This window comes from Eutrema salsugineum, unplaced genomic scaffold (assembly GCF_000478725.1).
Source record: "Eutrema salsugineum unplaced genomic scaffold, Eutsalg1_0 scaffold_18, whole genome shotgun sequence".
NCBI classification, from domain to species: domain Eukaryota; kingdom Viridiplantae; phylum Streptophyta; class Magnoliopsida; order Brassicales; family Brassicaceae; genus Eutrema; species Eutrema salsugineum.
The window spans coordinates 3,279,008-3,351,096 of record NW_006256846.1 but is presented as its reverse complement, the minus strand read 5'-3'; the positions used below and the strand labels follow the sequence as shown (position 1 = coordinate 3,351,096).

At 39.5% G+C, this 72,089-nt stretch overlaps 1 long non-coding RNA gene and 2 other non-coding genes across 5 annotated transcripts; 1 reads left to right on the top strand and 2 right to left on the bottom strand.

Moving 5' to 3' along the window:
* Window positions 1-26,760: 26,760 nt before the first annotated feature.
* On the bottom strand, window positions 26,761-26,867 carry LOC112087435. Its single transcript, XR_002900115.1, has one exon. It is a non-coding gene; the product is annotated as a small nucleolar RNA R71 (small nucleolar RNA).
* Window positions 26,868-49,198: 22,331 nt separating this feature from the next.
* On the bottom strand, window positions 49,199-50,823 carry LOC112087301. 3 transcript variants are annotated; one of them, XR_002900013.1, is made up of 2 exons: window positions 49,751-50,823; window positions 49,199-49,465 (listed from the first exon to the last, which is right to left on the bottom strand). It is a non-coding gene; the product is annotated as an uncharacterized LOC112087301 (long non-coding RNA). The 3 variants fall into 3 exon arrangements; XR_002900015.1 differs by having other exon boundaries at window positions 49,199-49,431; XR_002900014.1 differs by having other exon boundaries at window positions 49,199-49,385; window positions 49,751-50,822.
* A 16,402-nt stretch (window positions 50,824-67,225) lies between these two features.
* On the top strand, window positions 67,226-67,335 carry LOC112087389. The gene has a single exon (XR_002900071.1). It is a non-coding gene; the product is annotated as a small nucleolar RNA R71 (small nucleolar RNA).
* Window positions 67,336-72,089: the final 4,754 nt, after the last annotated feature.

Below are 72,089 nucleotides of genomic sequence, written 5' to 3'. Positions count from 1 at the left end.
TCATGTTTTAAATTTATAACCCTAGAAATCTGCAAGTGCACAGCAGTACGTTGTAGTACTTAGGGTGTCGATCCACAGAGAATCCACACTTTATCTGCAGAACCTTAGAACCAGAATTAGTAAATGAAGTCTCAGACGAAATACGTGTTTTGGATAGGTTATGCGATTTCTATATATGTATTTTAAAAAGGGATTTGAAAACTAGAAGTGAATAAATCGATAATAAATCTAAAGGATGAACAAAGCTCTTAATATTGATCCTAGTAAATTCTTTGAACTCGAGTCACGGACGTATGACTATGCCACTGTCGTGATCATAACCAACTATCTCCCGCAACCCTGACCAGTAGGTTTCCACTCTGGCCCTGGAAGGGAAAAGATGCATTATGTTTAAGACTCGTCAACATTCACAGCTCGCCCATAGGTAGGTTTTCACTCCTATGGTTGATCTGCTCTTCTCAAACTAGATCCAGCCCCGGATGAATACTTTCGCAACACCAAGGACCTAGATCAGTCTCTAGTTCGCGACGCTAGATTCATGCTTTAAGTATAAGTTTAGAAGAAAGATTTCTAGAATTTGGCTTTGGTTTATCTCGCAAAGATCCTTATCGAACATAGTCGATTCCCTTCGATCGAGCCTTTAAACTCATACCTCATCATTCCAAAACGTGCATAAAGTAAATAGAAAAGACGTGCATAGATTAATAAGAAGAAAGAAGTAGAGAAAAACAGACAAGGAGATGAAGAAGAAGCATCTCGATTTCGAGATCTAAGCTCGGAGAAAACTTCTCTTCAAATCCTTTAAACAACTAATCTAATATGAAGAAGATGAAAACGAAATTGAAAGATGCATATAAGTAAAAACCGAATTAAAATAAAGGTAGAACATAAAGAGGGCTCAAGAGAAATCTCTATCTGCCTAAACTAAAAACTAAGAACATAAGAACATAAAAACCCTAGAAAACTAAATTTGGTGGCTCCCAAAAGGGATTCTTCTGAGGCACACGAAAATAGGTCTCCTTAGACACATATTTATAGTTCTTGAACTCTCTCCAGTCGTCCTTAGGGTTTCCAATGAAAAAAAGACGAATTGGGCTTGAAACAGGGTCATGGGCCAGCCTTTTAGTGGGCACCGGTCGCGAGGCTTCTGACCGCGGTGAATTGGGGTTTGGCCGCGGCCAGAGACTCGTAACCGCGGTCGAGAGTGTGTTCTCCGCGGTCGTGGCTCCTGGACCCGCGGGGGTTGGTTTTTGAGGTTGAATCTTCATTCTGTGCTTGCTTCCTTCGCGAGACTGCAGAACATGTCTTCAGTGCATCAAGGATATCTGGAGATCTAACCATTGGATTGTCTTCAAACCAACTGTATTTGAAAGCTATTTGTCTCTTCTATATTATTTCCGATTTTGGGGATGATCTGACGGTGGGAAGGCTTTCATCGGATGTGAAACCTCTGAGGATCCGAATTTATCCAAAATGGTCTTTTGCTTCAAAATGCACACCTTTTGCCTTTATTACCTGAAAAGAATCTTGGAACTACAAATACTAGAAAATAATAGTAAAAACACTTAAAATAAATAAAAAATATTTGAAAAGCATTTAAAATCGATCCACAAAAGTGGTCAAAATACGGTGTTATCAGGATGCTCTGAGCATGTAAGAAGTAGGATCATGTTCAATGCAGAGGAGTCGAAGGCTATAAAGCCTTTTAAATTTGTAAATATGTGCTGACTTCTCTCTCAGGTTTATTACCAGTGGAGAAGGAGCATTGGAAAAAGAAAGATGAATTGTTTCACTCAACATCTGGCATGCATAGATTCTCTAAAAAGCTAAAGAGACTAAAGCCAAGCCTTCCCGTTCTTAGCCAAGAAAAGCTTGGTAATTTACCCCAGAAAGCGGAAGAGGCTTTTGAGATTCTTTTTGAGAAGCAAAAAGCTACTCTTAAAAACCCATCTGTTGAAAACGTGTTGGAGAAAGTAGACGCATATGACAAGTGGTCATATGTAGCTAGTTTGGATTAAGAATTTTATAAGAAAAAAGGTCAAAACTGCATTGGTTTCAGGTGGGAGATAGCAATAACAAGGTCTATTGATGTGTGGGTGTGAGGGAACAAGTTTTATCCTAATATAAGTCAATAAAGCCGCAAGTGCACATCTAATCGATTGTAGTACTTAAGGATTGAGTCCACGGGGAAGAAGGATCTTTTCCTGCAAAAGCCTTTGAAAGAAATATGAAGTAAGGAAGTCTAGAACTGGTCAAAATTTAAAGGGGTTTTTGGGTTGTCACTAAAACGTAAATCCCAAACTAAACGGGAAAAAGAAAGTACTTAAGAAAATTGGCAGGAAAAACATCAGAAAACCTAATCTAAAAACTTGATGAAAATTGGCTCGGAATGAAAAATAACGTAATGACTAAAACCTTGAATGAAAATCGGTGTAAGACAATAAAAATGAGATGCTGGGTTTTCAGGGAAATTATCTCCAGGGATGAACGATTCAAAACATTGCTAAAAACTAATTTGAAAGATCCTAGTTAAAACTTTTAGAACTCGAGTCACGAACGTATGACTACATCACTCTCGTGATCATAACCAACTATCTCTTGCAACCTTGACCAGTAGGTTTACACTCTGCCCAGAAGGGAAAAGATGCAAGCTTGCTTAAGACTCTTTGACATTCACAGCTTACACATAGGTAGGTTTCCACTCTTATGAGAGAATTGCTCTTCTCAAACTATATCTGGCTCCTAATGAAAACTTTCGCAAACCTACAAACCTATATCAGATTATAGTTCATGATGCTACTCCCATGAATTAAAAATAAGTTTAGAAGAAAAAGATCTAGGATTTGGCTTTAATAGCTAATGGAATCCTCATCGAAGATATATGGTCCCCATCAAAAATCCCTCAAACCAAACAATAGAAATACTCATACAAGATTAAAGAAAGCAAAAACATAGTAATGAAAAGCTGTATTGAAATCGATATGAAGAAGAAACAAAAGAGTTCAAGAGATAGATATTAATCTCCCTAAACCTAAAAAAACCCTAAAAACTTAAAAGGTATTCTTAAACATAAAAGGACATAAAAGAAGATATGACTTAGGGTTCCTAAAACATGTATTTATAGTGCTCAAGTTATTTCTGGATGTCATCTAGGGTTCATCCAAATGAAGGAATCGATTTGGGCTTTGAAATGGGCTTCTAGGCCAAACAGACCATTCTCCACGGTTAGAGGAGATGTGACCGTTGTAAAAAGGGTGCTGGCCGCGGTCAGGATTGTTTGCCGGCTGGTTGACAGGATATTTTTCTCTTCGCATAACTTTTGATTGAACCGTTAAATTGTCTTGGTGTCAAGTGTGCTGAAAAGCTGTTTGTTCCATCCTTAAGGTCTCCAAATTTGAGCTGGATCAGACGGTGAAAAGGTCTTCATTTGAGGGTGAACTTCTGATAGTTTGACTTTAAGCTAAAAATATGGTCACCTATCCGTTTTGCTAAGTTTTTTCCTAAGTTTCCTAAAAAAAGTCTTGAAACTACAAATACTAGAAAACCATAATAAAAACACTTAAAAGAAATGATAAGTATTGAAAAAGTATTTAAAAACGATCCATAAAAGTGGTCAAAATACGGTGTTATCAACACCTCCAGACTTAAACCTTTGTTTGTCCTCAAACAAAGCAAAAATCAAATCAGGTGAAGAGAAAACAAAAAATAGGGATTACACAAATCTCAGAGACATGAACCGCAAAACTATGACAATCGATCATACAACAATCGTAACTTAGTTTAGAAAATTCTCACCAAGACACAAAAGATACTAGTCTACTTTTTCTGTCATGCAAAAATTAAACAATCTAAATCTCGATTCGAGTCAACCAGCTCTCTACATTCATTAAGTGCAATAGTGAATTCTCATCAAAGAAATCATTCAGGGTAGACAACGTTTGGTATTAAAGACTGTTTAAGTGGTGGAGTTAAAGTGTTTTGGGTTACCGAAAGATATGGAGGATGCAAAATATTATGCAAAACAGCAAGAGAGAGTGGACCTGTTGATGTCCGCAATTTTCAGTCACTTCTTCTTGCCAAATGTTGTTGCATAATCCTTCCTCCTTTGTTGAAAACAGTTGTTCCCCCAGACTTAGATCTTTTCTGGGAATCAGAATGATTATCTCCAAAACTCCAAATAATTGAATCAAGGATAAAATTTGATCCTCTTAGACTCTATAATGTTTTTATTTCCTTTCCTTTCATATTTTTCTTTTATTTTCTTTTTTTCCGGATTTTTTTCGAAAGGGGAAACAACCTTTTATTAAGAGAGAGAGTCTAAGGGACCAATGTTTTGCAGTTATCTGAGACAAACCAAGTTTTGTCCTTGGTTGAATCATTCTAGTGAAATCACATGTCTCGTCTTCAGTGACTGAAAACTGCCATGATCCTCTTTCTCTCCGACGTTTTTGCACATATCTTCATATAGGACAATGGTACATTCAGGACTCCTTTACCCTTTTAACAATGGTAAAAGGGTAAAGGAGTCCTGAATGTATGATTCGTTTTCCTGATCTAATGCTTCAATGAGAAAATTAAGTCAATGTTAAGTCTAGATAAAACAGAGCTAGTGTATTCCTTCATCTAAATTGAAATCATTCAAATTCCTCTGGGGTATTTCGTTTCAGATGTGCTTAGCTACCTCTTAGTCTAGTCCTAAATCACGAATGAGCATGTCATGAGGGAATAGTCTAAAAGCACACAATCAACTATCATCGATTTATATTCGCCATTCCCTTTAGAACGTATTTTGATTTCAAAAACGGTTTTTGAAAAACTTAAAGGAAAATGCGGAAAATATAGATAATGCAAGACTCATGGAAGAAAAGTGGTTAGAAGGGAATGAAATCCTCGCTCAGACTTAAATCACACCGTCCTCAGTGTGAAATAAATCAAGCTTGGATGAGAAAAAAGTATGAGTAGATGGAAAAGATAAGTCAAAAGAGAACTTACCTGGATCCTGAATGCTGACGGGAATGAACCAGATTGATTCAGGAAGATGCAGAAATATGTTGAAAGATGCGGTAAAATGTTAAATGGTGATGGGAAGTGATGGGGTGTGGTGCAGGAGGTGGAAATAGTCATGGTGAGGTGGAATGTGTAGAATTGGGTTGGAGGTCGTTTGAACGACCAGTGGCACGGTCCGGGCTCACGCGACCGCGGGTGAGACATGTTTGGCTGCGGTTACGAGTACGGGATTGTGGTCGAAGTACGGTTTGCCGCAGTCCGGATTCATGTGACCGCGGGGGCTTAAATGCGACCTAATCATGTTTCTCCTTGGTTCCTGGTGGGCCGAGCGGTCGGGAACCAATCATTCTTTTTGGTTTTTTTTTGTTTTTTTATTTTATTATTTTATTTTATTTTTATGAAACACCTGAAACTAAGAAAAAGAAAAATATCATTAGAAAAAGAAAGAAAATCCTAAAGAAAACAATACATAAATAGGTTGCCTCCCATTAAGCGCTTCTGTTTTACGCCGTTTAGCTCGACTTGGTGTAGGAAGTGGCTCAGTACGATGAAGACTTTGTCCTAAGACAAGTCATTTTTGGAATTTCCTTGTTTTGCTTAGCAAGTTTTTCATCATTCCAAAGTTCTGCCTCAAAGCAGTTGCTTTGGACATCATGTTGAGACACGCTCCAGAATCACAAAGAACATGGTTAAATCTTTCACCTCTAATGGAACAAGAGATAAGAAATTGACCTTTGTTTTCTATTTTATGCAGTGTTCGAACAGGATTCAGTTGTTTGGCATGAATGAACAAGTCTTAAATCTCAGGAATAGATTCTTTGCTCTCACAGAAGTAGGAGCCAATCATGTAGTCTTTGCAGGCTCTGGCGACGATGATTCTTTCAGGTAGGCTTCGAACCACATCATTGAAATCATCTAGCTTCTCCTTGCTGATCTTTCTGGTATAGTAGTTGATTCAAGCACAGGACTGACACAAGGCTTATAAAATCTCGGAACAAAGCTTGGTTTAAGCGGCCAAGGGTTGATTCATCAGCTGAGATTCTCAAACCAAATGAATCGATGAAACAAGGGCTGTTAAGGGTGGAATGAATTTCACCACACAAGAGGTGAAAGTCTTGTGATACAACACGGGTTTCTTTGGACTAGGAGGTGCTGGTCTCGACTAGGACAAAGAGAATAAATAGGTTTCTTTGCTGAGAAAACTTGCTTAAGAAAATTTGATATTTAATTGATATGAAATGGTTGAAATGTTACATGGCCATAAAGGGACTTATATAATGTCCAAGCGGCTTAGACTCAAGAGAATATAAAAGACTCAATGCGACAGGACTGAAAATGTAAAGTGCAACATCAAAGGGAAAATGAAATAAGGAAACAACAAGAAAATTCAAACTAAATGAGCTAAAGTCTAGGATTACAATTGTCTCAGCTAAAACACATCAAAGACAAGAAATTGGTTAATCAAAGATAATGAAATTATTTGAAAAACTTACCTTTCTTGTTTAAGCGAGATTGGCGTGTGTCCTTAATGTTTTGACCGAGCTTGTATACTCCCTTTTAGGCGTCTTGGTTAATGATGGAGATGCTGAACACTTGAACTTGGGCTTGACTTGGAAAAAGAGACCAGAATTCTTGCTCTTGTTTCTTTGGGCCGTTTGCTGGTAATTCTCTAAGTGTCTCGGTCCAAGCTTCTAAGCAATGGGCTTTGGTTGTCACCGTCTCTTCTGGGTGTTCTTGGTCTTTCCCTTGATCTTCTCTTGGTCTCTCTAGCTCTACAGCTTGCATGATGCTTTGGTTATACTTTTGTTGGAGTATCCTTACCCTTGATCTTGTCATAGGTCCTTCACGCACTGCTGGAATCTCAATGTAAGGAGACAAATCTGATACATGAAAATAGAAGACACATTGAACTCACCTGGTAGCTCAAGCTTGTAGGCATTGTTGTTGATCTTTTCTAGGATCTTGAAGGGGCCATCTCCTCTTGGTGCAAGCTTAGAACTCCTTTGATTTGGAAATCTTTTATGCCGCATCTGTAGCCAAACCCATTCTTCAGGTTCAAATACCATCTCCTTGCGGCCTTCTGGGTCTTTTTGGTCTTGCCCTTGATCTTCTCTTGGTCTCTCTAGCTCTGCAGCTTGCATGATGATTTGGTTATACTTGTGTTGGAGTATCCTTGCCCTTGCTCTTGTCATGGGTCCTTCACGCACTGTTGGAATCTCAATGTCTTGCATTTGGGGCTCGGTTAAGTCGGGTTCTGCTTGAATGTCCTCATTAGTAGCTGCATTCTTCAGGTTCTTGGAGATGGATCGAATAGACAGCAGAATCAGGCGATGACAGGTGTCTGGCTCTGATGAAATAAGTGTGGATGTTTTCTTTAGATTCCTTGCTGTACTTAAAGAAAACTTGTAGACAACAGATCTTCCAGACATCATCGAAACTCAGGTGGGAAGGAATTGTCCTAAAAAATTGGTTGAATTCGATGAGCTTCTCTCGAGATATGCTGTTAGTTATCACTTCAAGGCCGGGTGAGTTGCTTCCTGATGAGTATCCTGCGTTTGCATCTTCTATAAACAGACCATATTCTTCATCTTTAGAGTATTTTTCTTCATACTCATCTTCACAAGATAAAGACATATTGCAAGGTACTGGCTTATCTTCATCTTGAGATTCCTGAGTGCTGATAGAATAGATCAGTTGCTGAAATTGGGGAGTCCTAGCTACTCCAGGACGTTTATCGGGCGAGCAATTGCTTGTATGAGCTGAACAAGGTTGGTTCGGGACGATCTGACGGTTGGCTATGACTGCAGGAGATGTGACCGTGGGGAAACGGCCGTGGCAATGGGTAGACCAAGCAAAACCGCGGTGGACCGCTTCATTTCCGCGGTCATGGGAGATGCGACCGCAGGGGAGCGTCTCCGAGGTGGGTTGCTTGATTTGCTTGTTCCTTTGTCTCTGAGTGGTCTCATGGGTCTTCTGGCTCATTTTACTCCTTTCCTGGATCAAGATCTTCAGTGTGAAGTGCTGAACCTTGTGTTCCATGTCCTTGCATAATCTCCTCAACTTTTTCTTCAACCTCATCAAGTGCATAAACAACTTTGTTTAGGGTTGAGTCAAACTCTTCGGTTTTGTCAATGACCTTGTATACCTTCTCAAAAACCTCAACTGTGAAGTCATAAGACTTGTTTTTGGTTTTGTTGAGGGCGTTTTCCACATTGTCGAGCTTGAAGTCAAGGTCTCTGATCTTGTTCTTAGTGTTGCAAAGCTCATGAGTTTGCTTGGCTTGCTCTTCCTCCATGGCGTCGAATCTCTCAGCAACGGTGGCTGCATCCTTGTTTGCTCGTTTCCCTATCTACTTGACTTGATCAGAGAGGTCTTTGAACTTTTTGTTGACGAGAGTTGATATACCATCGATTTTCTCATGAAGGGCTGCAGGGCAGTAGAGACGGCTTGAGCATTGATAGACTGCTTGATTGTGGCTTCAAGCTATTCCAAACGGTTACTTATCTGCACATTCTCATCCTGCTGAAGGATTCAGTGAGGTAGGCGATGACCATATGGTCTAAGGTTGACCATAGGAGGCGCATAGGGATCGTCTCCGTAGATAGTGGGCTCGCAGCGTCCGTACAACTGATGGTTTGGATTAGGTTTCCGAACAAAGTTGAGAAGATTGTGCATATACTGCTCTTCTCTGCGTCAAGTGGCTTGAGAAGTGTTGTAGAAACCTTCCTTGTAGTAGGGATTTTCGTTCATGGATTCCATTGCTTCAAAAACTGAAACAAAGAGAACCACAAACGAAAATAAGTAGAAAAAATGTTCTAAAGTCGATTTACTAACCTTTCTTAGGGTTTTGTGGAAAAAAAAAGTTTGCCTTCCACGGCAACGGCACAAATAACTTGGTGTATGGGTGCGGGGGAACAAGTTTTACCCTAATAGAAGTCAATAAAGCCGCAAGTGCACATTTAATCGATTGTAGTACTTAGGGATCGAATCCACAAGGAATGAGGATCTTTTCCTGCAAAATACTTTGAAAGAAATATCAAGTAAGGAAGAATATAACTGGTCAAAATTTAAACGGATTTTGGGTTGTCACTAAAACGTAATTCCTAAACTAAACGCGAAAAGAAAAAGTACTTAAGAAAATTGGCTGGAAAAACTAAAGAAAACCTAATCTAAAAACTCGAATGAAAATCGGCTGGGAATGAAAAATAACCTAATGACTAAAACCTTGAATGAAAATCGGTGTAAGACAATAAAAATGAGATGCTGAGTTTTCAGGGAAATTATCTCCGGGGATGAACGATTCAAAACATTGCTAAAAACTAATTTAAAAGATCATAGCTAAAACTTTTAGAACTCGAGTCACGTACGTATGACTACGTCACTCTCGTGATCATAACCAACTATCTCTCGCAACTTTGACATGTAGGTTTCAACTCTGGCCCCGGAAGGGAAAAGATGCATGCTTTCTTAAGACTCGTCAACATTCACAGCTCACCCATATGTAGGTTTCCACTCCTATGGCAGAATTGTTCTTCTCAAACTAGCTCTGGCTCCTAGCAGTAAAGTAACAAAGCCCAAAGTTGACTCTCTGTCTCCTGGGCTCCTGCCCCCCCCAAAAAAAACAAACTGTACGTGAGAGTTCAAGACGCTATGAACCTATATCAGATTATAGTTCAAGACGCTACTACCATGCATTAAAAATAAGTTTAGAAGAAAAAGTTCTAGGATTCGGCTTTAGTAACTAATGGAATCCTCATCGAACATATACGGTCCCCATCGAAAATCCCTTAAACCAAACAATATAACTACTCAAACATGATTAAAGAAAGCAAAAACATAGTAATGAAAAGCTGTATTGAAATTGATATGAAGAAGAAACAATAGGGTTCAAGTATGGAGAGATATGATGATACGAACGTGGTGAAAGACTATCGTCCCATTTCTTGTTGTAATATGATTTACAAAGTTATTTCCAAGATCCTAGCAAATCGTTTGAAAGGTATTCTACCAAAATTCATAGCTCAGAATCAGTCAGCTTTCATCAAAGACCGTTTGCTGATGGAAAACATTTTATTGGCTACTGAAGTAGTGAAACATTATCGCAAAGCTTCCATTTTTCCTCGCTGTGCTATGAAGATTGATATCTCCAAAGCGTTTGATTAAGTACAATGGAATTTCTTGTACAATGTTCTTACCGCTGTGGGGTTCCCTGATAAGTTTACTCATTGGTTATGCTCTATGTCACCACGACATCCTTCTCGGTTCAGATAAAAAAAGAATTGGCTGGTTTTTTCCAGAGTAAAAGAGGCCTTCATCAAGGTTGTTTTCTCTTGCCTTATCTGTTTGTGATCAGTATGAATATTTTGTCAAAGTTGTTGGACAAAGCGGGGGCAAAACGGAAGTTTGGACATCATCCCTAGTGTCAAAAACTTCAACTTACACATCTTTGTTTCATGAACGATCTAATGGTTTTCACTAATGGGAAACTGAGATCTGTTAAAGGAATCACGTCTGTGTTTGGTAACTTTGTTAAATTCTCCGGTCTTAAGATAAGCATTGAGAAATGTACAATTTTCTTTGGAGGTGTTTTACTGCAGATGCAAACTTAGATTGAAGAGTGTTTCTGATGGGCTTGCGGGCCTAGGGTTTGTTTTTAACAAGCCTGTTGGTCCTCAAAAAGTTTTAAATTTCTAAAACCCTAGTGTTTGCAAGTGCACGGATGTACGTTGTAGGACTTAGGGTGTCGATCCACAGGGAGGATGTCTAATCTGCGAGAAACAACAAACTAGGAAAGTAAGCAAAGTCATAAACTCATGGGATTTTTGGGTTTTTCGGTTAAGAATCCTAAACTAAACCTAATCTAATATTCACAAGAATTAAGATGCATATCGACTCAAACTATAGACTCTAAACTCATAGGTGGTGATTTAGACTTCTCTGGTTTACTATAATTAATGTTTGGTGGCATTTCCAATTAGCTTCCGGGCGATTTATCTTCATCTGTTTCTGGGATCTGCATGGAATTAGAATAGATATCTGTATGATTAACCAAGTCTCGCCATCTTAATCAACTAATCACTCAGATCTGACAATTAACTCTCGCTCTCATGCCAGAAATAAGATCATGCATTAGACATTGAATTCGTCTGCTCACATCTTCTTTATAGGTAGCTCTCAATTCCTATAGCGACTATGTTCTTCTAAAGCTAGGTATGGATGATCTGATACAGCACTCTCGTGGCTCTGATCGATCCTAGGCTCAGAGAATAGCTCATGAATCTACTCTTATGCAATATAAACAACTTAGAAGAGATGAGATCCAGAATATGGTCTAGAAACTTAGAAATCCTAATCGATATGTATGCGTATCGAAAACTTCTTCAAACAACTTGACTCTCTAGGACAAATCTACATGATGCAAGGAATGATAAAAGATATGAAAGAATGCAAAGGATGAAACAGAAAAGTTAATAATATAAAAAGGAGAAAGAACAATGGATCTGGGGAAGAATCCCCATCGCCATCGCCTAACCCTAGAAAAACAAAGTTTGGTGGCTCAAAATCTGATTACAGGAGCACATCATTTAGGGCTGCTAAGAAATGTATTTATAGGTCCTAAGGTCTTCCAGGTCTCATTTAGGGCTTCTCTGAAGAGTAATGGCGAAGTGGGCTTTGATGTTGGGCCTTGTGGCTCGTCCTTATGTCCACTGGGGGTGAAAGTTTTCCAGGGCAGGTAAACTGCTACTTTCCCGCGGGTGAGAGTCTTACAGGACCGGTGAATTGGGTCAACTTGTTCTCCATGTATCTTTGGCTTGCATCGTTCGATATTCTTGATGTAAAATGCTACGGAAAACTGGTTGTCTCCTCTTGATTGTCTCCAAATTTGAGCTGGATCAGACGGTGATAAAGTCTTCATTTGAGGCTGAACTTCAGACGGTCTGACTCTGAGCTGAAAAAGTGGATTTCTTCCATTTTGCCATCATTTTCCCTAAGTATCCTGAAAAGAACCTTGAAACTACAAATACATGGAAATCCTAATAAAAGTTCCTAAAACTGATTAAAAGCTTTGAAAAAGCATTTGAAATCAATGGTGAAAATGGGTACAAATACGGTGTTATCAGTTTCTCATTCTCTTCAGGTAGCCTGCCAGTCAGATATTTTAGTCTGCCCCTGCTCACGAAGGGTATGCCTAAAGCTGACTACGCTCCGTTGATTGAGAAGATCAGAGCTAAGATTGGTACTTCGATAGTTCGGTTTCTTTCGTATGCTAGAAGACTACAACTCATAAGCTCGGTTTTAGCTAGTATTTTCAATTTTTGGCTCTCTGATTTTCGGTGAGCTAATCAATCAATCTATACTGGGTCATAGATGTGACGTAAGTTGCTAAGATTACCGGATGTAGCCAAAATATTCTACAAAATGGAGGTTAAAATTGGGACAGAAACTCTACTTTTGGCATGATAATTGATCTCCATTAGGCCCGCTTATGGAATTAACGGATGCGAGAGGAATTATTGACTTAGGAATCTCAGTCAATGAGCTTGTTTCTTCGGTTCTGGATATTCACTGAGTTAGACGGTGTTGCAGTGAGGTTTTGAATCAAATTGAGGAGGGCATAAGGAAAATGAGGGAACAGAGGTCTAATGCTGAGGATAGATCGCTCTAAGGGCTGAATAATGGAAACTATAACTCTAAATTCTCCTTGAAAGAGACTTGCTTTCAGATCAGAACTGAGCAAACGAAGGTGAGTTGGCACAAGAGGCTGTGGTTCAGACATCATACTTTAAAGTTTGCTTTCATCGCATGGTTTGCAATACAAAACAGATTAATGACAGGAGATCGAATGAGAGTTTGGAACCCTGGTATCTAAGGAATTTGCGTTTTATGCTCGGCTCAACTCGAATCAAGAAAAGATATCTTATTCCCGTGTTCTTACTCCAAGGAAATCTGACACTCGAGGTTGACTTCAGCGGAACTACACATGTGACTGGGAAGAGATCCTCTCCATTATCTTGGCACTAACATGTTTGTATATTAATTGCTTTCTCATCCGATATGTTTTCTAAGCCTCTATTTATTTTATTTAGAAGGAGAGAAATGGGCCTCAGCATGGGGAATCTCCTAAATATCAACATCAGCTAGTCACATACATTGACATAACAGTGAGGAGCCAAATAAGTTCAGTTTGCACCAAGGATTTGAGCCTCGACGATGCTCTTATAACTTGGTTCGCATCAATATTGTAGATATCAAAGTAGAACTAGACTAGCTATCTTATAATTTTCAAAAAAGTTGATGCACTTGATGTAAACAATGGCTTTTTCAGTTTTAATAAATTTTAACATTCATTTCAAACAAAAGAAAGGACTTCAAATGGAAAATGCAACATCATAGGAAAATTAAAACCTAAATATTAGTAGGAATTTCAAATTAATAAAGCTTAATTCTAGAAATAAGGAATCTCAGAAAAATAACAGAAGGAAACATAAGTGGGTAGTCAAAATACTTGAAATAATTTGAGAACTTACATTTCTTACCTTCACGCAATTTGTGTGCTTAGAATGTCTTTGTTTCAAGTTTGAATGCTCCCTTTTAAGTGTCTTCATTCATTCTTGAGATGCTGAGCATATAGACTTGGGCTTAACTTGGTAGTAGATGCCAGAAGTCTTGATCCTTTGAATGTGGGCTGCTTGCTAGCTCCTGAAAATCCCTAAGTAATCCGGTCCAAGTTTGTTGATGTTGAGCTACGTAAGATGTCACCTCTTGAATATGATATTCTATTGGTTTCTCATGGTCCACTTGAGACACTGTTTGAATCATGCTCTGGTTGTACTTGTGTTGAAGTATTCTTGCCCTTGATATATCTGGTTATTGGTCCTTCATGGATGGTTGGAACTTCAATGTCTTGTAGTTAAGGCTCGGTTAGTTCTGGTTCAGCTTGAATGTCCTCATCAGTAAGTCCCTGCGTTTTTAAGGTTCTTTCCAAACTTTGATTTATGTTTTGTTAGAGGACAAGCAAAGTCTAAGTCTAGAGGAGTTGTTAACACCAAATTTTAACTATTTTGTGGATTTTTTTATGATCTTTTGCAGGTGTTTTAGCTTCGTTCTCGATTTTTTTCAAGTGATTTATGTTCTAGAGTTTCAATAGACTTTAAAGGTAACTTGGAATAAAAGAGTACCTAAAATTACTATATATACTCCTTGATATTATTGCTTATCTACCTGCATAACAAGCAACAAAAGTGGACCTGTTAAGTTGTTTAGATCCAGTAGTTAGGTGTTGCAACAGTACACCTAACGCATATCAGTGTTTGAGTTCTTGAACTGCTGTAATTGATTATATTTATCAATAGTTTTACATTGTTAAACTGATTCATGAATTCCTGCGAATACTCTTAAGCCCAACATTTTGTTTAATCATCTACAACCTCGCTTTTACTTGCTTTTAGTTTAGATTTCAGTGACAAAAAACCAACCCTAATCGATTTTTTTCTAGTTTGATTTAAGTATTAGATTGATTCGTACTAAAACAACAAAATCTATGTGGATCAATATCCTATGACTATATCACACTATTGTGGACTTGCAAATAACTAGAGTTTATAAATCTTATCATCAAATGGTTCAGTAAAATCTTGAGAAGAAACTGAGAAGTACTTTCAATATTACCTATTTATCTTCTTTTCATGTAGATATACGTGTTCTGTGGTCATAACCTTCTCAAGGGGGGATGAGATGATAAGGACATCTGATGCTTCTAGGGTTGAGGAGTCGCAGATGAAGTTTTAAATTTGTAAACCCTAGTGTCTGCAAGTGCACAGCCGTGCGTTGTAGTACTTAGGGTGTCGACCCATAGGGAGAGTTGTCTTTTCTGCAAAAACTTCAAACTGGATTAGTAATCGAATTCAAAGACCAATGGGGGTTTTTGTGGGGTTTGTGTGTCACTGAAATAGTAAGAACGCAAAATAAAAAAAAGATTAAAAGCTCGAATAAAACGAATGTTGGGCTGACATGGATATCTTAGGGGATATTCGATTCATGCTAGGGTTCTAAAGCCATAGGGGCGATGCAGACTTCTCCGTTTTACTCTAATCGATGTCGAAGCATTTCCAACTCTCATCATCTTAATCAACTAATCACTTAAATCTGACAATTAACTCTCGCTCTCATGCCAGGAATAAGATCGTGCATTAACTATTGAATTTGTTTGCTCACATCTTCTCTACGGGTAGCTCTAGACTCTTGTAACGACTATTTTCTTTTAAAGCTAGGTATAGATGATCTGATACAGCAATCTCGTGACTCTGATCAAATTTAGGTTCAGTAGTTAGATCGCGAGTTTAACCACATGCATTAAGAACAGTTTAGAAGATATGAGATCTAGAATATGGTTAAGAAAGCAGCAATCCTAATTGAATATGGAACCCCCTTCGATGGATCCCTTAAACCCAACAACTAAACTACTCTGAATATGATTAAAGAAAGCATAAGCACAGAAATAGATAGAATAAACTGAATAGAGGAAAAGAATCAACAAGGGTTTAAGAGAAGAATCTTTATCTCCCTAACCTAAACCTAAGAAACAAAAGTTGTGTGCCTCCTTAACAAGGGAAAAATAGCACACACGAATTAGGTCTTCTAAAATACATATTTATAGGTCTCAAAGTCTTTCAGGCCGTCCTTAGGGCTTTCTTTGAAGGGAGAATGAGTCGGGCTTGAAAACGGGCCATTGGCCCGAAAATGGGCTTGTCCCAGAATTGGGCTCTCAAGAGATGGTAAATGTGGGTTCACCACGAATGGAGGCTTTGAGCCGTGGCCAGGAGAGTGTTCACCGCGGTCACGAGCTCCTGGACCGCGGTGGTTGGCTTATGATGTCCAAACTTCATTCCTTCTCTTGCTTCTTTCGCGAGACTGGAGAACATATCTTCAGTAAATTGGAATTAAGTTATGATCCAACCGTTGGATTGCGTCCAATCCAGTTGCATTATAAATCTGGTTGTCTCCTCTATATTGTTTCCAAATGTGAGCTTGATCAGACGGTCATAAGGTCTTCATCAGATGTGAAACTTCCAACGGTCCGAAATTGGTCAAAAGTGGATTTTTCTCCAATTTGCATTGTCTTTTGTCAAAGTAACCTGAAAAGTCTTTTAAAACTCTAAAACATGGAAAACACTTATAAACCTTTAAAAATGATTGGAAACAGGTGTTATCAAATCCCCCAAACTTAAACCTTTCTTTGTCCTTAAAAAAAAACAAAAATCTAACTCTAGAAAAGAGGTAGGAACTTACAGAAACGCAGAGACCATGCTCCTAAAACTAAAGTCAATAATTATGCTCAGATCAGGTATAGTCTAGAAAAAATCTCACTAAAATACAGGCATAACTGATATATTCATAAATTGCATCATTTAGTGTACATATTTTAGTCCAAATCACGTCTTATCTCATGCATTTTAGGTCTTTAGGTATTGTTTTAGGACTTAGGAGATTGCATTCGGTCCAAGAGATTTTTGCTTGGTTTGGAGTGTTAAACAGGTGCTTTTGGAGCTAATTTGGAGTGGAGGATGTGATTCAGATGAAGAAATGGAGTTGAAACGATCAAAAATGGTGAAAAGGAGCAATTTTGGGTTTCTCGGCAAAATGATGTACTGATGGCCGAAGATTCTCGGCCAAAATCCTTCCCGCGGGTAGATCTCTCAGCCAAAAACACGTACCGGCAGTTAAGTCTTTCGGCCAAAAATCTCGAGTGCAGATGCATCTCAGAAATCACGTCACCGGAAGGATTTTCCGCCCGATTCAGTGGTCGGGGTGTTCATGAAAGTTGGAGATAATTGAGTCAGGAACCAAGAACAAATCGAATCAAGACATTTGGAGCACTGAGCTGAAATATATGGCCACCGGAAGACGAACATGTCTCGCACTCATTCTGGAGAAATCCGATACGCCAAGATTTCCAATCCGTGGAAGCTTCCGGTCCGATTCAGGTGTCGGTGCTTCATGAAAGTTGGAGGGAATCGGATCACGGTTCCAGATCAGGTTGAATCATTGGATTTGGAGTAGTGAGAAGAGAGTTAAGCTTACCGGAAAACACACCTGTCTTGTCTCTACTTTTAGACTGACCCGATGAGCTCCAAAGATTGCGAGGGACGATGAACTTCCAGACCGATTCAGTTTACAGGGATTTCATCAAGATTCGAGATATTTGAGTTCTCTTTCCAGAACGTTTAAGATCATTCAATTTGGAGCTATGAGCAAGAATATAACGTTTCTGGAATGGATGCATGTCTAGAAGCCTCTTTCTGATCGTGTCAATGCATCGCAAAGATGAGCCCTCCGGGGAACCTTCCACTTCCCAAGCGCCAATAGTTTCTTCACCAAAGATCGATCTGGATGAGTTATTTTTCTCATGGAACTGGTTTCATGTCATTTGGAGTTACGAGCTGAAAGTTACACTGAACGTAAGAAAAGCTGGTCAATTCGAGTTTTAAGAGATGCGACTGTAAGCTAAGTGTTATGCCCTACCTCGGCGTGAATACCTCGGCACGTTATACCAAAGAGGTATGTTTATGAAGATTTTAGACTATACCTCGAGGTATCACTTCAGTATTTCAACACCAAGGGTCCCTTGATCACCAAAATGATCCCAAAACGACTAAGTGTTGAAACAGACCTTGGTGTGAACCCCTCGGTGTGTTATACCGAGGTCCTATGTTACACAAACCTCGGGTACCAAGCCCCTAGGCATGTTATGCCGAGGTCCGCATCTCTCCAACCCAGATCACAAACAAATCTTCTTCACGTTTCAAAGCTTTAACCGGATCAAAGGCCAAGTCTCATGCATGTTCTTCAAGTGTTCATCAAAGTTCCAACCCAGCACAAGACCCCCTGGTGTATGACCCTCGGTGTGAGACTTCTTCAGATGTCGAGGGGTGGCTCCAGCAACCCAGAAAGGGCGGGTCAGTACCCAGTTTTTCCTGGGCTGACCCGGCCCAATGCCTTTTATATAAATAGTTTTTAGGGACTAAAACCCTAGTTATGCTTTATCTTATCCTCTAGTCTGCTTTCTTTTTGTTCTCTCTCTCCTTCTTAGTGAAAAACGGACGTGATTAAAAGATATCTAAGAGATTTCATCATCTTAAAGCTGTTTCTTATCATTTCATCATCTGATCTCAACTTCTAATCATGATTAACATCACCTCTTGCAAAGGAAATGGTGTGTTAATCATGATTAGTTTGTAGTCATCTTTTAAGCTTCTAGGTGTGTAGATTAGGGTGCTTAGATGATCGGTTTATGATGTTTAGGTTCTAGATTCTCATTTCATTTCCTTAGTTAGCTGCTCTTAATGCTAGATCTTTGCACATCACTCTGATCTAGACCTTAGTCATTTCTCCACCCACAAGGTGTTTGATGAAATGCCTGAATGAGCTAAGCTAAGGGTTCAAGCGTTTTTCATCATGGGAATGATTTGTTAAATGCATGAATGACATATTAAAACTGTTTCTTAATGCTCACTGATTCATATTTCACAAATGATTATTTGGTTTGAAAGTTGATTAGTGTAGAGATTAATGCCTTCATGAGAGGATTAGTCTAGATTAGAGTTCTAAGTTGCAATGTTTTGAGATCATGTGATTGCTTGTTGCTGCTTTCTGTGTAAGATTCGGTCTCTCTGAAATAGAAACCGTATGGTCATTATTAGACTTGATACTCTATGCTTGCTGATTGCTTGATCTTGCTTAAGGTGAATTAATCTTGATTAAGTGATTTACAAAGGGATTATTGTCATGAGAGTGAATTAATCTGCTTTTGAAGTCTAGACAAAAGAGTAACAAGCATTGCATTATTGTTCTTGGCATCATGAATTGATATCTACAGCACCCTAATCAATGATCACATCTAGAGGTTTAGCTTTCATCATCTTTATTATCATCATCATCTTGTTTAGCTTGCTTTGTTTACTTCTTTATCATTGCTTGTTTGTTTCTTGTTTATGTTTTCACTTGTTACTTGTCACCAAACCTTTCTTGTTTCACTTGACTTAAGAAGTTATCACATAAACTAGTGCCTAACTACCACACATATGGATTGACACCCCTTATACTACTTTGACAAGGGGATTAACCCTTCTAAGAGCCTTAAAACTCTTAGTTATCAATAACTAGTCCGTTGATCCATCATGCGAAAGTCTACACACTTAGACCTATCTTACAGTCAACTAGCTCTTAACATTCAATTGAAAGTTCTATTGGTTCTCAAAAAAAGGAATTTAGTAAGGTAATCAAGGCTAGGTATTCAAAATGGTTTTTTAAGGGTGAGGTTATCAGTGTTTAGGGTTCTTGAGAGACAGAATATTATATAAAACAGCAAGAAGGATGGAGCTGTTGACGTCCACAGTTTCCAGTCACATTCTTCTTGCCTAAAGATTTCTGATCTCCTTTCTTCAGGTTCTCCTCATGACTCCTCCAGACTTAGATTTTTTTTCCAGGTTGTAAAACCATAACTCCTTAGATGAATACTTATAGCCTTTGCTCCAAATAATTTTGGTTATGCTAGACTCTTTTAGGCTTTTGGTTTCCTTTCCTTTCATTATTTTTCTCTTTTTTTTGATTTTTTTTTATAGAAAGGGGAAACCGCCTTTAGATGTAGAGTCTTAGAGAACATGAAATTTATCTTATGAATGACCTTTTTGAGGCACCATTAAGCTTGCTCGGGTTTCTGATACTCCTCTTTCCCAATTTCCTTCAATATTTCTCTTGAATGACTGAAAACAATGTTGTTCCTCCCTCTGCGCGTTTTTGCACATATCTGTCGATATAAGCTAGAGAGAAAATGCATTAGGTTCGAAATGATGGTTTGAGTAAAGGGTATGGTACCAGCTAAAGATGAACTGGCCATCTAGGACAACAAAGAGTGGTAAAATAAGGTAAAGATGTCCTAGATGTATATCATGATGCCTGCCTAAAACCAATGATGAGAAAATTAGATGTCAAGATTAATTTCAAGTAAAATGAGCTAGTATATCCTGTTAGAAAGAATCTCCATGGATAGAAGTCCTCTGGTGGGAGTTCGTAGTGCAAGTACTCTAGCTACCGCCTAGTCTAGTACTAACAACAAAAAGAAACAATCATGTAAAGTCAAGAAGCACATGAGTCTTATTCATCATAGTTTTGTTTTTGGTGTTCCTGTTTTTGAAAACCTTTTGAAAACCTTTTATGAAAGATCTTTTATAAAACGCAAACTCAAAAAAAACCAAATTTTGTTAGTAAAGGCCGAACATCTTCCCCCAGACTTAAATCACAAACTTAAATCACACTGTCCCCAGTGTGAAAAAGTTGGTGAGAAGATGGTAAATAAAAGCAAAAGAGTCTAAAATAAAAGAAAAGAAAATGATGTAGAATCTTGGGTTTGGCAAGGTAATGGATAAGAGCCTATGTCTTATAGCTGCTGTCTATCTCTGTGACAGAGGAATCATTATCATACCCGTGGTTCTTCGCATGAGCACTATGCTTAGTGCGAATGAGACGTGCTCGGGAAAGTTCCATGATCTGCAAAACAAAATTCTCGAGACCAGGAATAAATGAGGCTGTATTTTGAATCAATTTTTATGAGCAAAGATATTCATATAGCTATCTCAAACACATTCAAATGACAAACAAATTGTTATTGCATCAAACTTTGCAAAATCTGAGAGTTCATGATCTATTTTGGGATAGTGATTTTCTTCATATGAGATTTCCAAAACCAGATGATGTAAATCCTCATTCATATGCAATCTAATCATGTTATTTATAACCAGTAACCCAACAATTCAGATTTTCCAATGCTAAACCAAACAGTTCTTCAAATTCGATTTTCTCAAGTGTTAAAATCTCAGATTTCAAAAATCACTAATCTGTGGGGTCTAGGTGTTAAATCATGCAATTAAACTACCTAGAAGTCTAGTCTTAAGCTCAAAGACAATCTCCAATCTTCCTAAGGTGAGTTCCTACTGATTCTAAGAAACCTTAAATTTGAGTTCATATTAGAAAGTGAAGAATTTGGATCCATACTTTGATGAGAGTGTGATGTGCTGATAGATTTGGAATACCCGTTGAAAATGAGTGAGACAGAATCAAAAATTTGAAAAGAATTTGTCAAGTTTGAAATCTGGTCTTTTCTCAAAATCTCCAAGCTTGTTGGAGAAGATGATGAAAAAGACATTTTGATCTTTGAAATCCTCTTTTTCTTTTAAAAATGTGTTTTTCCTAAGACAAATTTGTTTTAAAAGTTTTTAAGGACTTACCTGGATGCAGGATGGCAGATAGATTATAGAATGGTTGTGGAGGTGATATGATGGATGATAGACAAGATTTTTCAGGTCTTGAGGGCTATCAATCCCTTTAATCAATGTAGTATAAAGGGTGTCAAACCAAGCATGTGGAAGCTAGACACTAAGCTATGTTTCTTAATTCAAGTAAACAAGTGGGGTTTTGATTAAACTAATGACTACTAAAAACTTAAACAAGATTAATGACTAAGCAAATGATCAAAACAAGTAGCAAATGACAAATGAGATGGATATGAAATGATGGAAGCATGAGATTCTAGAGATGATAGCTGGCTAGGGTGCTTTGGTGCTAAACTAGAAATGTTAATGACAATGATAAAACATGATTCAAATGTTTAGAACTCTAATCAAGCATTAATCTTTCCCAAGCATCAAGACACAGATCAACTTATTTCACATACTCAATCATCATTGGAGATCAAACAACAAGACAGCATTAAGAATCAGTTCTAAGTGATCATTTATACAAATAACAAAACATCATCATGTGGTTAATGGGTAAACCTCTAATACAGCTCTTTCAAGAATTTCATCAAACACTTTTGAAGCATGAAATTCCTAGATTCTAGATCACAAGTGATGTGCAAGGATCTAACTTAGAGAACAGCTACTTAGAGAGATAAATCAATGAATCTAGCTCTAAGCACTCCTAATCTAACACTTTAGCACCCTAACCTACACATCTAGAACCTCATTAAGGAGACTACTTACTAATCATACTAATCTCTCTTAAACCTTTGCAAGTAGAGTAGATTAGCATGATTGATGGATGGAAATGATGATAGAGATGATAGATAAGATAGATTTCAGCTTTAAACACACAAAAGGTCTTTGATTTCTCTTGATTCAAACTCTCAAAAAGGGATATTTCTCTTCAAAGGAGTCTTTCACAAAAGAGGCAAAGAAATTAAAGAGAATAAAGCTTTTCCTTAGGGTAAAACCCTAAAAAAGTATTTATAGCTCCTTAAACGAACCGGGTCAGCCCAGAAAAAACTGGGTACTGACCCGGCTTAAATGGGTAGTGTGAGAGTTGGTCAGGTGCTTCATATCCCGCAGGCCTGAGTCGCACAGCCATAGAAACAGCCTTGTGCGCCTTAAACCCTCTAGCCTCAGCCGCATGCCTATCTTGGTGTAAACCGCGAGTGTTTGTGCTGTTCAGGCTTTCCTCTCTTCAACTCGCACAACCATGACGGATTCTGGGGAGAATATGTGTGCGAGTTGGTCCTCTTTAGCTCCAAGTCGCATGCCCAACTCGCACAAGTATGGAAAGGTGCTTTTGCGAGATAAAACTTTGTAAGCCAAGCCGCATTCCTCTCTCGGTGTAAACCGTGAGTATTTGTGCGATTCAGGTTCTTTTGCTCTCTAACCCGCATACTCAGATAGCACAGATATTGAAGCATGTGTGCGAGTTGGTCTCCTTTACTCCCAAGTCGCAGGCCCAACTCGGCCTAAACCGCGAACATATGTGCGGTTTAGTTCACTGCTTGGCCAATTCGCATGCCTAAGTCGCACAGCTTGTGGACTTAGCTTTTTTCCTGCTTGGGGATCTTTGGTCTCACTCAGGATTGCCTTACCCACACATCTCCACACGCAGCTCATTTCCAGAATTTAATCTTTAGGCGCTGCAGGTTAACCAAGACGCAGAACTATCTCGCACAAACCAAGTCTCCTCAGACCACTTCGCATTCGGGGGAGCGTAACATCCAGGATATGGATCCAAATGGCATGATTCCAAATTCAGTGGAAAGAGCAGTCAAATATCTCAAACTTTGGTGAAGAAACCTTTGGCGCTTGGGTATTGGAAGGTTCCCCGTACGGCTCATCTCTGAAGTGCATTGAAACGATAAAAGATGAGCTCTTGGACCAGTGTTTACTCCGTAGACGCTATATTTCAGCACATAGCTCCAAACTGGATGATATCAGATATACTGGAAAGAGTACTCAAAGACCTTGAATCAGAGTGGAAAGGCATCGTCCCACGCAATCTTTGTGACGCATCGGATCGGTCTTGAAACTGTAGCGAGACAGGTGTGCCTTCCGGTGAGCTTAACTCTCTGCTCACGACTCCAAATCCAATGATTTCACCTTTTCTGGATCCGTTACCTGATCATCTCCAACCTTTCTGAAGACCCTGTAAGCCGAATCGAAAGTTAAAACTCCCCGGACAGGCAATCTTTCAGACATATCGGATTGCTCTGGAATGGATGCGAGACAGGTCTGGCTTCTGGTGGCCATATCATTCAGCTCGCAGCTCTAAATTCGTCGATTTCAACTGTTATGAAATCTAGACTCTATTATCTTGATCCTTGATCAAGATCCTGGAGGCTGAGTCAACTGAAAAGACCTTCCGGTAACGTGATTTCGGAGATTTATCCGCACCCGAGATTTTTGGCCGAGAACCTTGAACAACCAGTACGTGTTTTGGCCGAGAGATATACCCGTAGTACATGGAAATCGCCGAGAAAAGCTTCCCGCGGTACAGGTTTTCACCATTTTTAAAGCTCCATTCACCATTTCTTCCCCTGGCTTCATCTTTTCAGGTCCAAACTGGTTCCAAATTACCTGTAAACACTCCAAAACATGCAAGACTCACTTGGACCTAATGCAAACCTCTAAGTCCTAAAACAACACCTAAAGACCTAAAATGCATGAAATAAGACATGATTTAGAATGAAATGTACAACCTAAATAATGCAAATTATGAACATATAAACTCCCCCACACTTGTCCTTTGCTTGTCCTCAAGCAAAAAGAACAAATGAGAGAAAGAGGTTGAATGCATTGGGAGTTCATATTTCCTTTGAAAGAGAGAAGTGACCACTAAGAGATTTCAAGTTCATGCTCATATGCAATGCAAGATGATAACACCGGATTTTGACCATTTTTATGGATCATTTTAATATCTTTTACAGGTGTTTTTACTCCGTTTTCAAAGGTTTTCAAAGGATTTCTATGTTTCCGGATTTTAAAAGACTTTTCAGGTAATTTGGGATAAAGAGGCACAAAATGGAACAAAAAGACTCTTTTGGATAAATGCAGACTGTCAGAACTCTCATGGAGAGACGAAGACCTTCTCACCGTCTGATCACCCTCAAAATTGGACAACTTATAGAAGAATCAACCAGCTTTCAAATGCACTTGGTTTGGAGACATTCCAACGGTTGGATCTCAAGATATTCCATTAGCCCCGAAGCCACGCGGAGTCGGCCAGCAACTCACGCGACCGCGGCCAACAAGCTATTTGCCGCGGTCAGAAGCTTCCCGACCGCGGCCAACAAGCCAATTACCGCGGTCACAACACTCCCGACTGCGGCATTCAACCTCCGACTTAAAGCCCACTTATCTGAAGCCCAAAGTCATTCCCAGCCTCGATTCCGGAACCTTAGAGACCATGGAGTATTGGAGACTATAAATACATGTCATTTATGTCGTTTTTAGACACCACCCTTCATCCTTTACAGAAACCCTTTTCCTTTAGCCGTTTTTATGAGATTTTTGTAGAAGATTGTTCAAGTCCGAGTTCTTCAATAGAGAAGCTTTCTTTAACTCTTTTCTTTACTGTTTTTCATTACTTTTATTAAAACCAATGATGATGTCGAACTCAGCCATGTCTGAGTAGATCCCGAGTTGGGCTTAGGGTTCCCGAAAGGGGCTCTCATAATCGATTAAGACATCTAGGTTTATAGATTTGGGATTTCGACATGTTCTCTGTTTATTCTTGTTCTTATTGCATGTGTGCTTGATTGATCACCTAGTATCTGATCTAGATAGTTAGTGTTGCGAAAGTTTTCATTAAATATCAGCCCTAGAATGAAACAGGGGATTTTTCCGTAGGAGTGGAAACCTACCTGCGGCGAGATCGTGAGTATTGACGAGTCTTATGCAGCTCTTGCGTTCTCTCCCTTCCAGGACCAGAGTGGAAACCTACTGGTCAGGGTTGCGAGAAACAGTTGGTTATGATCACGACAGTGACGTAGTCATACCGCCGTACTCTAGCTCTAGAACCCATATATTGTTATCCGTCAATCCCAATCTATCTACCTTATTGTTAAAATCGATTATGATCCCTTAGAGTTCCCAAAAGCTCAGAGTTTTTAGCCATAGTTTGCAAATCCATCGATTTTACTTGCTTTCTTAGACTTGCATTTCAATTTCCTTAGTTCGTTATTTACTTGCTTTATTTACTTTTCATGCGATATTTTACTTGCCTTATTTTTGTTTAGTTCGATATTTTACTTATTCCCTTTGCATTTTATTCGATTTTCTTTACTTGCTTTTTAGGATAGATTTATTTGCTTTCTTTTGTTTTAGTTTAATTCGCAAGAAAAACAACCAACCTTTAAAACCAATTTAGTCTAGACATAAAGTTAAAAACCGTAGAAGAATACCAGGCACACAAATCTCTGTGGATTCGATCCCTAAATACTGCAACTGATTAGCTGTGCACTTGCGGCTTTCTTTTGTTTTGTTAAGGGTAAAACTTGTTCCCTCACGTAGTTGACACACTCAGCACCACATCAAGTTTTTGGCGCCGTTGTCGGGGAGTTGTTTCGCTGCCTTTTGCTATTTTTCTTGTTTTAACTTCTGTTCTAGACACCTGATCTCTAGTTCTTTCTTAAAGTTTTTCTGAACTATCTTTCCCTTCTTTTGTCTTTCTCTGAATTGCATGAATACCAGGCGTAGACCTGCAGGAGACATTCCAATTCTAGACGATATTGACAGACACGAAAGAGAACTTCGAAGACTTAGATGAACGCAAGGAATGGCCAACGACGACCAGCCTGGAGATCCTATTAATCGAAATTTAAATATGGACCAAGAAGGGTCCGAACATGGAGAAAACGAAGAGAATGATCACATAGAAGGTGATCATGCTCGACAAGATGGAGAGGAGGACGAGGTTCTTCCAAGAAACCACCAGAACCGAGAGAGAGAAGGACGTGAAGACCTTGATCCACCCATCAATGTAGCCGATGGTGACCACCCAGCAATGCAGCCGAATGAACGCATTCACCGCCCCATTCCGCCAGCAAATCAACAACGAAGACAAGCCAGGAACCATCGCATAGCTGATTTTGATGCACCTACTCAAAATTTTCAGAATCGATCTGCGATTCAAGTACCATTTCCAAACCGGAATGAGTTTGAAGTCAAGCCTCAAATCATCTCATTGGTGAAGCAAAACCAGTTCCATGGAGTTCCTTCTGAGCACCCAATGGACCATATCGAGCTTTTTGAAGAAATTTGCAGCATGATGAGAACAAACCAAGTTCCACCTGACTATTTAAAGTGTAAGTTGTTCCCTTTTTCATTAGCAGATAAAGCTCACCGTTGGTTGAAGTCTTTGCCTGCAGGATCGATTACTAATTGGGAAGAATGTAGAACTGCTTTCCTGAACCACTTCTACACTAAGTCGAGGTCGAACAATTTGAGAACAAAGATCTCAACCTTTCAACAAGGGCCAACTGAATCTTTCTATGAAGCTTGGGAACGTTTTAAGGAGTATGAATGTGATTGCCCTCACCATGGATTTCATGGATCAAGCCTGCTGAGCACATTTTACCGAGGTTTGCAACCAAAATACAAACTTTCACTTGATACAGCTAGCAATGGAGATTTTGGGCAAAAGGCGATAACCCAAGGAAGAGCCCTCATCGAAAATTTGGCTCAAGCCAATAGCAATGATTGTCCTGAATTTGATCGATCAATGAAGCAAGCCGGAACAGACAACAAGGAGATAACCGAGTTGAAGAACATGGTGAGCCAGCTTCTGAAGAGCAACAATCGACCGATCCATGCCTGTGAAACCAACAATGGCGCAGAAGAGGAAGGACCTGGTGATATCGATCACATTAATCAAGCATTTCAAGAAGAAGATGTGAACTACGTAGGAGCACTGGTGCCATACCAAAATCGCTCCAACAACAACTTCAACAACAACTTCCGGAATGCAAATTACAACAATCTCTCTTACCGCAATCCAAATGTGAAGAATCCTCAAGATCAGTACTACCCACCTCAACAAAAATCATTCCAAAACAAGTTTCAAGGTGGAAACTTTGGAGGAATAGTACCATATCAACCGCGACAGCCATATAACTACCAAGGTACGAATTTTAACAATCAATTTGTACAACAGCAGGGAGTCACGACGAACCAGCTAGCTTCACAAATCGGTAGACTTGAACAGTCAATCCAACAGCTAGTTATGACGAACGAGAAAGCATCTAAAGACGTGAATGTGAAAGTAGACTGCATGTACAATGATCTGAATGGTAAGTTTGAATCTTTATCTTCGCACATAAAGAAGTTAGATGTGCAAGTCGCCCAAACAACCGACTCTATGAAGAGGCAAAGTGGAGTTCTTCCAGGAAGAGTTGAAGATAACCCTAAGAAGTTTTGCAACGCCATAACAACATTGCCCGAAGAAGAGTCCGGAACCGATGGAAAGAAAGAAGAAACCCCAATCTTTGTACCACTGTACAAGGATATCGATCCCAAGCAGCCACCGTTTAAGGTACCCAAACGATCACCGTTTCAAAGGCTTACCAAAGCCGATGATCCGGGACGTTTTGTTTTCCAATGTTTCATTTCAGGAATCAAGTGTACAGACTGCTTGTGCGATTCCGGAGCCAATGTCAACATCATGTCTAAGACATTTGCCCAAAAATTGGGCATAAAAACCTTAAAGACATCGACGGTTAAGGTTATTTTTAGAGATTCATCTCAAAAAGATACTGAAGGGGCGATTCATGATCTACAAGTTCTAGTGGGAGATAAGATTGTTCCAGCAGATTTCCAAGTCCTGGAGATGGATAAAGACAAGGAGAGGCCACTCATTTTCGGGAGACCATTCCTAGCTACAGTAGGAGCAATTATCGATCACGCAAACCGGCATGCTGTTTTCCTCAATGTGGACAGAAAAAGGTACTATCCTACTATCTTAGATGAATTTCCAAGTAAAGGAAACAGGCCAAAAGAGAAAGAAAAGGAGAAGCCGAAAGCTTTTGCAAAGATCAAGATCATCATTCCACCAGATGCAACGGAAACTAGTGAGGACCAAATCCAGGAGCTGATCGAAAACACAAAAAGGGTTCTGAACAACATTAAAGTCCGAAAGAAGATTAAAGGTAAGAAGACTTCTCTTCAAGGAGAAGAAGTAAAACCTCCACCAACCGGAAGTGACAAAGGCACATCAAGTGGAGTGCCATTCAAATCAGCCTGATTCCTCATGCTTACGTCGAGCTAAACGACTTTAAAACAAAAGCGCTTAATGGGAGGCAACCCATTTAGGTACTCTTTCTTTTAGTTTTCTTTTCCTTTTTAGAATTTATGCTTTCTTTTTCTTTTTAAGTTTTAGGTATTTTATAAAACAAAAACACAAAAAAATCAGAAAATTAGAAAAACCAAGGAGAAAAAGGTAGGTCTTTAGCTGCTCGGCCCGGCAAAGACGAGAAGATTGAAAAATAGGCCGCAGGAGGAAGACCCGCGGTCGCAACAGACGGGACCGCGGCAAACGGTGCATCGACGCGGCACTGTGAATGTGACCGCGGCCGAGCCCTCATCCACCGCGGTCGCGCGTCTCCTGACCGCGGCCGTTGGTCGTTGAGATGGTTCCGCGGATTTCTGCTGATTCCCGGTGTTGCCTGGTGTTTGCCTGGTGATTTCCGGTGTTGCCTGGTGATTCCCGATTTTGCCTGGTGATTCCCGTTTCTGCCTGGTGATTCCGGGGATTTCCCGAAATGTTCCCGGTAAAACCCGAAAAGATCCTCCGTAAGTTTTAAACTTTCCTAATGTGCAAACAAGAACAGGTAAGTTCCCGTAAACTTAAAAATTTCCAGAAATTTTCCGTTTTTGCTTCAAAAAAACGCTTTTTAAAGAAAAGAAACAAACTTTTTGGATCAAAGCTCTTTCTTCTCTTCTCTTCCAAAAAACTTAGAGATTTAGGAGACAGAACACATTTTTCAGTTCTTAAGCTTTTTAAGAGATTTTTGGCTCAAACCTCACTCTTTTTCAAAGCTGATTTCAATTCTGCCATCAATTCTCTCTTTCAAGCAAGGTATGAACCTCCAACTCACCATTCTTACTCGATTTTGAACTTAGGGTTTTCTTTAAAAACCCAGAATCTTGGTCTATTGATGGTGGAAATAGCTTAAGAATGATAGATTATCCATTTAGGTTATCTAAAAATCGATTTTAGCACCTAGCTTAAGAGGAATTGAGATTTTTGAAATTTGGATTCTTCATGCTTCATAAAAATCAAATTTGGAGCAGCAAAATTGATGAATTTGATTTAGTCTTGTGTGATTAGTGATTAGTATTGGGTAATCTTTAGAATTCACATGGAAATTGCTCATAAAAACCGATTTTTAGAAGATTTCTATGTTGAGAACATAAAAAATCCAAATTTAGTCATGAACTACTTGATTTCTCTGATTTAATATCAATTTTGTTTGCTGATAATTTTAATTAATCTCTTTATACTAGTATTAGTATAACAGATCTTAATGTGTTAAAATTAGCACCCAAATTCACTCTTTTTCCAAGAATCATTTCATTTTGCAGAAAATGGATGAAACCAGATCCCGAAGGAGCCGTCGAACTGGTGGCAGCTCCGATGACATTCCCGACGATGCTACTCTGGGAGAGTACATGCTGAACCAAGCCAGACCGAGAAGAAGAAGCTATGTGATGAGATTGCTCCAGCACTAAAGAGAAACACGAGCACCTCCCGAGCCTCAACAGATTCGATACATTGGGAGGGAGACGAACCCGAGAGTGGACTATGCAAGGCGTTTCAAGAAGCTGAACATCAAACCCACGCCTTGCATTGATTATCATACACTCGAGATGCTTGGAATCAGAGAGGATGTGATCTGGTACATCGATGCACTTAAACTGAGACCCTACTTGGAGCTGAACCTTCCGACTTATCCTGAGCTAGTCTGTGAGCTTTTAGCGACCGTTACACTCCTCCACACGAAGAGGAGGAACCCCAGAGCATCAGATGGCATCTTGTCATTCTCTATCCGCAGACAGCCTTATTCTCTCACCATTTCCGAGGTTTGTGAAGCTCTTAAGCTTCCGTACACTGATGGCATCTACCTTGAAGATGAACCTGATCTTAACCTATGGAGAGAGATGGGTCATGGAGCTTACAATAGTGGGAGATCTAAGTCAGCCCTTCTTAGCCACCCAGCAGTGAGAGTTGTGCACAAACTCTTAGCACACACGATCTTATCTAGAGCCAACATGGGAGGTGTCTTGAAGACTGAGCTCATTACACTTCAGATTCCGTTTATGGATGATCCACAACTTGCCTGCTTTGCCTGGATCATATCGCAGAATATGGTAAAGGTGAAGCATGATTTACATGGTTGTGATGACGCTACTCCAGCTTTCGGGAGTGCTATTACAGCGATACTACAGGCTGTAGGATTCGATTTCTCATCTGACGAACCACTTCCCGATGTTTGGTATGATCTACTTTATCTCTCTCGCGATCACACTATCTCTCGTGCCGATTTCGATCTAGACAGGTTTGGTTACAAGTATTGCACTAGCACCGAAGAGCACCGAGTCTGTTTACCTTCATCATCTATCCCGAGATTGTGCAACGGAGGACGCCCTCGATGGACTCCGGAATCCGATGATTTTCTGCCATCCGTACCTCGCCTACCATTCACCATTGGCCAGTACATAGTGGCCAAGGCGAGGCGTGATGCAGCTGCGGCCCGTGCTCATTTTCAGCCATCCATTCCGACCGGCCACGCCTCATCATCTACATCATCACACACTCATTCCGATCTGGAGCGCAGTGAGAGACAGGGACGACGATTTGAGCGCGTTGTCACCTTCTTACAGGAGCAGCACCAGTTCGCAGACGACACTTCGGAGGATGAGTGATTGATCAGCACTTCACTACCATCACGGTTCTATCATCATTTTCTTTTCTTTTATCTTATTTTATCTTATTTTGCTTTTATTCACCATCTTTTCACCAAATTTTTCACACTGGGGACAGTGTGATTTAACTGGGGGAGGATGTCTATCCGTACTAATTATTTTCCTGCTTTTGCTTTTAAATTTCATGTACTTTTTAAATTTTAATATGTAACCTATTCGACATTAAGTATTTTTCAGGAATGTTTGACGCAAAACTATGATGATTTAGACCTGCACACTTCTACACTATGCATGATACCTCATTTGTGGCTAGCACTAGACTAGGCGGTAGCTAGAGTACTTGCACTACGAACTCCCACCAGAGGACTTCTATTCATGGAGATTCTTTCTGACAGGATATACTAGCTCACTATATTTGGACTTAATATTGATATCTAATTTTCTCATCATTGATTTTAGGCAGGCATCGACATACACATCTAGGACGTCTTTTAGCATCACTTTTACCACTCTTTGTCATCCTAGATGACCAGTTTATCTTTATCTGGTACCTTACCCTAAACCCAAAACCTTTGTTTTCAATCCTCATGCATTCTCTCTTTAGTTTATATCAGCAGATATGTGCAAAAACGTCGGAGAGAAGAGGAGCGACGCAATTTTCAGTCACTCGCAAAAGAAACTGAATGGAATTGGGAAGGAAGAGTATCAGAAACATAATAAAGCTTTACAAGACAGATATTAACTGGTAAATTCGTGCTCTCTAAGACTATATATCTAAAGGTGTTCCCTTTCTCTAAAAAAAAATAATGATAATGTGAAAAGAGAAAGGGAAACAAAAAGCCTAATGAGTCTTAGACTGTCGAAATTTGTGGAGGAATGAGCAACCACTATTCGTTTAAGGAGCTATTGTTTTGAAAGATTTACAAAAATCTAAGTCAGGGGGAGTTTGGAGAGAACTTGAGGAAGAAGACCATGAATCTATGTCAAGAAACTGAAAACTGTGGATACCAACAGCTTCACTCTCTCTTGCGGTTTTGCATAATGTCCTGCACCCTTCAGATCTTCAGGTAATCCTTAAACACTTTAAGCCACACCCCCGAAATAATCCTTCCTTACACCTAGCCTAGATTTTCTTGCCTAGAATTTTCTATGATGAGAACCACCGAGATTTTTAATTAATGTTAAGAGCTAGTTGACTGGAAGTTAGACCTTAGTGCATAGATTTCTGCATGACCGATTAACGGACTAGTTATGCCTGTATTGCTAGTGAGAATTTTCTAGGCTATTCCCGATTGATGCATACTGATTGATATTGGTCTAGAAGTTCGTCTCTGAAATTTTGTTTAGTTCCTGCGTTTCAAACCTCTCGCCGAGATTTAGCCTTTGTTTTGTTTGAGGACAAACAAAAGACTAAGTCTGGGGGAGTTGATAACACCGGATTTTGACCATTTTTATGGATCATTTTAATATCTTTTACAGGTGTTTTTACTCCGTTTTCAAAGGTTTTCAAAGGATTTCTATGTTTCCGGATTTTAAAAGACTTTTCAGGTAATTTGGGATAAAGAGGCACAAAATGGAACAAAAAGACTCTTTTGGATAAATGCAGACCGTCAGAACTCTCATGGAGAGAAGCAGGCCTTCTCACCGTCTGATCACCCTCAAAATTGGACAACTTATAGAAGAATCAACCAGCTTTCAAATGCACTTGGTTTGGAGACATTCCAACGGTTGGATCTCAAGATATTCCATTAGCCCCGAAGCCACGCGGAGTCGGCCAGCAACTCACGCGACCGCGGCCAACAAGCTATTTGCCGCGGTCAGAAGCTTCCCGACCGCGGCCAACAAGCCAATTGCCGCGGTCACAACACTCCCGACCGCGGCATTCAACCTCCGACTTAAAGCCCACTTATCTGAAGCCCAAAGTCATTCCTAGCCTCAATTCCGGAACCCTAGAGACCATGGAGTATTGGAGACTATAAATACATGTCATTTAGGTCGTTTTTAGACACCGCCCTTCATACTTTACAGAAACCCTTTTCCTTTAGCCGTTTTTATGAGATTTTTATAGAAGATTGTTCAAGTCCGAGTTCTTCAATAGAGAAGCTTTCTTTAACTCTTTTCTTTACTGTTTTTCATTACTTTTATTAAAACCAATGATGATGTCGAACTCAGCCATGTCTGAGTAGATCCCGAGTTGGGCTTAGGGTTCCCGAAAGGGGCTCTCATAATCGATTAAGACATCTAGGTTTATAGATTTGGGATTTCGACCTGTTCTCTGTTTATTATTGTTCTTATTGCATGTATGCTTGATAGATCACCTAGTATCAGATCTAGATAGTTAGTGTTGCGAAAGTTTTCATTAAGTATCAGCCCTAGAATGAAACAGGCGATTTTCCGTAGGAGTGGAAACCTACCTGCGGCGAGATTGTGAGTATTGACGAGTCTTATGCAGCTCTTGCGTTCTCTCCCTTCCAGGGCCAGAGTGGAAACCTACTGGTCAGGGTTGCGAGAAACAGTTGGGTTATGATCACGACAGTGACGTAGTCATACCGCCGTACTCTAGCTCTAGAACCCATATATTGTTATCTGTCAATCCCAATCTATCTACGTTATTGTTAAAATCGATTATGATCCCTTAGAGTTCCCAAAAGCTCAGCGTTTTTAACCATAGTTTGCAATTTCATCGATTTTTACTTGCTTTCTTAGACCTGCATTTCAATTTCCTTAGTTCGTTATTTACTTGCTTTATTTACTTTTCATGCGATATTTTACTTGCCTTATTTTTGTTTAGTTCGATATTTTACTTATTCCCTTTGCATTTTATTCGATTTTCTTTACTTGCTTTTTAGGATAGATTTATTTGCTTTCTTTTGTTTTAGTTTAATTCGCAAGAAAAACAACCAACCTTTAAAACCAATTTAGTCTAGACATAAAGTTAAAAACCGTAGAAGAATACCAGGCACACAAATCTCTGTGGATTCGATCCCTAAATACTGCAACTGATTAGCTGTGCACTTGCGGCTTTCTTTTGTTTTGTTAAGGGTAAAACTTGTTCCCTCACGTAGTTGACACACTCAGCACCGCATCACAAGACCATACTCTGATGTATCAACTCAACAGTATCTCCACAAGTTCTCCTATTCCTCAACTCTTTGACATTCATTAAGCTTTCTACCAAGTGGATCAAATGATGCAATGTTCAAACAAGCATAGTTTGGCTAGGGTGAGGTTATGAGATTAAAATGATCTCATCAATGCCTGAGTGGGTTCAATGCAGCAAGGGGATCTGTCTATGAATGATCAAACTTTGGCAGAATGCTTATGGTAAAGAGCAACCTAAGCATACAAGGGCAAGGACTCATCCCACCCCACACTCTACTCAAAGCTTTCTCACTTGCTCACTTTCTCAAGAACCTCGCTTTTCACACTCATTTTTCTCTCACTAGGGGACTTACTTTTCATTTTCACACTCAAGTCTTGGAGTTCAAACTTTACACAGCTCTTTTTCTTTCTTTTAAAAACATTTGAGCTCTTTGGCTTCTTTTATTTTCCTTTTACTTAGAGGCTAGACCCTTTCTTTTCAAAAAACTAGGGCTCATTCTTTAACTCAAAACTCCAAGACTGATTTCTTTTATTTTCTATCCCCTAGTTTTCACCACTCTCCTTTTTCCACTCATCTCTCCTTTTTCCACTCATCTCTCCTTTTTCCACTCATCTCTCCTTTTTCCACTCATCTCTCATTTTTCCACTCACCAACAATTACTCCCCCACACTTAGTTCTCGCCAAATCTCTCAGCTCCTTGAGGATGGAACTTAACACTCAATAAGACTTGCCCTTGTCGCTCTAAACCTAACACTTTCTGCTAAGCTTGATCCAAGGTGGCCTTTTCAATCACACACAAACATTTGGCTTGAAGGAAGGATGGGTTCAGGGTGAGGAAAACTGATCCAGATGCGGATTCAGCTATTTGAGCTAAGGAAGAGGGTGGTAAAAACAAGATTCTAGCTCAAATATGTATATCGGTACCGACAAGCTTATTCAAACAATGCATCACAAGATAATTTCAAGTCAAGTTCAAGGATTTCACTTATTAGAGTTGAGTTCAATTCAAACTTGCTTCTGAGATCCAAATCATTTCAAGCCTTGCAAGCACATAAGTCAATTCACAAGCATATTTAATCCAAATTCTCAAAGTGATGTACTCTCAAGGAAAAAACCTATCATTACTCCCTGCAAGATGCAACCTATATGATGCAACTATACTCAATCTAAAAATGTGAAATGCATCTACATGAGCAATTTTTTGTGAAAGTTTTTCATTTTTTCTATTTTTTTTTTTTTTTGTGGTTTTTATATGCACTTAGATGCAGCTACATGAATGCATGCAAGAATGTGACTCAAGACTCAAAGTAGAAAATAAGAACAGAGAAACATGATTAGTAAAAGATGAACCTCCTCCCCCACACTTAAATAACACAGTCCCCTGTGCTATAAAAGAATGAGAAAGGAGTGCAAAACAAAACAGGCAAAATGCAAAGAAAAAAAGAGAGAACTACATGCATATGTACAAGGGTTGGAGTGTTACCTAGGAGCTTTGGAAGTCTGAACCCAAAGAGTATGAGGGGTTTGATGTGTTACCAGATGGTGTCTCCCAAGAGTGCTGGCTTGGCTCCTCAGAAACGGCTTCAAGGTCCACCCATGTTGTGCCGTATGGTACCAATGCTGTGCAAGTGGTGGAGCTCTCTCCAACCTCTTCTCCGTGTCTTGGTGAAACTGGTGGGAGAGATCCTTCTTTGCAAGGGTTCTCAAGCTTCTTGGTTTCCTTTTCATCTCCTTGATACACTTATCCATCTTGTGTATCATTTCGTCCTGATACTTGCACCATTGCTGGAGGACACCAATCTTTTGCTGAGCTCTAAACCCTGAGGTACCTGGCTCTTCCCAATTTTAATCATCAAAGTGGTATCTGTTCTCTCCATAACGTTTCTGAGGTGGAGGCATACCATCATCTTCAGCACCAGCAGCACTAGCAGCACCAGCTTCAGCAGCTGCTTTCTTTCCATTGGAAGCTTCTTCTTTGCAAGCCTTCTTGTACTTGAGAATTGGTGGATCAGTTTGGACATTTTAGAGCTCTACCTTCAACAAGTAGTAGTGAATATTGCGCTTTACATGGTCTGTGGTGAGGGAGGGATTGGGCAGGAGAACTTGGAGTGGCTCATCTATGAAGTACTTGAAGTTGTAAACCAGCTTGGCGCCAACTCTTCCTTGAAAGAAACCAATCTTGCACAGATGTGCTTCATTAATCAGATCAAACCTCGCCTTACTCTCCTTAAACCTGTATCCTCTTGCCTTCAAAATCTTTGTTATAATCCAACCATGGACCAGCTTTCCATCCTTCTTCTTTGAATCCCAAATGCTCTCCTTGTAGAACATAAGAGACTTTGCTAGTTGAGAGGCAAGGCAAGGTGTGTGAGAATATCCTTCATAAGGCTTCCCATTCTCATGAGTTGGCATCAACGGTTTCAGTCCCACACCAAGGAGGTTCAGATCACCTTGGTGAACTCTCCCAACATCAGGCTTGAAATATAAGCTGTGAGTAAGGATCTCATGAACATATCTCAGCACCGGGTTTCTTATCCAAGAAGCCTTAGCTGCTCCAGCTGTGTACTTCCTAAATGCAATTGATCCCCATAAAGCTTGAAGTTCTTTCTTGTAAAGACCGATCTTGTTGGAGAGAGGTGTGTTTGCAGGTGCAGAGAGCCCGAATATCTGAGTCAACTCCCTGAATGTCACTGTGTAGACCTTCTCTTTCACCTGAAACTGTATAATTCCAAGACCTCTTCCTTGAATCACTCTTGGATCCCTTGGCATGTACATATCAACTACAAGAGAGGCCAAGAACTCTTGAGACTCATCCTCATAATCTACTTCTCTCAGTTCCAAGAGGGATTCAATACCCATGTTCTCAAGTAAAGTTTTGACATCCTCAGATATGCCAATCTTCTTCAAAAATTCCACATCAGGGAACCTTCCTTGCTGGATCCCCATTTGCTAAAACTTGGCCAGATAATCAGGCGTTTCTGGTTCAGTTTTTTTAATCCTCTTGGGTGCCTCTTGAATGGTACCTTAGGAACCTCCAGCTGAGCTGCTTGAACCACTCTCAGTCTGTTCATCATCAGAGACCACAGCCAGTTGTTTTCCATTCTTCTTGGAGCCCAAAGCAACCACAAAAGCTTTCTCCTCATTCCTTGTTCTTGTTGGCACTTGTTCACCCTTTCCTTGCTTTGTACCCTTCTTTGTTCCTTGTCCATTCCCTTTTGGATTTGAAGATCCTGAGACCAAGCTCTTGTCTTTGGATGCAAGACCTTACTTCATGCGAGCAAGGGCATTGGTTCTCTAAGCCATCTGCCAAAAATTTTCTCAGAAACAAGTTAGCACAAGATCAAGTTCCACAAAGTTCTCAAGAATTTTGAAAAATTGCTGCAAAAATAGATTTCTAAAGAACATGAACAAGTTTCTCAAGCCAATCATCAGTCTAATAAATTCATAGCAATGCAAAACAAGAGTGCAAAGCAAAGACTCACCAAGAAACAAGTTCATCTCTTTTTCAAGAAAAATTGATTTTTCAATGAATTATCTTGCAACAATTTTCAAAACTCAAGAACAGTGAATCACCAAGAAAGAGCTCTGTTTTTCATGATAATCTAGCACCCTAGCATTTATAAAAATAATCCTAAGGTCTCTAACAACCTATTAAAATCGATTCCACACATTGAAGCTCAAAAATCACCATTTAAGAACATTGAAAAAGATGAGTTTTAACAGAGTGAATACCTTGTGATTATGATGCAATGAGTTCGAAATGCTAACAGGATGAGATTACCAACTCAAAAATGAGCTCAGAGCACTTTGAATCAATGAATTTGGTGATGTAATGAGAGAGTTATGAAGGAAACAATGGAGAAAATGGGTTTTAGAAAGCAAACTCGATTTTTTTCTTGAGGAAGAAGGAGTGTGGGACTAGGTACAGTCTTTGGACTGGTGGTCAATAGATCCACTTTGACCAGTCAAGGCTTGAATTTTCCTTTTTTGTTGACCTGACTGCTTTTGACCTCCTTTTGCGACTTGGACTCGGCTCGGCTTTCCTGCAGACCTTACCCGGTGTGTTCAGCGAGTATCTGTGCGACTTGGGACCATTTCCTTCCTGTCTTGCACGCCCAAGTCGCACACAAGTCTCTTCTTAAGGCTTTGGCCTCCTCTTTTGTGCTGCGACCTGGCCTGATCTCAGAACGACCCGCACGTCTGTCTCGGTGTAAACAGCAAGTTCTTGTGCGGCTTGGGCTTTGGTGTTAACCGTCTCGCACACCCAAGTCGCACAAAAATCCTCCTTAAACGCTGTGGCTTCATCCTGATGTGCGACATAGGTTTGTTCATGAGCTGACTCGCACGCCTAAGTCGGTGTAAACAGCGAACACTTGTGCGGCCTGGACTCTTTTCACGCTGAACCGCACGACTGACTCGCACAAATGTCTTCTTGCACGGTCTTGCCCTTTCTTTTATGCTGCAACCTGGCTGGCCTTTGAACAACCCGCACGCCCAAGTCGGTGTAAACCGCGAACACTTGTGCGTTCTGGAATCTTCCTCGAACCAACTCGCAGGCCTGAATCGTAGAAAGCAACACTTGAACGCCTTAGTTCTTTCTTCTGGTGTGTGGCCTGGTTTCTCCTGAATCAGCTCGCAAGACCAAGTAGGTCTGTTCAGCGAGTATTCGTGCGACTCGATCCCTCCTTGGTTCAAGCCGCACGCCCTAGTCGCACAAATCACTTCTTGGACGTCTCAGCTCTTTCACTCGGTGTGCGACTTAGGCTGCTTCTTGACCGTCTCGCATGACCAAGCCGGTGTAAACAGCGAATACTCGTGCAGCCTGGTCTCACATGGATCCAACTCGCAGAACCAACTCGCAGACCAGCAACATTTAGCATTTTTCTTGCTCAAATCTCTTGCGGCTAGATGAATAACCCACAGACCCAAGTAGGTTGAAACAGCGAGTTCCTGTGTGAGTTGGTATATAGCTTGACCAGGTCGCACACCCAAGTAGCACACCAGGCGTCCATCAAGTTTCCATGCTTTAACTCCTTTCTCAGCCTTCTCACAAGCTCCATTTCATTTTGTTCTTGAGCCATAGCCTCCAAAAGTTACCTGGGACCTCAGAACACCTCACAAAACCCATCAAGACATCCTAAAACATAAAAAAAAAAAAAGAAAAGATTAAAAGATCTATGTACAAGGATAAGCTTGAGGTGTCTCCCAGGAGCACTTTGTTTAAAGTCTCTAAGTTTGACTTTGAGAACCTGTTTAACAGGCTGGTGGATCATCAAGAGGAACTGCAGAAGCTTCCTCTTTCTTCTCTGAAACAAGGTAATGTTTGACCCTTTGTCCATTCACAACAAAATCCTTTCCATCCTTTCCTTCCAAGACCAATGCTCCATGGCTTCTAACCTCCAAAACCCTGAATGATCCTGACCATCTTAACCTTAACTTTCCAGGAAAGCGCTTGAGCCTAGAGTTAAACAAGAGAACAAGGTCTCTCACCTTGAACTCCCTCTTAAGAATCTTCTGATCATGCAATATCTTGGTCTTTCTTTGTAAATCCTTGCACTCTCAAAAGCATTGAGTCTTATATCCTCTAGTTCATGCAACTGAAGTACCCTCTTCTCTTGAGCTGTTTTAATGTCAAAGTTCAACATCTTAGCAGTCTAGAGAGCCTTGTACTCAATCTATACTGGTAAGTGGCAGCTCTCTCCATAGAGAAGGTTGAAGGGAGATGTGCCAATCGGTGTCTTGAAAGCAGTCGTATAGGCCCAAAGAGCATCATCCAACTTCTTGCTCCCATCTTTTCTTGAGTTGCTCACTGTTCTCTCTAAGATGGCCTTGATCTGTCTGTTTGAAACCTCTACTTGGACGCTGGTCTGAGGGTTATATGGGCTTGCAACTTTATGTTTGACACCATGCTTCCTTAGCAGCCCCTCTAGAGTCTTGTTCACAAAATGAGAACCTCCATCACTTATCACTATTCTAGGAACCCCAAACCTTGGGAAAATGATGTTTTCCAAAAGCTTGACCACCACTTTAGAGTCATTGGTTGGGGAAGCAACAGCCTCAACCCATTTGGAAACATAATCCACAGCAACAAGGATGTACTGGTTCCCATATGAACTCACAAAAGGACCCATGAAGTCAATACCCCAACAGTCAAAAAGTTCTACTTCCAAGATGGGATTTTGGGGCATCTCACTTCTCTTGGAGATGTTGCCTTGTCTTTGGCACTGATCACAGCTTGACACAACTACCTGAGCATCTCTGAACATTGTAGGCCACCAGAACCCAGACAGTGAGAAGGTCTTCATTTGAGGGTGAACTTCTGACGGTTTGACTCTAAGCTAAAAATCTGATCTGCTATCCATTTTGCTAAGCTTTTTCCTAAGTTTCCTGAAAAGAGTTTTGAAAATACAAATACTATAAAACCATAATAAAAACACTTAAAAGAAATGAAAAGTATTGAAAAAATATTTAAAAAGGATCCATAAAAGTAGTCAAAATACGGTGTTATCACCTATTATCGAGCTATTAAAGTTAGAGAAGCAGCAAACACAATTCAGGAGATCCAAGGCCCTAATGGATAAATTTTCAGAAAACCATAGGTTATTAAGGGTGAAGCAGAGTATTATTTTCAAGAAATTTTAACTCATGAACCAAAGGATTTTGAAGGGGTTTCTGTTGTGGATCTTGAAGATCTGTTGGAGTTTCGATGCTTAAAAGTGGAGAGGACAGATTTAATTAATTAAGGAGATAGCAGATGAGGAAGTGAAAATTTTGTTGTTGTCAATGGCCAGTGATAAATATCCTGGACCTGATTGTTATGCGAGCGATCTCTACAAATCTACTTGGTCAGTATTGGGTAAAGAATTCACAGTGGCGGTGCAGTCTTTTTTCCTCACAAGTTTTCTACCAAAAGGAATTGAATCGACCATGCTCACTCTTATTCCAAGAAAGATGATACGAACGTGGTGAAAGACTATTGTCCCATTTCTTATTGTAATATGATTTACAAAGTTATTTCCAAGATCCTAGCAAATCGTTTGAAAGGTATTCTACCAAAATTCATAGCTCAGAATCAGTAATTTTTCATCAAAGACCGTTTGCTGATGGAAAACATTTTATTGGCTACTGAAGTAGTGAAACATTATCGCAAAGCTTCCATTTTTCCTCGCTGTGCTATGAAGATTGATATCTCCAAAGCGTTTGATTAAGTACAATGGACTTTCTTGTGCAATTTTCTTACCTCTGTGGGGTTGCCTGATAAGTTTACTCATTGGTTATGCTCTGTGTCACCACGACATCCTTCTCGGTTCAGATAAACAAAGAACTGGCTGTTTATTTCCAGAGTAAAAGAGGCCTTCGTCAAGGTTGTCTTCTCTCGCCTTATCTGTTTGTGATCAGTATGAATATTTTGTCAAAGTTGTTGGACAAAGCAGGGGCAAACAGGAAGTTTGGATATCATCCCAAGTGTTAAAAACTTCAACTTACACATCTTTGTTTCATGAACGATCTAATGGTTTTCATTAATGGGAAACTGAGATCTGTTAAAGGAATCATGTCTGTGTTTGGTAACTTTGTTAAATTCTCTGGTCTTAAGATAAGTATTGAGAAATCTACGATTTTCTTTGGAGGTGTTTACTGCAGATGAAAACTCAGATTGAAGAGTGTTTCTGATGGGCTTGCGGGCCTAGAGTTTGTTTTTAACTAGCCTGTTGATCCTAAAAAAGTTTTAAATTTATAAAACCCTAGTGTCTGCAAGTACACAGATATACGTTGTAGGATTTAGGGTGTCGATCCACGGGGAGGATGTCAAATCTGCGAGAAACAACAAATTAGGAAAGTAAGCAAAGTCATAAACTCATGGGATTTTTGGGTTTTTTGGTTAAGAATCCTAAACTAAACCTAATCTAATATTCACAAGTATTAAGATGCAATGCAGAATGAATTGTTAAAAAATATCTCAAGCATATCGACTAAAACTATAGACTCTAAACTCATAGGTGGCGATTTAGATTTCTCTGGTTTACTATAATAAATTAGCTTCCGGGCGATTTATCTTCATATATTTCTGGGATCTGCATGGCACTAGAACAGATATATGTATGATTAACCAACTTTCGCCTTCTTAATCAATTAATCACTCAGATCTGACAATTAACTCTCGCTCTCATGCCAGAAATAAGATCACGCATTAGACATTGAATTCGTCTGCTCACATCTTCTCTATAGGTAGCTCTTGACTCCTATTGCGACTATGTTCTTCTGAAGCTAGGTATGGTTGATCTGATACAGCACTCTCATGGCTCTGATCGATCCTAGGCTTAGAGAATATGTCATGAATCTACTCTCATGCAATATGAGCAACTTAGAAGAGATGAGATCCAGAATATGGTCTGAAAACTTAGAAATCCTAATCGATATGTATGCCTATCGAAAACTTCTTCAAACAACTTGACTCTCTAGGACAAATCTACATGATGCAAGGAATGATAAAAGACATGAAAGAATGCAAAAGATGAAACAGAAAAGTTAATAAGACAAAAAAGAGAAAGAACAATTGATCTGGGGAAGAATCCCCATCTCCATTGCCTAACCCTATAAAAAAAAATTTTGGTTGCTCAAAATCTCATTACAGGAGCACACACCCGTTTAGGGCTGCTAAGAAATGTATTTATAGGTCCTAGGGTCTTCCAGGTCTCATTTAGGGCTTCTCTGAAGAGGAATGGTGAAGTGGGCTTTGATGTTGGGCATTGTGGCTCGTCCTTAGGTCCACCGGGGGTGAAAGTCTTCCAGGGCAGGTAAATTGCTACTTTCCCGAGGGTGAGAGTCTTCCGGGGCCGGTGAATCGAGTCAATGTGTTCTCCATGTATCTTTTGATTGCACCGTTGGATCTTCGTGATGTAAAGTGCTATTGAAACCTGGTTGTCTCCTCTTCATTGTCTCCAAATTTGAGCTGGATCAGAATGTGAGAAAGTCTTCATTTGAGGCTGAACTTCTGACGGTCTGATTCAGAGCTGAAAAAGTAGATTTCTTCATTTTGCCATCATTTTCTCTAAGTATCCTGAAAAGAACCTTGAAACTACAAATACATGGAAATCATAATAAAAGTTTCTAAAATTGATTAAAACCTTTGAAAAAACATTTGAAATCAATGGTGAAAATGAGTACAAATACAGTGTTATCAACTCCCCCAGACTTAAGACTTTGTTTGTCCTCAAACAAAACAAGATCCAATCTGGAAAAATATCATTCAACAGAAATGAGAGAGAACTCAAAAATATCAGCAACCATACTTCTAGACCTTAATTATGGACAATGCATCAATCAGATCAAGTCTATAAAATTCTCACCAAAATACAAACATAACTAGTCCGTTAATTCGTCATGCGAAAATCCACACACTTAGAACTAACTTCCAGTCAACTAGCTCTTAACATTCATTAAAGGTTTTAGTGATTCTCATCAAAAAGATATTAAACAAGGCATTCAAGGTTAGGTATCAAAAGGTTTTTAGTGGTAAGGCGTGATGTGTTTAGGGTTACCTTTTTCTGGAGAGACATGACATTGTGCAAAACCGCAAGAGAGGATGGAACTGTCGATGCCCTCAAAGTTTTCAGTCACATTCTCCATGCTTCAAGTTTTCTGATCTCCTTTCTTCAGGTTCTCCTTATAACTCCCCCAAACTTGGATTTTTGTCCAGGTTGTGAATCCATAACTCCTTAGGTGAATACCTATTGCCTTGGCTAAAATGATTTCGGCTTCTAAGACTCTTTGGGCTCTTAATTTCCTTTCATTTCTTTCTTTTTCCCTTTTTTCGTTTTTTTAAAAAAGGGGAAACTGCCTTTTGACATAGAGTCTTAGGGAACATGAAAGTTACCTTTAAGAATGAGCTTTTTGAGACATCATGAGGCTTGTTGAGGTTGCATGGTACACTTCCTTCCCGGTTTCATTCAGTCCTTCTCTTGAGTGATTGAAAACTATGTTGTTCCTCCCTCTCCGGCGTTTCTGCACATATGAGAATGCATGAGGTTTGAACATGAAAGTTTGGGCTAAGGGTGAGGCACCAGCTAAAGATGAACTGGGCATCTAGGACAACAAAGAGTGGTAACAATAAGGTAAAGATGTCCTAGATGTATATCATGATGCTTTTTTAAAAACCATTGATGAGAAAATTAGATGTCAAGATTATGTCCAAGTAAAATGAGCTGTATATCCTGTCAAAAAATATCTCCATGAATAGAAGTCCTCTAGTGGGATTTCGTAGTGTAAGTACTCTAGCTACCGCCTAGTCTAGTACTAAACCTTGAAAGAGCTTTTTATGAATGATTGGTGTAGAAGCAAACAGGTTGGTTATCATCATCGATTTTGTCATTATTCCCTCAAGATATATTTGACCTTTGAAAACACTTTTTGAAACTCAAAAGACTTTTGAAAAGTTTTAAGAAAAACCAAAAAAATGAAAAACTTTAAAGGAAAATGCATAATGCAAAGGCTCATGCAAGAAAAGGTGATTAGAAAGAGATGAAATCCTCCCCCAGACTTAAATCACACTGTCCCCAATGTGAAATAAATCAGGTAAGGATGAGAAATAGAATATGTGAAGAATTTAAAAGATGAAGGAAAATAAAACTTACCTGGTGTTGGTGATAGATTGTGAGATGGTTGTGGAGGTGGTAGGATGTTGAATGGTGGATGGTGGATGATGTGGAGTGGTGCTTGATCAAATTTGGATTGATTTGAATCAAGGTAGAGATGGGAGTGGCCAAGGGTGGCCAAACTGGTGCTGGCCACGGGTCAAGATGTCGTGGCCGCGGTGGAATGCTTGCTGGTCCCGGCTGAACCTTCTTTGGCTGCGGTCAGCCCCTTTTCTTCTTTTTTTTTAGATGCATACTAAGGCCTGTCTAAGATAAGAAAAACAAAACTTTAATAGAAAAAGAAAGCTAAACATAAATAAATAAGTACCTAAATGGGTTGCCTCCCATCAAGTGATTTGGTTTATAGTCCTTAGCTAGACTTTGCAAAGAAAAAGACTTAGTTCAAATAAGATCTTGTCCTAAGACAAGTCTTTTTCGAAGTCCTCCTGTTTTGTCTTGCAGGTTCTTCATCACTCCAGAGTTATTAGTGGTGTAGCTTCATAGAAGATGTCCTTGTCGATATTTGCAAAAGAAACTCTCCGGTTGGACCAATCCATGATGGCTCCAGCAGTTGCTAAGAAAAGCCATCCAAGGATAACTGGATATGAGTCATCTTTGGTCTTCACTATGTATTGATCGACGGGTGCAATGCAATCTCCAATCCTTAGAGGAATTTCTGGGGCTATCCCTCTTGGTGTTGCAATTGAATCATCTGCTAAGCTAATCTTTGTCCTGGTACTTGAAATGTGCTTAATGCCAAGTCTCAAAGCAGTAGCTTTGGACATCATGTTAATGCAAGCTCCATAATCACAAAGAATATTAAGGAATCTATCACCTCTAATGTCACAAGAGATAAGAAATTAACCTTTGTCTTGAACTTTGTGCAGAGTTCGAATTGGTCTACCTTCTTGGACGTGTGTGAACAAGTCTTTCATCTCTTGGATAGATTCTTTTCTGTCACAAAAGAAGTGGTCTATCATGTAGTCTCTACATGCTTTAGCAAATGAAATTCCTTTGGGCAGAGTCTGAATTACTTGATTGAACTCTTCAAGTGCTTCTTTCCTGATCTTGTTTGTATAGTCACTGGCTTCTTGGGGATCTTTGAGATGGATTCTGTAAACAGCTTCATCAGGTGATGATCTAGGAAAAGATAGATACCTGGCTCTTCTAAAATAAGTGTAGATGTTCTCCTTAGTCTCCTTGCTGTATCTGAAGAAAACTTGAAGGCAGCCTTGCTTCCAGATGTCATCGAATCCGTGATAGAGAGGAATGGACTTCACAAATTTTTTGAATTCGATTAGTCTCTCTCTAGATATGCTCTTGGTTATTGGTTCTTAGTTTTCATCAGATGAATTGTCCCCAGGGTTTGGATCTTTAACAAACAAACCACACTCTTCCTCTTCTAAAATTGCTCTTGAAGCTCATTGTCACAAGTGTAAACCATGTTGCAAGATGCATAAGTGTTGGATTCCTCCTTTTCCTTTGATGATTGTGCAGTGATTCAGAAGACAGCTTCATCAAACAACCTAGATCTGGTCACATGAGGTCGGTCTTCAGTTGAACAGATTTCAGAAAGAGGTTGAAAGTTCTCCCAGTCTGAAGAATCATACTCCACCGCGGGTGAGGACCTCGGAGCCGTGGTGGAAGTGACTCTGGCCGCGGATGAAAGGTCGTAGCTGCGGTCAGCTTCCTCCGGCTCTCCATGCTTGCTTCTTCAATCTCTTCTTCTCCATTGTTGTTCTCTTGCTTCCAGTGGTTGTCCAAACAAGAAATCCTAAGACACCAATATTGATCATATCCTTTTTTCTTCCCTTTATGGATGGAGTCAGTCAGCGAAAGTCCTCAATCAATTGGCCGAATCCGTTTCACAGCATGGAGTATAGCTCAGAAGATTGGACGAAACCTAGAAATCGATCACTGATCCAATTTGAGTACTCCTAGAATTTTTATAAACTCTCCTTCCTTTAGACGATCATAGACCCCCCACACAAGACAAAGTTCACTAATAACATTTCCAACCTTGCGGACAGAAAGTGAGCCCTCTTAAGTAATGGGAAGCGAGCTAGTCCCATTTTCTATTTTTATTGGCATTAATATAGTGGGTAACGCAGCCTCATAGGCAGTCAAAGTTCTGTGGATCAATAAAGTAACCGAACTCAAATGAAAATTCATCTTCCAAAACCAGATAATCAACCAAAGGAGATTCCCCTGCAAAAAAGAGATGGCTCTACTTTCATACTAATCTTCGAAGATGGGTATCCAAATCATTGGTTCCAGTGTTCAGATCACACTCCTTTTGATCTTTAGAATGTTTTTCAACCTTCTCTTCTACATCATCTAAAGCATAAACAACTTTATCTAAAGAAGCATCAAGTTCTTCTGTCTTGTTTTCAACCTTAGCTACGCATTGCCACAGCTCCAATGTGTAGTCGTAGGTCTGGTTCTTGCTTTCATTCAGCTCCTTGTCCAAGTCATCGATCTTGAAAGTTAGGGTTTGCAGCTCCCTTTCATTTTGTTGAATGTTGAACTTGTTCTTATCTTGTTCTTCTTCGACAGACCCCATTCTCTAATTCAGCACTTCATTGTCTTTGGTTCTCTGATCCTCCAGTGTCTTCACGTGCTCAGAGAGGTCATCAAACTTTTTGTTAAGGTTGATGGTGATGGCATCTATCCTTGTTCGCAGGGCGGCTTTGATGAGGGCTTGGGAGACAAGGAACTGATTCAGCTTGGCTTCTAATCGATTGTTCTCATAGTTCTGATGCAGAATCTGATGAGGTAAGGGATGAGATGGTCGACAGTTCACCAGATGTGGCGAACATGGCTCATCTCGGTAGTGTGGAGTTCTCGAGTCTCCATGATGATTGTCCGGATTAGGGTTCCGAACATGATGATCGGAATCACGCCTGGATGGTGATTCACATGCGCAGGTTGCTTCACACAGGTTGCAAAACCTTTGCTCAGGATTAGGGTTTCTTCTCTGATGATCTATGCTTCAAGGATTCTGAAACTAGGGCAAACAGAAGAGAGAATAAGAAGAAAAAGAAAAATTTAGGGTGTTTATGAGTTTGGTTTACTTCCTATGTTATTTTGGCAGAAACTTGACGTATATATAGTCGTCTGCGGCTTCCACCTCCCAGGTTTAGACCTCCAGCGACTAAAATCCTCCCAGGCAACGGTGCCAAAAACTTGATGGGCTTGCGGGCCATGAGTTTGTTTTTAACAAACTCATTGGTCCTCAAAAAGTTTTAAATTTATAAAACCCTAGTGTCTACAAGTGCACTGATGTACGTTGTAGGACTTAGGGTGTCGATCCATATGGAGGATGTCTAATCTGCGAGAAAAAACAAACTGGGAAAGTAAGCAAAGTCATAAACTCATGAGATTTTTGGGTTTTTTTGGTTAAAAATCCTAAACTAAACCTAATCTAATATTCACAAGAAATAAGATGCATTGAAGAATGAATTGTTAAAAGAATATCTCAAGCATATCGACTCAAACTATAGACTCTAAACTCATAAGTGGCGATTTAGACTTTTCCAGTTTACTCTAATTGATGTTTGGTGGCATTTCCAATTAGCTTCCGGGTGATTTATCTTCATCTATTTCTGGGATCTGCATGGAACTAGAATAGACATGTGTATGATTAACCAACTTTCGCCATCTTAATCACTAATCACTCAGATCTGACAATTAATTCTTTCTCTCATTCCCGAAATAAGATCATGCATTCACAACAAAAAAAAATTGATTATTGTTACAATTTTTTATGTAACAATACATATATATTTCGTCACAAATTTTCTATTGTGACAAAAATGTTACAATTTATAAAACATCACAATAAAATCGTCACAAACTCATTTCCGTTATAAAATTGTTACAACAGTGTGTGATGAATAAGAATAGTAACAATTCATAACATTTTGTGACGACCTTTACCCAGTTACAAAAACGACACAATTCGTATCGAAAAATACTGTTACAATTACACAACTATATTGTTACAATTACAATTACACGACTTAAATTATTACTATATTTAAGTCATATAATCGTCATAAATTGCAACGAAAATAATGTCACAAATTCTGTCATGGTTGACTAAATTATAGTTAGAAAAGCGATACAATTCGTTACAGTTTGGCCACAAATTGTGACAAAAAAATAGTCACATTTTTATTACAAATTATTATCATATTTAATTTAATTCAACAAAATTTAAATCAACAAAATTAGCTTTTATAATTTGAATTAAAAGAATTTAACAAATACAGCAAAAAAATACAATTGTTCAAAAGAAAAATATATATCAAAAATTCAAAACATCATGTTGGTCTTCGAGAATCGTAGTCGTCCACGCTCAGCTCATTGTCTTGCATACCACATGATGCATTTGCTTCACATCCCACTCTGAGCATTCCCAAAAAAATTTAGTCCGCAAACTGTGTCTTCTCGACTTGTCCACATAAATGAGTACATTAAATTAATTGCTGATACAGAAATTTATAACCAAAATTTCATTAGCCTATATCTAAAATTCTAAAACCAGTATCAAAATAAAAGAAATTATAATTGCAAATGTCTCTAATGATAAGAGAATCTGAAACTTCACCTGATGAGTTGGTGTGTTTAGAACAACACTACTACTAATCAAAAGCATAGTTTAACTAAAACCTCATACTGTGAGTCGACAAAAGAATATTATTTACCATAGTAAATCTCATATAAGGTAATAATGAGAGTGGAATACCAAAGCCAATAGTCACTGAAAGTACCTCAACGATATTACTTAATCTTCTTCGGGTTCTCCTTCATTTTCTCCTTCACTGATTCTAAATCAAGGTTTGTCCTCTGCATTTCTTCGTAAAAAAATCAACATATTGAAGAAGAAAGACAAAAAAATTCATGTGACTTAATCCAATACGCAAAAGACCAGCAAATAATCATAGTAATAATCTATCCAAATTTAATATATTCAGAACATACAACAACATATCTGAATCCCTTAAAATTTAGATTCCGAACACAAAACCTATTGGAATGGAATCACTTCTAATTCAGATTATAGATCAAATTCACACTAAACCCAATCAAATTTTATGAGATTATCAACTAGGACTTAATGCATAATTCTGAAAAGAAGATAAGAACATAGTGTTTACATGAAAAAAAAAAAGATCTGATTAGTGCAAGCCATAAGCGAAGCTGCTAAGAGAACCAACATCCCAAGGCATATAGGAGCAGCGTACATGTGATTCCGATCAGTTACTGCATCAATTAATTTACAGAAAGGAAAATCCAAACCCTAGAGCTTACTGAGAGCCATGGAGAGCAGCAATGGTTAACATTTCTGCGATAGCTAGAGGCAAATTAGACAAAACCTTTCTTTGTAACGTCTTCCAAAAACCTAAACCCACGTTTTCTCTTAGTCTCCCTCAGCACCGGAAAATGCGGCCCCAAATTACCCAACCGCCACATCCGCCGTCAGTAGAACTAGATCTACAAAATCCACTATAAACAAACTGATCTATATCTATTGAATTCACGGAAAAGGAGAGAGAGAGCATAACGAAAGCAAAGGAGATTCAAGGAGAAGGAGAGCGAGGAATAAAACCCTAAGACTCATCATCGCTTGGTGAATGATCGATTCACGTTGGAGAAGGATATCAAATCTGAGATGGAAAGAGAGAAGATGGCGTCGGGACTAAGAGAGGAAGATTGATCGGAGGCGGTGAGACTGAGATCCTTGGCTGAGAGGAAGAGAATGTAAGAAAGAAGAAGAAGAGAAAGAAAAAAAAAAAGAAAGAGAAGAAGAAAAGGCTAAAAATTAAATTCTTATTTCGAGAGTAAATTTTAGAAGCGGGGATTGAATTTTTTTAACATAATTTGTAATTTGACAAAAAAAAAAAAAACATAATTTGTAAAAAAAGTGGCGCACTTGAAATGGATATATTGATTGGCCATACACTAGCCACTAATTAGACGTTCTTCGTGGCTATTGAAATAAATTGATAGCTAGCTGGTGGCTATATCATATTTTTCTTGTTATCTAATGAAAAAAATCTGAATACTAGATTTTACATTTTATTATGTCAATTATATCATTTTCTAGTTATTATGTATTTTTGAAATTTTTTTTTACAGAACTAAACTTATTCTATTGTTCATTTTTTAATTTACATATGTTTTAATCTTATCACAAAGTAGTAACAATTATGTCACAATCTATAACCAAACTCAAAAGTCATTAAAATAGTGACTAATTGTGACGACGTACTTACAAAATATTTGTAACTGTGTGTGACTTAAATTTAGTCACAAAATCGTATAATTTAGTTACTAAATTTGGTCGTAAATGTGTAACAATATTTACTTTTTTGTAGTGATTAGACATTGAATTTGTCTGCTCACATCTTCTCTATAGGTAGCTCTCGACTCCTATAGCCACTATGTTCTTCTGAAGCTAGGTATGGATGATCTTATACAGCACTCTCATGGCTCTGATCGATTTTACGCTCAGAGAATATGTCATGAATCTACTCTCATGCAATATGAACAACTTAGAAGAGATGAGATCCCAAATATGGTCTGGAAACTTAGAAATGCTAATCCATATGTATGCGTAACGAAAACTTCTTCAAACAACTTGACTCTCTAGGACATACATGATGCAAGGAGTGATAAAAGATATGAAAGAATGCAAAAGATGAAACAGAAAAGTTGATAAGATAAAAAAGAGAAAGAACAATGGATCTGGGGAAGAATCCCCATCTCCATCGCCTAACAATAGAAAAAAAAAATTTGGTGGCTCAAAATCTCATTACAGGAGCACACACCCGTTTAGGACTGCTAAGAAATGTATTTATAGGTCCTAGGGTCCTCTAGGTCTCATTTAGGGCTTCTCTGAAGAGTAATAAGGGAAGTGGGCTTTGATGTTGGGCCTTGTGGCTCGTCCTTAGGTCCACCGGGGGTGAAAGTATTCCAGGGCAGGTAAACTGCTACTTTCTCGCGGGTGAGAGTCTTACGGGACCGGTGAATTGGGTAAATTTGTTCTCGATGTATCTTTTGCTTGCACTGTTCGATATTCATGATGTAAAGTGCTATGGAAAGTTGGTTGTCTCCTCTTTATTGTCTCCAAATTTGATCTGGACCAGACGGTGATAAAGTCCTCATTTGAGGCTGAACTACTGAGAATCTCACTCTGAGCTAAAAAAGTGGATTTCTTCCATTTTGCCATCATTTTCCCTAAGTATCCTAAAAAGAACCTTGAAACTACAAATACATGGAAATCATAATAAAGGTTCCTAAAACTGATTAAAAGCTTTGAAAAAGCATTTGAAATCAATGGTGAAAATGGGTACAAAAACGGTGTTATCAGTTTCCCATTTGCTTCAGGTAGTCTGCCAGTCAGATATTTTAGTCTGCCCCTGCTCACGAAGGGTATGCCTACAGCTGACTACGCTCCGTTGATTGAGAAGACCAGAGCTAAGATTGGTACTCATAGGCTCAGTTTTAGCTAGTATTACCAATTTTTGGCTCTCTCATTTTCATCTGCCTCAGAGTTGTATCGAGGAGGTTGAGACTCTTTGTGTTGCTTTCTTATGGTCAGGCCCTGAATTAAATACGCAGAAGTCAAAAATGTCTTGGAATGATATATGTAGGTCGAAAGATGAAGGGGGATTGGGTATAACACCTCTCAGGGAATAGAATATTGTGTGTTTCTTAAAACTGATCTAAAGATTAGTCTCAAGAAAAAATCTCTTTGGCTGCAATGGGTTGATGCACACCTCATCCGATCTGGGTCTTTCTGGTCGATGTGAGGTAATCAATCAATCTATACTGGGTCATAGATGTGACGTAAGTTGCTAAGATTACCGGATGTAGCCAAAATATTCTACAATATGGAGGTTAATATTGAAAAAGAAACTCTATTTTTGGCATGATAATTGATCTCCATTAGGCCCGCTTATGGAATTAACGGATGCAAGAGGAATTATTGACTTGGGAATCTCAGTCAATGAGCTTGTTTCTTTGGTTCTGGATATTCACTGAGTTAGACGGTGTTGCAGTGAGGTTTTGAATCAAATTGAGGAGGGCATAAGGAAAACGAGGGAACAGAGGTCTAATGCTGAGGATAGATCGCTCTGGAGGCTGAATAATGGAAACTATAAGTCTAAATTCTCCTCGAAAGAGACTTGCTTTCAGATCAGAACTGATCAAACGAAGGTGAGTTGGCACAAGAGGCTGTGGTTCAGACATCATACTTTAAAGTTTGCTTTCACCGCATGGTTTGCAATACAAAACAGATTAATGACAGGAGACCGAATGAGAGTTTGGAACCCTGGTATCTCAGGAGTCTGCGTTTTATGCTCGGCTCAACTTGAATCAAGAAAAGATATCTTATTCCTGTGTTCTTACTCCAAGGAAATCTGACACTCGAGGTTGACTTCAGCGGAACTACACGTGACTGGGAAGAGATCCTCTCCATTATCTTGGCACTAACAGGTTTTTATATTGATTGCTTTCTCATCCGATATGTTTTCTAAGCCTCTATTTATTTTATTTAGAAGGAGAGAAATGGGCCTCAGCATGGGGAATCTCCTCAATATCAACGTCAGCTAGTTACATACATTGACATAACAGTGAGGAGCCAAATAAGTTCAGTTTGCACCAAGGATTTGAGCCTCGAGGATGCTCTTATAACTTGGTTCGAATCAGTATTGTAGATATCAAAGTAGAATTAGACTAGCTATCTTATAATTGTCAAAAAATTTGATGCACTTGATGTAAACAATGGCTTTGTCGGTTTGAATAAACTTTAACATTCATTTCAAAAAAAAGAAAGGACTTCAAATTTAAAGTGCAACATCATAGGAAAGTTAAAAGCTAAATATTAGTAGGAAATTCAAACTAATAAAGCTTAATTCTAGAAATAAGGAATCTCAGACAAATAACAGAAGGAAACATAAGTGGGTAGTCAAAATACTTGAAATAATTTGAGAGACTTACATTTCTTACCTTCAGGCAATTCGTGTGCTTAGAATGTCTTTGTTTCAAGTTTGAATGCTCCCTTTTAAGTGTCTTCATTCATTCTTGAGATGCTGAGCATATAGACTTGGGCTTAACTTGGTAGTAGATGCCAGAAGTCTTGATCCTTTGAATGTGGGCTGCTTGCTAGCTCCTAACAATCCCTAAGTAATCTGGTCCAAGTTTGTTGATGTTGAGCTACGTAAGATGTCACCTCTTGAATATGATATTCTCTTGGTTTCTCTTGGTCCGCTTGAGACACTGTTTGAATCATGCTCTAGTTGTACTTGTGTTGAAGTATTCTTGCCCTTGATATATCTGGTTATTGGTCCTTCATGGATGGTTGGAACTTCAGTGTCTTGTAGTTAAGGCTCGGTTAGTTCTGGTTCAGCTTGAATGTCCTCATCAGTAAGTCCCTGCATTTTTAAGGTTCTTTCCAAAACTTTGATTTATGTTTTGTTAGAGGACAAGCAAAGTCTAAGTCTAGAGGAGTTGTTAACACCAAATTTTAACCATATTGTGGATTGTTTTATGTTATTATGCAGGTGTTTTAGCTCCGTTCTCAATGGTTTTCAAGTGATTTATGTTTTAGAGTTTCAATAGACTTTAAAAGTAACTTGGAATAAAAGAGTACCTAAAATTACTATATATAGTCCTTGATACTATTGCTTATCTACCTGCATAATTGATGCGAGCAATAGCGGGGTTTGTTGTTTTCGTTTTTCTAAGTTTCACGTTTTAAATTTATAACCTCTAAATGTCTGCAAATGCACAGATGTGCGCTGTAGTACTTAGGGTATCGATCCACAGAGACTTATTGTTTCAGTACGAATTCACGGCAATGCTTAAATCAGACTAGAACTAAAGAGGGTTTTGGTTATGGTTTTGGTTTTGGGTTTTGGTTGTCACTAAATCTAAACTAGAAAGCAAAGCAAGCAAAGCAATTAAGAACGAAAGCAAGTAAACCAAGTAAAAAGCGATTAAAGAAAGGCAAATGGAAGCAAGTAATAAGCGAATGAAAAGCAAACTAAATCGAAGGTTGTAAGCAATTAAAGACAAACGTTGGGCATCAAGGGTAATTCGCAGGGGTTCATGGACTAAGCTATGTCGATTTTAAACAAGTGATAAAGGTAATCAACTACGTATGTTCTAGAACTCGAGGCACGGAAGTATGAATAGCTTACTTTCGCAGCACTAAACAACTATCTCTCGCAACCCTGATCAGTAGGTTTCCACTCTGATCCTTGAAGGGATAAGATGCAATAGCAGAACAAGACTCATCAACATTCACAACTCAACTACAGGTAGGTTTCCACTCCTATAGAAGAATTGCTCGTTTCACCCTAGTTCAGACAATCAATGAAAACTTTCGCAACATATCATATCAGATCGGCTTCTAAGTGGCCAGCAAAGAATCACGCAGTAAAATAAAAGGAAAACGAAGAACATCTAGAAGATTAATAATCCTAAATCTATCGATTCATAAGCAAAGACACACGAAAACCTTTGAAAAATCCCTTTAAACCCAACTGGGTAACTACTCGAACATATTGTAAACAATCATCACAGAGTATTGAAAGTTGCAGGAAAATAAAGAAATGAGGGAAGAAAAACGAAGAACGAAGAAGCAGACGGAGGCGTGATGACTTTCTCCAGCAGTGGCTCCTTCTTCTGATGAGGCGGCCTCCTCTCTAGGGTTCCACACGAAATCCCTCTCTCTCTCTAGGTTTGTCTATATTTCGGTCTCTATTGGTCTCCCTCCTTTAGAATTACCTAAAGAGGGTATTTATAGCTTCTGGAGTGGTCTTGGACACTTAGGGCTTCAAAAATAACGAAATGAATTGATCTGAGCTTTAATTAAGTCGTCGGTGCTCCTACCCGCAGGAAAATAGGTGTTGGTCGTGGTCCCGGCTCATGGCTCTCTTTCGAAACTGCATTTTCTTTCATTCTTGCATCGGGAGTATCTGAATATCTAACCGTTGGATTGTCTTCAAACCAAGTGCATTAGAAATATGTTTGGATCCTCTATGTTGTCTCAAATTTTGGGGGTGATCAGACGGTGAGAAGGTCTTCATCGCTTATCATACTTCTGGCGGTCTGCATTTATCCAAAATTGCTCATTTGTTCCAAATTGCATATCTTTTGCCCAAGTTTCCTGTAAAGTCTTTTGAAACACTAAAACATTGAAAACAATTTAAAAACCATTGAAAACAGAGTTAAAACACCTGCATAAGACATAATTATGATCCATAAAAGTGGTCAAAATACGGTGTTATCAACTCCCCGAGACTTACCTTTTTGTTTGTCCTCAAACAAACTTAAGTCAGGAAAGAAATTTTGAAAATCGCAGGAACTAAACAATATCTCAGTGACCGTCCTTGTAAACCATAACCTATCGTGAAACGTCTATTTGGATTTAGTCTAGAAAATTCTCACCAAAATACAAGCAAACTAGTCCGTTAATCCGTCATACGAAAATCTACACACTTAGATCTAACTTCCAGTCAACTAGCTCTCTACATTCATTAAGTGTAATGGTGAATTCTCATCAAAGACATTATTCAGGGTATTAAAGTCTATTTAAGTGGTGGAGCTTAAGTGTTTCAAGTTACCTGAAGAATCTGGAGGATGCAAGATATTATGCAAAACCGCAAGAGAGAGAAGGACCTGTCGGTGATCGCTAATTTTCAGTCACTTCCCCTTTGCCGAATGTTGTTGCATAATCTTCCTCCTTTGTTGTAAACAGCTGTTCCCCCAGACTTATATCTTTTCTGGGAATCATAAAGATAATCTGCAAAACTCCATATAATTCAAATCAAGTTTGCCTCAAGTATAAAATTCGATCCTCCTAGACTCTCTAAGGTTTTAGATTTCCTTTCTCCTTTTTTTTTGGAAAAAGGGAATAACCTTTTATAGAGAGAGAGAGTCTAAGGGACAAAATTATCCCAAGATGTTGAAGTTTTTCCAAGGCAAACTGAGTTTTCTCCTTTTGTTGAATCATTCCAATGAAATCGCAAGTCTTCGTCTTCAGTGACTGAAAACCGCGTTGATCCTCTTTCTCTCCGACGTTTTTGCACACATCTGCATATAGAACAATGAAAAACAAAAGTGCATGTGGTTTGAAAGAGATTAGGTTCGGTGGGGAACTAGCTAAAGATGAACTAGGCATTCAGGATCAACAAAGAGTGGTAAAAGGATAAGGAGTCATGAATGTATGATTCGTTTCCCTGATCTAACCCTTTAATGAGAAAATTAAGTCAAAATTAAGTCCAGATAATATGAGCTAGTATATCCTGTCAGAAAGAATCTCCATGAATAGAAGTCCTCTGGTGGGATTTCGTAATGCAAGTATTCTAGCTACCGCCTAGTCTAGGCCTAAATCACAAAAGAGCAAAAAATGAGGAAATAACGTAGAAGCACACAGGTCTAAATCATCATAGTATTGTTTATTGTGTTCCTGGTTTGAAAGATTTTTGAAAAATTTTATGAAAATGTTGATGTGTCCAAAACAAACTCAAAACAAATCAAATTTCATTAGTAACGGATGAACATCCTCCTCCAGACTTATTTCACACTGTCCTCAGTGTGATAAAATCTTGGAAAGAATGGTAAAGAAAGTTGGAATTTTGAAATGTTTAAGAGTACTTATCGTGCTGGAGAGTTCTGCTCGTCTTTTGTATTTATTCTTCCTTATTGAAAACCTGAAATTAAATAAAAAAGAAACAAAGCAATGGAAATATAAAATAAAGGTCAAAGGGAAATAGATAAAATACCAAGTGGGTTGCCTCCCACTAAGCGCTTGTTTCAAGTCATTAGCTTGATATTGTTGCTCGATTAGACTTAACCCGGGTCGTGACACTCCTTGATCTCGTCATTGGCCGATGATGGATCAATCAAAAAAATCACTTCTCTTTCGTCTTCTCTTTCTTCAGCCAGATATGGCTTTACACGCTGTCCATTCACTGTAAATGAGTTTCCGGTTTTGTCCCACAGGACAATGGCTCCGTATGGCTTGACTTCCTTTATCGTGAAGGGTCCGGACCATCTTGATCGTAAATTTCCTGGAAAAAGCTTAAGACGAGAATTGAAAAGAAGAACCTTATCGTTAGGAGCAAAAGTTCTATGAATAATATTCTTATCATGATATTGTTAGAATATTTAGAGACTAAGCGGAATAAAGAGATTTGAGAGAGTGTGCAAAAGAGATGAGAGAAAGAGTTCCCAAAGTAGTGTATTTATTCATTCTCGTCTTTGACACATATATAGAGGAGACAGAATAGAAACTAGGTTTAGCTAAGCTACAATACAAAAGAAAGTGGTTAGAGACATAAGGAAACATGTGAGTCTTGAGCATGGATCCCGAGAGATAGTGACAGCTCCAACGGTCACAAGACCAAGTGTAAACGACGCGCCAAGGGGGGACCATTGTACGGACACCAACTCTCTTCTTCCTTAAACATCACACGTGATCCCTTGAGCCTTCTCTCCTTATTAAAGGCTAACACCGATTCAAGCCCTAAAGCATAGAACCTTTCTTGACCAATACTCCCCCTCAAGCTTAGCCATCGAAGTTGTTTAGATTGCTAAGCTTGAAGACCCATGAGCATCACCTCATTAAAAACCTTAACAAGGAAAACCTCATGGGACAAAACCTTGTTAAGGGAAAAAGAGTGTGATGTCCATGGATCAAGGACTATGATCAAGGGCGACTAAGGTCCACAAGTCCTAGCTTGCTAAAGAGATTGTTGCAAACTTTAAGACTTGCGGCCTTAGTGAAAATATCAGCCAACTGGTCTTCACTTCTTGTGTAACACGGTAACACCACACCTTCCTCAATCTTCTCACGGACCTTGTGGCAATCTATTTCAATAGACTTTGTTCTCTCATGAAACACCGAGTTTGTTGCAATGTGTATAGCAGCTTGGTTATCACAATGCATTGTAATCGGACCTTCTTGCTCAATGCCAAGGTCTTTAAGGAGCGCCTTAAGCCAGGTTAATTCACTTGTAAGCTTCCTCATTGCCCTATATTCAGCTTCTGCGGTTGAGCATGAGACCACCTTTTGCTTCTTAGTCTTCCAGGTTACAAGATTTCCACCAATGAAAGTACAATACCCACTTGTTGACTTTCTATCAACACGATCACCAGCCCAATCTGAGTCGCAATATCCCACAATCTCTGTATTATTGTTCTTTCCCATCCAAATGCCTTGTCCTGGACTCCCTTTGAGGTATCTGAGAATTCTTTCCACCATACCCCAATGATACACTGTCGGAGCTTGCATATGTTGGCTTACTTGATTCACGGCGAAGCAGAGATCTGGCCTTGTGAGAGTGAGATAGATCAGTTTGCCAACAAGTCGTCGATACCTAAATACATCCTTGAAGGCTTCATCTGATTTCTCCCCCTTTCGATTGACTTTGTAGCCCTCTTCAAGCGGCGTTTTGGCTGGTTTAGCTCCAAGTTTTCCTGTCTCTTTGAGAAGATCAACTGTGTATTTCCTCTGAGACAGAAAGAGACCCTCAGGAGACCTACACACCTCAATGCCAAGGAAATACTTGAGCTCGCCGAGGTCTTTAATGTCGAATTCCGAGTTAAGAAAGGCTTTTGTAGACTGAATTCCCTCCTTGTCATCTCCAGAAATGATAAGATCGTCTACATAAACAAGAACAACCACCAGACCTTGAGAACTTTGGAGGGTAAACAAAGTATGATCCGAGTGAGACTTCTTGAACCCCTTTTCCATCAGAGTGGTACTAAGCTTGTTATACCAGGCTCTTGGAGATTGTTTCAATCCATATATAGCTTTCCTCAATCTCAAAACGTTACCGGGTGCAACAATATCCTCTAAGCCTGGAGGAGGGGTCATATACACTTCTTCCTGAAGTTCCCCTTGAAGGAATGCATTTTTCACATCCATTTGCCACATATCCCACGAGAGATTAGTAGCGAGTGAGAGGACTACTCTTACAGTATGGAGCTTGGCAACCGGAGCAAACGTGTCTGTATAATCTTCTCCAAAGGTCTGAGTGAACCCTCTTGCAACCAACCGAGCCTTGTATCTCTCAATTTCACCGTTACTCTTATACTTGATAGTGAAAACCCACTTTGAGCTCACAGCTCGCTTCCCTGGTGGTAACTCGGCTTCATCCCAAGTATGGTTGCGCTCCATAGCTCCTCTCTCGTCACCTATAGCTTCAATCCACTCCTTCTTGTCTTTAGCTTCTTCATAGCTTTGAGGAATTTCGTGTTCCTCAATTTTTCCCATGAACGCTTGATGATCAGAGGGCAACAAGGCAAGAGAACAAACAGCCTGAATTGGATGAGCTACAGCTTGACTATTGTAGTAGACTCTGGTGTTCTTGCTGAGCCTAGTACTTCTTCTTAATGGCTGAACAGGTTCCTCTACAATACAATTAGATGGATCCTTGATGAGCCTAGTACTTCTTCTTAATGGCTGAACAGGTTCCTCTACAACCGCTTCTCCTTGTTCTTGTGGGACTGATTCCTCTGCCTCCACTTCTAAGTCATCTGGAGTTGGCTCTTGACTCTGCTCCTCTTCTTGATTTACTTCTGAACTCAATGGTACCGGCTCAGCTTCTTCTTGAGTACTTGTAGGAACCGGCTTATGCACTTGCTTGGGCAGGACTGGGTTCCCAAGGTGATCCAGCAAGAACCGCAGACTGGTAGCGAGATCTGATGGGGAGCTTGACAGGTCTTTGAGACTCTCCCAATTCTTCTTGTCATACTATCCCTGGTTCTCAAGAAATTTGACCTCCCTGGACACATAAGTGCGGCTATTAACAGGATCATAGCACTTGTACCCCTTCTGAGTTGTTGAATACCCAAGGAATATACACTTTATGCTTTTGGCCTCAAGTTTGTTTCTCTGTTCACCTGGAACAAACACAAAACAAACACACCCAAAAACACGTAAGTGATCTAATGAGGGTTTAGTTTTGTTAAGTACCTCAAATGGTGATGAGTCTTGTAAGACTTTTGTTGGGGTCCGGTTAATGAGATAGCATGCGGCTAAGACAGCATCTCCCCAAAAACGTTTAGGCACATTTGTATGGAACATCATCGACCTGGCCACCTCCATTAAATGTCTATTCTTCCTCTCAGCAACTCCATTTTGTTGTGGAGTGTAAGGGCAACTGGTTTGGTGTAAGATGCCATGCTTTGCTAGATGTTCTTTGAATCTTTGACTTGTATACTCACCGCCATTATCTGATCTAAGAATCTTAATCTTGGCATTAAAATGATTAGTCACATAATTTTGAAAGTTTGTGAATGCTTCAAATACACAGTCTTTAGAGGGAAGTAAAGTTATCCAGGTATATTTTGATTTTTCATCAATGAAGGTCACAAAGTATTTATTACTATCCCTAGACATGCAAGGTGAAGTCCACACATCAGAATGAACCAAGTCAAAGCAATGTTCATAAATAGTAGATGATTTAGGGAAAATAACTCGACAATGTTTACCAAGAATACAAGATTCACAACTTGTGTGATCAAAAGCAACATCAGGTAACATTAATTCAAGAGCACGCGAGTGAGGGTGACCTAATCTAGCATGCCAAATAGAGTTCAAACTTGCAGAAAAACATGAATTAAAAGAGAAAGCATTTGAGTCGCTTGGTGAAGAATCCTCGAGAACATATAGATCATCTTTGGTTCCCCCTTTTCCAAGTACCTTCCCATTCTTAATATCCTGAAAGTGAACATCATTAGGACCAAATATCGCATAACAGTCTAAGTCCTTGGTAGCTCTACTAACCGATAATAAGTTAGAAGTGAACTTAGGCACAAACAATGCTTTACTATCTTTATCAAATAACTTTAGGTTACCAGTTCCTTCTATGGGAATTCCATCACCATTAGCTATCACAACATTTCCTAAAGCCGGTTTTATGTTGTTTAACAGTTCAGGGTTACTAATCATATGATGAGATGCACCTGAATCGACAACTAAAGTGGTTTTAGGTTTATTAGAGAAGAAGGTGATACCAGACTGTTTTGCGGCTAAGGCTTTGATAAGAGCCTCAAGGTCGGTCTTTCTCACAAACTCAGTCGAGACATTCATGGCACCATCTCCACCTTGTGTCAATGCACCGGCTCCTTCTTGAGCAAAGCTAGCTCTTGCATCCTTGAACTTGCTCGGCTTCAGGTGGGGATGAAGAATCCAACATTTATCTTTGATGTGACCCTTCTTCTTGCAATGGTCACAGATCCATGGCTTCCTGTCATCGGGTTTAAAGACACCTTTGTTGGCCGAGATGAGCTCTTGCTTCTTGAAGAGACCAATAGAACCTTGCTCCTTTTGGATACTTGCACAAACGTCTTCAAGGCTTGGGAGCTTATCCTCTCTCAAAATGTGCTTGATGAGGTCGTTGAAGATGGGGTTTAGCGTGAGAAGAAGTCCAAAGACTTTGTCTTGCTCTCGCCTTTCATTGAGAACTTTAGGATCCAAAGTGCTCGGCCTCAGCATCTCTAGCTCAGCCCACAAAGATCTGAACTTCCCAAAGTGAGCTTTGAACTCCATGTCTTCCTGGCTCAGGTCATTAATCGCCTTCTTGACTTCAAAGACTCTGCTCAGGTTTGTATCATTACCGAACACATTCTTGAGAGTTTCCCACAGAGATTTTGCTGTCTCACAGTAGGAGTAAGCTTCAAGAATCGTCGGCTCAAGGGAGTTTTGAATGATGCCAAGCACGGTCTGGTCTTCTTGGAACCATTTTGCTTCCACAGCTTTGGCTTCTTCATCCTTCTTTCCGTCTTTGGTGGCGTCTTCTTCGGGAATCTGTTCTTCTAAGACGTGATTCCAAAGCCCTCGTCCACACAACGCCGTCTTTGTGGTTCTAGACCACAACAAGTAGTTTCCTCCTTTGAGGATAACAGGAATCACCACCGGTTTTGAGATCTCGGTGTTTGCATCGTTTGAACTCATTTTGTTCTTGAGGGGTTTTGAGAAACAAGAGAATAAGAGATGAGCGAACTAGAGAATGAGAGATTTAGAGAATAAGGTTTAAAGAATAGAGAAAAGAAACTCAGGAAATCGGAACCAATTGCTCTGATACCATGTTAGAATATTTAGAGACTAAGCGGAATAAAGAGATTTGAGAGAGTGTGCAAAAGAGATGAGAGAAAGAGTTCCCAAAGTAGTGTATTTATTCATTCTCGTCTTTGACACATATATAGAGGAGACAGAATAGAAACTAGGTTTAGCTAAGCTACAATACAAAAGAAAGTGGTTAGAGACATAAGGAAACATGTGAGTCTTGAGCATGGATCCCGAGAGATAGTGACAGCTCCAACGGTCACAAGACCAAGTGTAAACGACGCGCCAAGGGGGGACCATTGTACGGACACCAACTCTCTTCTTCCTTAAACATCACACGTGATCCCTTGAGCCTTCTCTCCTTATTAAAGGCTAACACCGATTCAAGCCCTAAAGCATAGAACCTTTCTTGACCAATAGATATGCTTTAGTATTCTCCTTGTAGATCTTTGAGTTTTCGTAAGCATTGTGTCGGATTTCCTCTAACTCGTGAAGTTGAAGTAGTCTTCTTTCTCCAGCTATTTTCAAGTTCATGTTCATCTCCTTGATAGCCCATTGCGCTTTATACTCGAGTTCTACTGGAAGGTGACATGCTTTTTCGTAAACTAGATTGAATGGTGTTGTTCTTAATGGTGTCTTGAATGCTGTTCGATATGCCCATAATGCTTCGACAAGCTTGGTAGACCAATCCTTGCGATGAACTGCAGTAGTTTTCTGCAAAATCGACTTGATTTCTCTGTTTGAGATCTCTACTTGACCGCTAGTTTGGGGATGGTATGGAGAAGTAACTTTATGTGTAACTCCATTTTTTCTAAGAAGATTCTCGAAAACTCTGTTGATGAAATGCGATCCTCCGTCGCTTATCACAATTCTAGAAACTCCAAAACGCGGGAATATAACAGATTTAAACAGCTTCATGATGACTTTTGCATCATTGGTGGGACTAGCAACTGCTTCAACCCACTTAGAGACGTAGTGTACTGCTACTAAGATGTATTGGTTTCCAAAAGAAGTGGGAAATGGTCCCATAAAATCTATTCCCCAGACATCAAAAATTTTGACTTTGAGAATAAAGTTTTGAGGCTTCTCATTCCTTTTGTTTATGTTGCCCATCATTTGGCATTTATCGCATCGCGATATATAAGCTTGAGTATCTTTGAACAAAGTAGGCCACCAGAAACCTGCTTGCAAGATCTTTGAAGCGGTTTTGAAGGTTGCAAAATGTCCTGCGTAAGACGAGCTATGGCTTCCGAATAAAATTCTTTCCATCTCTTCTTCAGCCACGCATCTTCGGAATAAACCATCAGCACATCTCTTGTAGAGATAAGGATCGTCCCAAAAATAATGTCTTACGTCCTTCAGAAACTTTTTCTTCCTATAACCAATGAATTGTGGTGGTTCTACATCAGCTGCTAGGTAATTAGCTATGTGCCTAAACCATGGGGTGTTGAAAGCATCTGATCTTCGCATGAGTTGCCGTGGTGGTGGGGCATTGGCATTGGTGGGGGTTGTATCTATTGCATAGATGTTTTCCTCTGGAAAACTATCATTTAAAGGCAATCTTTCTTCAACTCGCATTCGTGAAAGAGGGTCTGCAACTCCATTATCTGCACCTTTCCGATCTCGAATTTTGATGTCGAATTCTTGCAGTAGGAGGATTCATCTTATCAACCGAGGTTTAGCATCTTTCTTAGAGATTAAATATTTGATTGCAGCATGATCAGTATGAACTATAACCTTAGATCCTACGAGATAAGAAAGGAATTTCTCAAATGCAAATACGACAGCTAGAAGTTCTTTCTCTGTTGTAGCATAATTGCATTGAGCTTTGTCTAGAGTTCTGCTTGCATAGTAGATTACATGCAGTTTCTTATATTTTCGTTGGTCAAGCACTGCTCCAACTGCATAATCACTTGCATCGCACATGATTTGGAATGGGAGTTCCCAATCAAGTGCTTGCACGACAGGAGCGGAGACAAGGGCTTCTTTGATCTTATGAAACGCGGTTAAGCATTCATCATCGTACTCGAAGTTTGTTTCCTTGCAAAGCAAACGCGTAAGAGGTGCAGCTATTTGAAAAAAATCTTTTATGAAGCACCTATAGAATCCTGCGTGTCCTAAGAAACTACAGATGCCTTTTACGTTTGTAGGGGGTTGTAGGCTGGTCATGACTTCGATTTTTGCTTTGTCAACTTCAATTCTTTTTCCCGAAATTCCGTGCCCAAGCACGATTCCGTCTCGTACCATGAAGTGACATTTTCCCAATTTAATACTAAGTGTTTATCTTCACATCTTTGCAGAACTTTACCAAGATTGGCTAAGCATTTTTCAAAAGAAGATCCATACACGGAGAAATCATCCATGAATACTTCCATGAAATCTTCAATAAAGTCTGTGAATATTGACATGCACCGCTGGAAGGTAGCAGGTGCATTACACAATCCAAAAGGCATACGTCGGTAAGCGAACTTGCCATATGGACAAGTGAATGTTGTTTTTTCTTGATCCTCTGGGCGAATAGGAATTTGGAAAAATACGGAGTATCCATCAAGGAAGCAATGGTAGGGGTGATTAGCTAACCTTTCTATCATTCGATCTATAAAGGGAAGTGGAAAATGATCTTTCCTAGTTGCTACGTTCAGTTTCCGGTAATCGATGCACATACGATGTCCAGTTACTGTTCTTGTAGCGATCATTTCATCTTTATCGTTCTTAACGACAATGACTCCTCCTTTCTTAGGGACAAAATGAACTGGGCTAACCCAAGTGCTATCTGAGATAGGAAATATTATTCTAGCTTCTAAAAGCTTCATAATCTCCTTCTTGACAACATCCATGAGATTAGGGTTCAGTCTCCTTTGACTTTCGATTGAGTTTTTAGCATTATCCTCTAGATTAATCTTGTCCATACAAAGATTTGGAGAGATTCCAGGTATGTCATCAAGTGAATATCCTAACGCTTTTCTATGCTTTCTCAGTTCAGACAACAACATTGTGGTTTCTTCTTCCGTCAAACCAGAGTTTATAATGACAGGATAAGTAGAATTTGGTCCAAGGAAAGCGTACTTAAGTCCGACGGGAAAAGGTTTAAGCTCGACTTTAGGGGCTTTAAGCTCGCTCCAAGGATCATTAATTGCTGCAGCAGTGTCTTTAGGAGGTGTAGGAATGTTTGTTTGGTCCTTACGATCTAGATAGTTTGGAGGTTTCCTATAAGTTTCAGACTTATCAAGCATACGCGCGCATTCACTCGAAATTTCTTTTTCCTTTTCCTTACCCTTTTCCTCATCTTTGGGATCTTTAGGAAATCCAGGCTCTTTGTAAGCTAATATACTCCTAAGTGTGATAGCTTTCACATGATCGGACGGATCTGCTTCACTTGAGTTTTCGAAAGAATTTTCACTTGGCTCCTTTTCAGAATTTCCTAAGTTTTTAGAATTAGTTTTGATCATCAGGCTAAGGAGGGTGGAAAATTTTTCATTGAAATGTTCCTGCATCGTTTTCAGTTCAGATCTAAGGCCAATGATTTCTTGAGACCTAGATTTTCCAATCTCTAGAATCTTTTTGTTTAGGTTTTCAGCTTCAGAAGAGGGAAAACTAGGATATGGAACAGGATTATATTGAATACCCAAGATTGGTTTGGAAAGTGGTTTCAAGACAAGTTCGGAAGACGGTTTCCCGCGGTCAGAAGGCTCGCGACCAAGGTGAAACAGGTGTTGGGCGCGGTCAGAATCATCATGACCGCGGTGAAAGCTTGCTTGGGCGCGGTCCGAATGAATGAACCCACAATGATACGAATGAGAAATCTTGGATTTGATAGACTTCTGCAGTGTTAACCGTCTCTTGATCATAAGAATCCATTGGGTTGTCCAAACCATCAAAGTTACACGTATTGTGTGCCTTGTTTGGTTGTTACAATCCAAGTTGACTCATTATGTGATGGAGACACTTCATAACTTCTGAAATTTCTTCTTTCTTCTCAGGAAGTGCAGAATTACCAAAGGTTGCTTGATTTCGGATGCTGTTTGCGAAATTTTTGATGAAAACACAAGCATCCTCTACAGATCTAGTTGAGAAGGCTCCATTACTTGCTATGTCGAAAGAGTGTCGTAACTCTGGAGTAATACCTTAATAGAAGATACCCAGCAGGTATTCGTCGGTATATCCATGGTGTGGACAATATCTCTTTGGTATTCCCTAAATCTTTCCCAAGTATCTAAAAGATCTTCATCTTCTTTTTGTTTAAAATTTCTTATCTTGTTCCTTAAGAGATTGGAACGATTTCTAGTATAAAAACGATTTAGGAAAGCTGTCCTACACGCTGCCCACGTTTTTAGTGAAGCAGGTTCTAAAGATTTTAGCCATTTGCTGGCATTGTTTCTCAAATAGAATGGAAAAAGACTACACTTATGGTAATCCCCATTTGCTATAATGGTTGCACATAATTCTTTGAACGTCTCGATATGGTCTATCGGGTTTTCGAATGAATAACCATAGAATTGATTTTGTTGAACTAAATGGATATAGGGTACCTTAATTTCAGTTTTGCCATCCTTTGGTAAGGCTGGTTGAATAGCTCTTTGATCTCCCAAGAATTTCTCGAGTGAATCAAAACTTCCAATCAGTTCTTCATCATCTTCATGTTTTACCGATCCGACTAGCTCATCGTCATCATAGATCGGTTCTTCAAACTCATCATCGCTTGGATCACCATCCACACGATATGGTGGATTACCAAGAGTCCCGGGAACATGTTCCTGGTCTCTCATTGCAGAGAAACATGAAAAATTCAAAAGAAAAAGTAAAAGTAAACAAGTGTTCTAATGGATTTAAGCTGGGATTCGCAACGAAACAAATCTAAGTCCCCGGCAACGGCGCCAAACTTGATGCGAGCAAAAACGGGGTTTGTTGTTTTCGTTTTACTAAGCTTCAGGCTTTAAATTTATAACCCCTAAATGTCTGCAAGTGCACAGATGTGCGCTGTAGTACTTATGGTATCGATCCACAGAGACTTAGTTTTTTCAGTACGAATTCACGGCGATGCTTAAATCAGACTAGAACTAAAGAGGGTTTTGGTTTTGGTTTTGGTTTTGGGTTTTGGTTGTCACTAAATCTAAACTAGAAAGCAAAGCAAGCAAAAGCAATTAAGAACGAAAGCAAGTAAACCAAGTAAAAAGCGATTAAAGAAAGGCGAATGGAAGCAAGTAATAAGCGAATGAAAAGCAAACTAAATCGAAGGTTGTAAGCAATTAAAGACAAATGTTGGGCATTAAGGGTAATTCGCAGAGGTTCATGCACTAAGCTATGTCGATTTTAAACAAGTGATAAAGGTAATCAACTACATATGTTCTAGCTCGAGGCACGAAAGTATGAATAGCCTACTTTCGCAGCACTAAACAACTATCTCTCGCAACCCTGATCAGTAGGTTTCCACTCTGATCCTTGAAGGGAGAAGATGCAATAGCAGAACAAGACTCATCAACATTTACAACTCAACTACAGGTAGGTTTCCACTCCTATAGAAGAATTGCTCGTTTCACCCTAGTTCAGACAATCAATGAAAACTTTCGCAACATATCATATCAGATCGGCTTCTAAGTGGCCAGCAAAGAATCACGCAGTAAAATCAAAGGCAAACGAAGAACATCTAGAAGATTAATAATCCTAAATCTATCGATTCATAAGCCAAGACACACGGAATTCCCTTTGAACAATCCCTCTAAACCCAACTGGGTAACTACTCGAACATATTGTAAACAATCATCACAGAGTATTGAAAGTTGCAGGAAATTATAGAGAGGGATGATGTGTGTCCACTGCGTGAGGGAACAAGTTTTACCCTTAACAAAAACAAATAAAAGTCGCAAGTGCACAGCTAATCAGTTGTAGTATTTAGGGATCGAATCCACAGAGATTTGTGTGCCTGGTATTCTTCTACGGTTTTTAACTTTATGTCTAGATTAGATTGGTTTTAAAGGTTGGTTGTTTTTCACGGATTAAACTAAAACAAAAGAAAGCAAATAAATCAATCCTAGAAAAGAAGTAGAAAAATCGAATAGAAAGCAAGTAGAGCAAGAAAAATATCGAACTAAAACAATTGAAGTGCGGATCGGAATAAGCAAGTAAAAATCGATTGGTTTGTAAACTATGGCTAAAAACGCTGAGCTTTTGGGAACTCAACAGGGATCATAATCGGTTTTAACACTAGGGTAGATAGATTGGCATTGACGGATATCAATATATAGGGTTCTAGAGCTAGAGTACAGCGGTATGACTACGTCACTGTCGCGATCATAACCAACTGTTTCTCGCAACCCTGACCAGTAGGTTTCCACTCTGGCCCTGGAAGGGAGAGAACGCAAGAGCCGCACAAGACTCATCAATACTCACGATCTCGCCGCAGGTAGGTTTCCACTCCTACGGAAAAATCACCTGTTTCATTCTAGGGCTGATACTTAATGAAAACTTTCGCAACACTAACTATCTAGATCAGATAGTAGGTGATCAATCAAGCATACATGCAATAAGAACAAGAATAAACAGAGAACAAAGTTGAAATCCTAGATCTATAAACCTAGATGTCTTAATCGATTATGAGAGCCCCTTTCGGGAACCCTAAGCCCAACTCAGGATCTACTCAGACATGGCTGTGGTCGACATCATCATTGGTTTTAATAAAAGTAATCAAAAACAGTAAAGAAAAGAGATGAAGAAAGCTTCTCTATTGAAGAACTCGGACTTGAACAATCTTCTACAAAAATCGCATAAAAACGGCTAAAAGAAAAGGGTTTCTGTAAAGTATGAAGGGTGGTGTCTAAAAACGACCTAAATGACAAGTATTTATAGTCTTCAATACTCCATGATCTCTAGGGTTCCGGAATTGAGGCTGAAAATGACTTTGGGCTTCAAAAATATGGGTTTTAGTTCGTAGTTGGCCGGCCGCGGTCGGGAATGTCGTGACCGCGGGAAATAGGTGGCTGGCCGCGGTCGGGAGGCTTGTGACCGTGGTCGCGTGACTTGCTGGCCGTCTTCGAGTGGCTCCGGGGCTAATGGAATATCTTGAGATCCAACCGTTGGAATGTCTCCAAACCAAGTGCATTTGAAAGCTGGTTGATTCTTCTATAAGTTGTCCAATTTTGAGGGTGATCAGACGGTGAGGGTTCTGACGGTCTGCATTTATCTCTCCATCAGAGTTCTGACGGTCTGCATTTATCCAAAAGAGTCTTTTTGTTCCAATTGATGCCTCTTTATCCCAAATTACCTGAAAACTCTTTTAAAATCCGAAAACATAGAAATCCTTTGAAAACCTTTGAAAAGGAGTAAAAACACCTGTAAAAGACATTAAAGTGATCAATAAAAATGGTCAAAATCCGGTGTTATCAACTCCCTCAGACTTAGTCTTTTGTTTGTCCTCAAACAAAACAAAGGCTAAATCTCGGCGAGAGGTTTGAAAACGCAGGAACTAAATAAAATCTCAGAGACCAAACTTCTAGCCCAATATCAATCAGTATGCATCAATCGGGAATAGCCTAGAAAATTCTCACTAGTAATACAGGCATAACTAGTCCGTTAATCCGTCATGCGGAAATCTATGCACTAAGATCTAACTTCCAGTCAACTAGCTCTTAACATTTATTAAAAATCTCGGTGGTTCTCATCAAAGAAATTCTAGGCAAGGCAAACTAGGCTAGGTGTCTAAAAGGGTTATTCTAGGGGTAAGGCTTAAAGTGTTTATGGGTTACCTGAAGATCTGGAGGATGCAAGATATTATGCAAAACCCCAAGAGAGAGTGAAGCTGTTGGTATCCACAGTTTTTAGTCAGTTTCTTCTTGCCATAGATTCCTGGTCTTCTTCCTCAGGTTCTCTCCTAAATCCCCCAGACTTAGATTTTTGTAAATCTTTCAAAAACATAGCTCTATAAACGCTTAGTAGTTGCTTCTTGCTCCACAAATTTCGACAATCTAGTTACCAGTTAAGATCTGTCTAGTAAAGCTTCATGAGGTTTCTGATACTCTTCCTTCCCAATTCCATTCAGTCTCCTTTGTGAGTGACTGAAAACTGCGTCGCTCCTCTTCTCTCCGACGTTTTTGCACATGTCTGCTGATATAAACTAAAGAGAGAATGCATGAGGATTGAAAACAAGGGTTTTGGGTTTAGGGTATGGTACGAGATAAAGATAAACTGGTCATCTAGGTCGATAAAGAGTGGTAAAAGTAAGGGTAAAAGACGTCCTAGATGTGTATGTTGATGCCTGCCTAAAATCAATGATGAGAAAATTAGATGTCAATATTAAGGTCAAATAAAATGAGCTAGTATATCCTGTCAGAAAGAATCTCCATGAATAGAAGTCCTCTGGTGGGAGTTCGTAGTGCAAGTACTCTAGCTACCGCCTAGTCTAGTGCTAACCACAAATGAGCTATCATGCATAGTGTAGAAGCGTGCAGGTCTAAATCATCATAGTTTTGTGTCAAACATTCCTGAAACATACTTAATGTCGAATAGGTTACATATTAAAATTTAAAAAGTGCTTGAAATTTGAAAGCAAAAGCAAGAAAATGATTAGTACGGATAGAGATCCTCCCCCAGACTTAAATCACACTGTCCCCAGTGTGAAAGAGTTGGTGAGAAAATGGTGAATAAAAGCGAAATAAAATATAATAAAAGAAAAGAAAATGATGATAGAACCGTGATGGCAGTGAAGTGCTAATCAATCACTCATCCTCTGATGTGTCTGCTACGAACTGGTGCTGCTCCTGTAGGAAGGTAACAACGCGCTCAAAGCGTCGTCCCTGTCTCTCAACTCTGCGCTCCAGATCAGAATGTGTGTGCGATGATGTCGATGATGAGGTGTGGCCGGTCGAAACAGATGGCTGAAATGAGCACGGGCCGCAGCTGCATCACGCTTTGCTTTGGCCACTATGTATTGGCCTATGGTGAATGGTAGACGAAGTACAGATGGTAGAAACTCATCGGTTTCCGGAGTCCATAGCGGACGTCCTCCGTTACACAATCTTGGGACTGATGCT